Raw genomic sequence first — 72,089 nt, forward strand, 5'->3', positions numbered from 1 at the left:
GTCTTTAGTTTCAGGTTGTTTTCAAATCTTTCATTGTTTGTAGTTTCAAGCGTATTTTTAAATACTTCAATGTTGTCTATAGTTTCAGTGTGTTTTCTAATACTTCAATGCTGTCTTTAGTTTCAGTGTGTTTTCAAAAACTTCAATGTTATCTGTAGTTTCATTGGTATTTTTAAACACTTCAATGTTGTCTTTAGTTTCAGGTTGTTTTCAAATACTTCATTGTCGTCTGCAGTTTCAAGGGAAAAACACGCTGACATCAAAACCAAATAGCCAATTCAATCAAGAAATATATATGGAAGTGTTTAACGACCTTGACTGGCTATACAGCCCTCGCACGGTCGGTCTATTTTAAGATATATATATGGTGGTGTTTAACGACCTTGACTGGCTATACAGCCCTCGCACAGTCGGTATTTTAAGATACAACAAATGGAAGGTTTTAACGACCTTGACTGGCTATACAGCCCTTGCATGGTCGGTAAAATCACTTATTTTAAGATAGATAGGGTGTCTTCCTTCATCTTGGATTTTGAAATACCAGAAAACAAGGGTAGATCTTTGATCAAATGTGCAAATTTTAAGATTAGTAGGTAATTAATGTGTAAGATTTTTCATTAAAATATAGAAAATGCCAGGGTTTATCATATTTATGTTTGCATTTTACAAAAAAAAAAACGAATACTTTTGTTAATTCAATTTTTCCCAACTTTGTCAAATAAGGGGAGACAACTCAAATGGAAAGGCAGATAATTCAGATAGTGTTATTTTTACAATAGAATGTGTTAGGAATTTATCCATTTTATTATGTAGCAAGAAAACGAGTCCAGTAAACCTGTTTTTTCTTTTTCTTATCTGAAATAATAATATTGGAGCTCTCAAAATTTTATGGTGTAGTTTTCCTTTTATGGCGGAAAATTGTGTTTTCAATGCATAATCTATACAAAATCTGACAATTTTGCACAACCTGTAATGTGAAAATATGTCCCGTGACTCATTCTTTTTATTCTTTTTATTAATGTTTTTAAACAAGCAGGATATAAACTACATTTTGGCAAATTATTAAAAAATTCTATGGATTATAATTTAGACACCCGATCTACCTTAAAACAAAAATCAGCTCAATATCTATGACCATAACAAAATGAAGACCAGACAACAGTAGGAATTTGGATTGAGGATGAAGAAACATGGTTAAAACTACATGCCTCAGGCATTTAGTTGAGGAAGGGGACATAAAAGCAATAACAGATTCACAACCCATTATTTCTGTTCAATTTCTTTCTGTAGGTATTTTCAACTAGCAACAGAAATGCAGTCAATGACAAAGTAATTGTATTTCAAAATTTTATTTTATGTATAAATTTTAACAATTGTATAAATAACAAAATATATACCCTGTACATTGAATATCACAAATTAATGCTGTTTATATATGAATGATGTGGTGACGAATGAAAACAGTAACTGTAAGATTAAATTGAAAAATTTACAATTTCATATCAAATTGGTCTTCATTTCTTGATCATGTTGATCCAAAAGAATGAAATGCAGGTTACTTTGTGAAAATCATCCACGTTTTCCAACTGATTAAACTAGAAAATTCACATCCAAATAATTTCCTCTGCCAAAAAAGTCGCAATGTCCTTTTCAATAGTCTCCATTTACAGCCTCACTTTGATTCTAGATTCTTATTCCTCCAACTGAACATATTTGATGGTCCTACAAAATAAAGAAGAAATCCAATAAAATTAGGAATAATGACAGCTTGCATGGAACAGTATAATACTATTTCTTAATTTTTATTACATCTCAATAAAATGATCTAACTGGTACCAATAAAAAAAACTATTAAAGTCATAAAAATGTTTAGATATTGACTTGATAAGTTTTCACGTGCCTTTTAACCTATTCAATAGAATTCCATCAGGTAGTATAAGTCTGAAGTATTAATCATTCATCATTGTTTCTCTTTTAACATTAATTCATTTCAATGATGTAGAGAAAACAAAGGGTATGGCAAATATAATATATATTTTGTAATTTATTTTTTCAGATTCTTGTTTTACACAAAAGGCCAGTATTTTGGAAAATGTTTCATCTGACCTCAGAAATTACTTATTTAAAAGTGAAAATGAAAATAGGAGAGATTTGATGTGATATAAAAATCTGCTGTAAGAAATATGAAAAAATATGAGAGAAACAAATTATCTTTAAAGTAAAAGACTTCTCAGAAAAACACTGCATACCTTGTTTCAGTTGATTCCATAAGTCCACAATCGGTTTTCTAGGTAGAGTCTTGTCTCCATCATCAAGGTTCCATTGTATATTTAGTCAGGTGACTATCACATGGTCTTCATTCATAATTCCAGTGTTTCACACAACAATCAAGAAATATCCATATATTTCATCTGAGTATTAAGTTGTCCATTTTTCTGATATATTGCACTATACTGTGGAAACTTTTATACATATATTACACATATGATGGTACCCAGTTGTCTTTTGACTTGGCACCGCTACCAGATTTTTTTCGACCGTCTAGTATCAAGCTACGATGTGAATTGTCAAAAGAGTTTCTGTGACCATTATTTGTCACTATAGTCAATACATCATCAGCCCTAATGGGTGACTGACACTTGGCTGATAGTACTGGCTGTAGTCTCACAGATTTAGGTGCAAACTTATCACCTATAAAGAAAAATATTTATACATTAAACTATGTGCTTTAAGCATATCTTATACATATGCAGGTCTAAATAATAGACCATATTTACTTGAAACTAGTTCTTTTTTTTTACAATTTTGTTCTGGCTAGTACAATTTTTTATCAGCTTTGTAAAACTGAATAACCCTGTTTATTGATACCATATTTTTTTAGCATTCAAAATTGGTTCAAGTTCATATGAACATGTGCTTTAATATCTATATACTATCTTAATTTTATTAAAAATTGAAATTGTTATTTTTGTGGTTTTCATGTTTGTCTTAGCATTTAAAAAACACTAAGTTCCATCATTTTTTCTGGTGTTGCTTTTTTGGTTTATGTTTGTTCAATGGTTATCAATAGTCCGAAAGTTAAATTCTATATTTTCAAGACTTATGCATTTTTTGTATATAATTCATATCTATTAAAATTTCAATCACAATGGGATGTGCCATTAATGTTTTCTCTATATTCTAAAATAGTGTAACTGGCAGTTGCTTTTGGTTTTGTTTGTTTGATCTTTTTTTAAGTCAGATTTTTTTTTTAATAGGATAATTCCATCGACCTATCATCTTGTAACAGTTCTAATTGTTCATGTACTGCTAGATTTCAATAGGCTATATATTCAAACAAGTGGTTCCATTTAAATTTCAAACTTACTCTGTGCTCCATTTGATTGGTTAGTTATATCTACATCACTGCTACCATGGCCACTGTCTGAGTTGGTTGCTTCATCTGATAACTCACTTATATTGTCAAAATTATGGTGTACCTAGAAAAAATAATCAGGTTTATATATAATGGTACTGTACATTGTCTAATCTTTGATTTTTTCCTACCTATATTTTATCTTTGTTTGTTTTCATGTGTTTGTGTTAAGAGTTCATTTCTTTATGTTGATAAAAGGCAGATTACTCTAAACCTACACGGTGAATTTCCGCTGTTTACTACTTTTTGGTCGGTTTGTTGTCTCTTTGACACATTCTTCCTTTCCGTTCTCAATTTCAAGATGTACATGACTATGATGTATCTGGTCTACCATTATTGCATCTACTTATTTTTTTTCATATAAAGGTGCAGTCAAAATTAAATGTGCAACAATAATATTGTACTTTGTCAAAACTTTAACAACACCCTTTCGTTGAAAACCTAGCATGAATCCAAAGTACCTAAAAACAAAATACTGACGAAGGTGTAATGTACCATTAACACTGTCAAAATATTTTTTGGTTTTGAGTCTTTTCTACAAAGGTGTAATGTCCCTCCAAACCATGTTATACCCTAACCCATCATTAAAGCCTCCACAATAAGTGTAAACTTATACATAACACTGACAAACTATAATTACAATGAAAAGACGCTATCAGAAAGTGATAAAGTGCCGTTGGACAAATAAAAGAAATTCAATTTAAAATGCAACCATTTCATTTACAAGATGAATGACCATAAGATTATATTTCTCACTCCCAACTAACATTTTTACAATAATTATGTAAATGAGGTCACAATTCATTCTGTTAAAGATTTGTTATGAATATATTTAGAGATTTTACAGCCTTAAATACATTGATATAATATCAAGAGCTTTCTTATATAGGTTTGATACTTGTGATTTCATCTTTAATATTGCCATTTTGATTAGGGACTTAATTTATGTTTTGAATTTTCCTTGAAAGTCAGTATTTTTGCTATTTTACTTTTTTGCCACGTGTTATATAGACTGATTGATGATGTTTTAAGCCACTTTAATCATTTTTGGCTTTTTATTGATAAAGGAAGCTAGTGTGCCCCACCAAGGAGGTTATATATATAATATAACCTCCTTGGCCCCACTTATAGAACCAACAACCAGGAAAATTGACAATTCTTTATAAATACAATCTGAAATGTTCATCAATTGAGCTTATAAATGCCTCCATATTCAGACTTTGATATAACATACCTTTTGTTCAGGTAATTCTACATGTATTCCCTTCTTGTTAATTTTGTACTTTTCATGTTGCTTCTGAAAAATAAAGGCAAATACATTTGAACTCAGTGTACATTGTATTTTACATTAAAGGGACATTTCTTTGTCACAATGAGTTCTATACTATATAAAGGTTAACAAATAGCCAGTTTCCGGTTTATAAGTGAGTGAAATATCTAAAATCAAATAATTACAATCTAATGGAGTTTTAATTTGGTGTCAATAAAATTGGAAAAAACACCAATATGTCTATACCACAATAAAACATTTGAAATTATGTTTAAAAATATCACACATTTGCCTCACGATCAGACTGCTATTGAAAATTAATATTGATATTATTGAACTATGGCTATTTATTACACGATTAAAAAGACCGCAATATAAACATTTCAAAATACAATTTTACAACAAAAAAAGAACTGAAAAATATATTTTATTCTAAATATAAAACAAGAAATAAGGTCAAGTTAAGATCTTGAGAAATAATTAACCAAAAATGTGATTAAAATTTATTTACCAATTACCTAATTTTGTTTAGATTATTACAGCACTGTCTTGTTTTTATTTACAAATCATCAGATCATGGTCAATTTGGTGTCAAAATTTTAAATCAAAACATTTTAAAATGTGTATACAAACATTATGAATACTTAGTGGGTGTCACTTTTAAAGATATATATTTTGACAAGGGCCTGTAAATATTGGTATTATCAAATATTTAATACTTTAATTTGGTTCATATATACATATCAAATCTTTCATTAACATGATAAACTACTACTGAATTATTTAATGGCTATTTTATGTGGTTCCCTCCTGTTGGTTCAGTTCTAAAACTGTAGTGGACCAATAAGTACTAATAAAGTTCTATATTTCACACCTTTTTTTTCATTTTGTTTTAACATGTATCATGATATAATATATTCCTAGAACCAGGAAATTTGATCTTTTGTAAATTTCCGATAAAACAAGGATGTGCTTCAGTGATTGATATATAACATCAAAATTTTACAATTTTTGTATAGAAATCAATGATGATTTCCCTTTTTTGTGGCCATAAATTATTTAATTGATGCCATAATGTTATCCTATCTGACATTTTATAGTGATGAATGCATCAATAAATTTTAAGAAATAAACAAAGAACACAGACAAATGTATAAATGTTTGATGAAGTGGAGTTTTGGCATAATTTCCATAAAGAACATGAATTTTGACAAAGTTTGTTTCATTAAAAAGAAAAGAAAGACGTCTTTTACTCATACCCAAACTGAAAAAGGTGGGCGTAAATAAGAGTTTTAACCAGCTCCCAACTAAAATATACCCCCTGCAAGATGTAGAGGTTATTGCAAGACCAACAGGTTGTGAGGACATCAACTCATTCATATAATTATTTTTTTTATAATAAGAGGAAAATAATTAACAATAACATTCCAAAATAATATTTACCTCAAAATCATTAAAACCTGATGCAGTTGTTGAACTGGTGTTATACAACTCCATGTTGTCTAAATCCTCATCAATAGAGAAACTGACTTCTTTTTTCTTTTTTAGTTGCATATCCATATCTTTAGATAAACCATTTGCCATGAGTTTCTCGTGTGGTGTGATCTGTGGGTATGTTAGGGGCTTCTGGCTTTGTTGTTTATCTTGTTTGTCCTTGTACCGTAAAATCAGAATGATGGCAATCATGGCTGCCGATATGACGACTGTCAATGCTATCACGACAATAGAAATGATTATATTCCTGTTACCAGAGCCTGAGTCTTGTGCTGCAGTTGTCATATTAGCAAACAGCAGAACAATTCTTAAAGTTTCACTACTGTTCAGTTTTATTTTGCCATTATCATTTACTACAATATTTAGCGGAAACATTTTATCCGAGGTAATTTCATATGTTCTCTTCAGATATATTTTTCCTGTGGTAGATCCGATCATAAAAACATCTTGCTCATTCCCAGATTTTATCCTGTAACTTAATTGACTATTGGGTCCAGTTTCATCCAAATCAACAGCCTTTACTTGTGTGATCATAGTCCCAACTTCAACAGAATATGGGATTTTGACAGTGTTGTTTTGTTTTGTTGGGAAAGTAATATTTGGCCTATTGTCATTATCATCAGATACATAAACTTTCACATCCATAGAAGCAGACAGTTGTGGCGTTCCTTGATCTTTGGCAATAACTGTGAATTGGTAACTACTTTGTCGTTCACGGTCAAGTTTCATGTTAGTATAAATATTCCCCTGTGGATAAACAATAAAAGGCAAATTGGCATCTGAGAATCGGGGATCAAGAGAAAATGTTATATCAGAATTTCTAGTTCCATCTTCATCTTTGTCATGAGCTGTAAGTTTGTCGATGGCATTTTTTGTATCAGCATTTTCTTTAACGAAAAATTGGAAAAACGGAACATCATCAAAGTATGGTGCATTATCATTGACATCTTTGATTGTCAATATCACTGAGGCTGTACCAGTTAAAGGAGGATTACCACTGTCTACTGCTAATACGGTAAATTTATAGTTCAGAGCCTGTTCACGATCAAAAACTGTATTAGCTGTGATCACTCCAGAAACAGAATTAATTGCAAACCTTCCCTCTGCATCAGAGTCCAAGAAATACTGAACATCATTATTTGGACTTAAATCATCATCCTTAGCAGATACTTTTGTGATAGGGGTCCCTTTTAAGTTATTTTCATCCATGGAAGCAAAATAGTTTGCCAGTAAGAATTCTGGCGTACAATCATTATCATCTAACACTCGTACGTGGAATACTTTTGTGGTGCTTTTAACAGGTGATCCCTGATCCTGGCATGTCACTAGAATATTATGGTAATCTTGCTTTTCTCTGTCAAATTTCTTTTTTATCATTATAAGATATCCTTTTTTATTTGAAATAGGTTGGAGAGAAAGAAAGTCTCCTGACAAACTACAAGAAACATTACCATTGGCTCCTGTGTCTGGATCTTCTACGTTTAGAGACGCTACAAGAGTTGCAATGTTGGAAGACTCAGATATATTCATGACATCATTACTTCCCAAACTTATAAAGTTAATTCTAATAATAGGTTGGTTATTTCCCGTATCCATGATATTAATATGAACAGTAGCTTGTGAACTTTTTGGCGATGTTCCGTGATCACTTGCTTCTACATAAATCTTAAATACCTTGCCGGCTTCATAGATAATATTCCCAATCACAGATAAAAATCCAGTGGTTTCATTTATTGAAAACAGACTTGTTATAGAGTCCAATCCATTTTGTCGAGAACTGAAGCTATATGTGACCTTTCCATTATCACCAATGTCTTTGTCAGTAGCAGAGATTGCCAAAATGGCTGTGTTTGATGCTGTTCCTTCTGCGATACTGATATTGTAAACATCTTGCACAAAAACCGGAGAATTATCATTGTCATCTGTAACTTCCACATTAACAGTTGCTGTTCCTACGTTTGGAGGAAAGCCACCATCTTTTGCAACAATTTGAAGTTGATAATTATCTAATATTTCTCTGTCTAACTTCTGAAGAAGAACTAGGTTCAACCAAAACCCACCATCTACTTTAGGTGTTGAATCCAGACGAAAAATACTATTGGATGGTACGATTTCATAGCTCTGCACTGAATACTTTGGACTAGAATCTAAATCTGTTGCATCGTCAATGGTAACAGATGTACCAATGGGTGATGATTCCAGTACTTGTAGGTTAACAATGTCGGAAGGAAATTTTGGTGAATGGTCATTTTTGTCTAGCAGTGTGATCTGAACAGAGTAGATTTTAAACATAGCAGGAACATTAGAATGGATTGCAATATCAAATTTAAGAACACATGAATCAACGAAATCACAGACATGTTCCCTGTCTATCTGAATTTTGGTTTGAAGGTCACCAGTTTTGTCATTGATGTTAAACAAATTCTGCATGTCTGTTTGATCTAAGAAACTATATCTAAGATTATTGAATTCTTGTGGTGTCATATTTACTTGAAGTCCACTATTTGTTGCTAAACTTCCAACTGATGAATTTAATGGCATTTCTTCCATAAGTTGAAAATTGATGATGTTCTCACCATAGCAAACTGTTACTATGTAAACTAGTCCAATGAATATGTATAGCGCCATTGTGATGAAGTTATTCTCAATACATGTAGTACATCAATGAATCATAGTGCTTATGGCAAACCTGAAAATAAAAATATAACAATTAAAAATTAAGACATACAATTTTACAGTAATTTTACTAGTTGTAAGTTCAGAAATTATTTCAAGTTCTTTTACAAATACATTTGTATTGGGACTATTATAGGGTGGGTAAAGCAATAATAAGAACTCATATTCTGAAATTCGAAACACACATGTATATCTTTAAGCAGATTTGTCTAAAATCTCACATTTTTGTCCATTCCTAAAAAATGGCATTAATAAATGCATTAATAAATGCATTAATAAATGAATTAATAAATGCATTAATTTCTGAATTAACAGTATATATATATTATAAACCTTCTACTTTGATTGTCAGCTTTAACTCTTTAGACTGACTGGTAAAAAAATATGTTAAACAGACAAATGTATTTAAATCAATAATAAATTTCAGGGATTAGCAACGATGTGTCAAATTCTTTTAAATAGGTAAAACGGAATCTCTTTCCCTTTTATTTCCATGTTTATCAATATTATTTTCCAAAACAAGTGATTTCTATGTTTTTGATGAAGGTGTTATCAGCCATGAGTCAAGTTAACTTTCCTCCTTGGAGATAACAGCCATTCTTTAGGCTCCGGCACTATCTTTTCTGACATGGTGTCCATAGGATTTCCGTAGGACATGTCAATATTTATCACAATGTTCCTGTCATCTTACAAAAATGTTGTCTATTTCATATTTGTGAACAAAAGCTATCACTACGAGTGATGGTGTATTGATAGGACTGTTTACCATGTTATATTATTTCTAACACCAGTCGGTTCAGAGATATGACACAGTAGGGATACCGATCTCCATGTAAAGTCACTACCTACGGTCACATCAACCGTATTATTTCATTTTCTCTTGTCTTAAGAATGACATCAGGATATTGAAAGGACTTAGTACAACGGGATTGTTACTCTATACCGTGGAATTAATTAGATCTATGAGTCTAATAAAGATGATTCTTAAGTACACAAGTTTATCTTTGGATTGACAAGGAAAATGATATAAGCATGAGAAATTGTGTGAAGTGTTTCATACAGCTTAACGTTTGGCCCCCATGTGTAAAATCTGATCCTAAGATTTTAGTTGAGTTTCAATTAACTATTGTTTCAAGAATAGACAAGTCAAATTTAGAAAAGTTTAATTAAAATTTGGGGATTGGTTTTGAAAGTCAAATATCTTTTCATGTAAACATCAAACATCGCTTTCACATACATTCAACAGCATTTAATTTTTCTTCAATGCACGAAAATTTTTTTTGCAAAGTTTAACGATTCATCTAATATCGCTATTTATTCTTTAAAAGTTATATAATAATAGTAAATTAATTTGATTTTTTTAAAAGCAAACATATTGTCTTTTTCTTTCTTTTTAAAATCTCATAATATGAGTTGTAAATTTGAAAAATAAATAAATATAAGAATTTGTTATTTTATTGGGAAACATAGAAAATTGACAAGAAATTAAACCTTATGGGGGAAATTAATATGGAGTTCTCTATAATACCCAATTATACCATATAATTTTACTTTGGACCAAAATCTTTAAAAAATGCTTTAAAAAGGAGAAAAATAAATATAAATTTTAAATGCAACTGATATTAAATTGTTTATTAAAATGGGGGAAAATCTGTTTTCTAAACTATATATTTTCAGGAAAATTTAACTTCTATTGAAGAGTAATACATTTTTATTGAATAAGTGGATATCTTGTCTCTTTGATCCCTTACTATCAATTAATCAAATAGATACTGTCATAAATCACATCTTTTATTTAATTTAGCTATTAATTTAATCCTTAAATTATCTAAGTATTCACTTTATCTAGGGGAGATAATTCTACACAAATATGTTATTGTAGCAAGTTGTCTAAAACAAATATGTTTATCATAACTTTGAAAATTCAGTTTTTAATCAATTCAAATTTATCTGATATTAGAATATTAATGAGGTCATTTATATTGTACAATACAGGAAATATGAAATATGTAAACACACAATTTCTGAATCATTTGAGAGAAAAAAAAATCTATAAATTGACTAATTCAGAAAAAAATGATCCGACTGGGAAAACAAGTCAAAATTAAATGAAAATTCCTAGTTTGTCTAATTTTAAGGCTTAATAAATAACTTTGTTTTTTTGTTTTTATTAAAACATTTATTGCAGTGACTGATGATGTACATGTATATAATGCTAGAGAAATCAGTTTATTTTTACAACATATTCAGTAATCCATCAGCAAATATAAACATCAATTTTCAACTTTAAGATAACTGGTGAAATTGACACCAGGTAAATGTAGGGGTCAAAATAGCACTGCCTCAAAACTTAACAAATTGTTTGGGGAATACCAAGTCAAGTTGTGCAGTGTTCCTAAGCTTATTGGAAAAGATATTCCAGGACTGTCAATTTGAAAAGCAGCAATAGAAGCAGTATATTCTTTTGAGTTTTAAAATATTTTCTAATATAAAAAATAGAGATGTCACAGGTATGATTGCAAATGTGACCGCTATCCACCAAAGTTCAAATGGAATGGATGTAAGCATTTTTCAGGCTAAAATACAGCCTTTTACAATGAGAAAAAAACAATACTGTATAATCGCCCCCCCCCCCCCCCCCCCCCATAAGAAAAAAATATGTAAAACAATTCATTTGAGAAAACTAACAGCCTGATTTATAAGAAAACAATTTATGAAAAATAAATTCATGTTTGTATGACAGACATGAACCAACGACAAATAAGTTTAATTTTAGAATTTTGCCTCCTGTATATTCGATCATCTAGTAAATTCCTTTTTTTTTCAACAGCCACAAAAAACTTGAAAATAATATTAAAGTTTTTAAAATAATTATAAAATGCTCCATATTTTAGTGCATACTAACTTCTATAAATTTACTAGCAATTTTATAAAATATGTTATTTTTATTTAAATTTTGTTTTTCTAGCAACTATTTTCAATAATTTTTATATACATATATATTGTACTTACTAGTACTTGTACCTTCACAGTCCAAACTATAGATATATCATCATCACCATGTTAATATCAGGGCATCAATGTCTCCACTTAATCACTGTAAAAATAAAAAGGGATAAAAAATTCAGAAGTCTATTTAGTGTAAATTATCTGAATATCGATACAGTTTCATCCCAACACTATCTTGCCACTTGAAAAGACACACTTTAAATGCCCAATGAGAAGCGATCTGTCCATTTAAATCAACTTCCACACATTAGTGGAGTAAACATTTTGATAATATGATAGTATCTTCACAGATTGAGCTCAAACTGAATCATACAAAGGTGACATGTTGTCATACAATGTCCCTTTCATTTTACTGGTAATGTTTGTTCTCAAATATAGGTATACAGTAACTTCTATTATGTATAGGTGAGAAAAGCTACAATGTAAATTAATTTTGGTTACCAGTCAGAGTAAATAGGATTATGAACCATTTAGAAAGGCAAATACAAGCTACTGTTCTTGTTTTTATAGAAAATGTTTGCATAAATTAGAATAATATCATCTGTTGCGAGTATCTTGAAATTCAAATGATTTTATTATAACAAAGTCAATATATCAAATGATTCTCTTCAATAAAAGTCAATACAATGAATGTTCTAGTTTGGACATAGATCTTCTTATGCAATGGCATAGAAATGAACTTACAGTCATTACAATATATGCTGATTTTACGTTTCAGTACTCATTTAATTATAGCGAACCCTATGATAGTTTTCCATAGATTCACCTGCAAGTTACCTGTCGATTTAAACTTTTGTAAGTTCTATTGTCCCATCTAACAAATACAACAGGTATTGTTCTCTGTATAGTTCATTCACCAAGACCTTTAAATTTCTTCTAGGAGAAATATATCACTCATTGATTAATTTACCTGACCAAAAAATTATCTGTTTTTTTATTGAAATACTTCTATAAACTCACATAAACTGTATGCAATATTGTATTTATTCAATATATCATTAATATATTTTCAATCTGTTCAATATAAAATCTGATTTAATAATAAAAAGTTTATTTTAGACACATTTTTTAGTATTTTCCAATGAATTTGCATGTTTTTTTTGTTGTTAATTTATAGACTATGTTTATGAAGACCTTAATTTAAAAATAATAATATTCAAATTTGTATTTATCAAACACACAAAAATATTGAATATTTGATCACAAATCAACTTTTAATTTTTAAATCATTATTAATATTGAACACATTAAAAACAAGTTTTTGGTTTTGAATATATACAACACCACTTGCAGTTTTGTGAGTCCATTCTTAGTATTGGTATAAGTATTTTTTCATCATTGACAGTTCAATTTTTTGTTCAGGTAAATTAATCAATGAGTGATATATTTCTCTTAGAAGAAATTTAAAGGTCCCAGTGAATAAACTACACAGAGAACAATACCTGTTGTATTTGTTAGATGGGACAATAGAACTGCCAAAAGTTTAAATCGACAGGTAACTTGCAGGTGAATCTATGGAAAACTATCATAGGGTTCGCTATAAATGAACAGAAGTCCAGAACCCTTGTATTTATAATTTTATAAGTTTCAAAACTTATCTGAAATAATGTGTGATGTTTATTTGCCAAATGGAGTAATAGGTGCAAAAATGTTGACAATTAAAAATATTCTGTAAACAAGTATTCAAGTCTATTACGACTTTAAAATGAATATTAAAACTTAAACTGGTCTGTCATTCCTTATTAAGCTTTGCACTTAGTGTAGCAATAAGTGAACACAACAGGGGTCCAGTTTAAAAAAAGCTTTAATTACCTCTTGTAACTGAATTAACTCCCTTTATTCATGACTATTACTGAAGAAATTTTTCAAAACTTGATACATGTATCTGTATATACATGAATTTGTAAAGCTTTTTTCAAGTTATACTTTTAGACAGGTGTATCAATTACTGTCAAATAAAATTTGAGCCAGTATTAAACTGGATATGACTTTGGTCAATAAAGATTACTAATTCTCATATAACATATTTCTTTTATTCCTATCTAAGATGTATAGGACCTCAACAACTCTCAAGAAAAATAAAGTTTCAATACCTATATTATATAAACATGAATACAGCATTTGTAGCCTTTTTGTACCAGAACATCAAATATAGTATGCATTTTATGTTGAACAAGAAGTGTTCATGTCCTTCATTTAATATTATGGATTATTTACAAATTTCAATTAAAACATATTTTACAACCTACTTTAGGTAAAAAGTAAATACATTGTTCTTTTTACTCTATTTATCAAAGACCATGTACTCACCCTCGATATGTAGTTAATTCAATTAAAAATTCAAATACATTTTCAAAAGTATCGTTATGAGAAATCTCAAAAGATATTTATTCTAGCTACTTGTTTAAATATTTGAAAAGTTGATCGACCCTACTTCTTAAAGAGTCAAGCAAAGGATTTATTGTAAAAGTCGGGGTTGCCATATAATATTTTGTAAAAATACCTGTCTTTATGCTGTATAGATTTGCCTACTTGACATTAAATGCTTAAAATAATCATTTTCTTAAACTTTTGTCCATGGCCGTCCATGAATTTGGACCTCCCTGTGTAATGTATACTTATGTTGAAAAACATTAGACATACCATTAATTCCAAAGACCTTTGTTTCACAACACCTAAATTGAATTATTAACCACAGAATTTCTCTGAAAAATCTAATATTATCGTCAAATACAAAATTATTGCAAAACAAGTGGCAAAAAATACATACAAACATTACATTCAATAACCACCATGTATCCAAATTTCTTTACTACAAACAATCACAGAATCGTCTCGCCCAAGTCTAAACTGACCAGTACAATACTTGGATAGTGACCACAGAATGAAATAGTTTGGCCAGAAACTGACCTTACCTGACACAAAGCTGTTAATTTCACAGGATACAAATAATCATTTATATTTGATATATTGTCTTTGTAATATTTATAAAACAAAAACAAATCAATTTCTCACCTTAGATGACTCCAATAAGACATTGTTTTTTTTGGGTATGTGTTGAACTCAGAATATAGATAACTGATTTATATATTTATTATAATTTTTAAGAAAAGAACCATTAAGATCAATAAAATATGTCAATATATAATGAACACTCCAATTCTATGTCTATCTTATATTGGGGTTTTATGAGTTCATCTTAAAGTAAATGAACAACTCGGTCAGACAATCTTATTACATTTTTTTTTATTGTAGGAATCACTGGGACTTATGTAGTAAAAAAACAAAAAACTTTATAAAGCCTTGTAGGAATGCATTTGAAAAGATGGTGAAAAAAGAAAATAAAAATGCTGTTGATTAACATGTATTTATCAGTTTTGTTTCTTTTAAAAAGAATATCAAATATTTTAAAAAATTTCTGTATCTCGTATTAATCTATGATTACTTCTTTACCTTGCAGTTTAGATTTTATATTCCATTTTTGAATAAAATAACAACTAACACAATCTTCATGCAGACCTTACTGCAAGACCTCCAAAACAAATAAAGTAGTCCAAATGAAATTCACTTAAATGTTTTTCACATTAACTTCCAATTATAATAATTGCACAAAATGTGTCTCCTAATTATTATCTGCACAAATGCATTTTAAATTATTATCACTGTCGGTAAAACGGTCCACTTTAGATCTTTTGTAATTATTTCCCTCTAATGTCTTGTAAACCTAGTGTTTCTTTGTGTAATATAATTGCAGAGGTCCATATACAATTCTGTTAATGTTTGGTAATGTGAATTTTGACCAAATTTGACCAGTGGTCATCAATTGTCTCAATTGCAATGGTTTTGTATAAAATAAATCATACAGGACTTTAATGGCCGTTTATGACAAAACCAATCACCATCCCCTGTTGATCAATGACCAATTTTGATGGCTCAATATCTTGTCATATAATAGGATGCTACCTGTACAGGTATTCTACTGACCACTGGTCTTGGAATGAGAAGAAAGTTAATCAGATTTTCCCTAATGATAGCAGAGGATTTGTCTGATCAACGCATATTAAAGACAGACTGCCATATGTTGCATTTTCATGTACAAATAATTCAGGTTTTAAATGTATCACCTATCTGGTTTCAGTTTACAACCAATATAATATTTCCAAAAATCTGATCCAGTGAATTTCTGTTGAATTCTTTGATGAAAAAAACATCATAGAAAATACTGTGCTTAATATTTTTGCAGGCCAAACAAAAAAAAGACGTCTACAAATGACTTATGAAAAGTTAAATATCAAAATATAGTTGGAGAGCATTGAGGACCCTAAATTTTAAAAGGTTTTAATATGAACATGGAAGTATAAGAATAATGAAGGATCTTGGTACAGTTTTGGTTCATAAGCTTAGGGTAATTTTCATTGATGATAATTTAGTTTTTTAAGTTTGCATTCATTCTCACTTATTGGTAGTATATTATTATTTACAAAAAATAAACATTATTTTGCTACACATAAAAATGATTTATTTTTTTATTTTCTTCCCACCTTTTTTTGGCAAAATAAAAGTCATCCAAAACTTACAAAATTTAAAATAAAGTGAAGACTTGGTATCATATTTGAAAATTTAGTGAACCTACCTTTTAAGGTGACAAATTCCAATGATGACTGTTGCTAATTAGTCATAAAACTGTCAATAAATTCCAAATATTGAGATCTTCAAAGAGTCCTTAACCTATAATTTATTCCAAACAAAGTAGCAATTTTTCGGACACGGTTTTCACATTAAAGTCTCTTATTATAATAATAACAATTATCTGTGCACACTCATCAATATCCTTAACTGGACTGATATTTAAATTAATTTCTATGTCCATTTTATATCAGAGTCTCAGACATGATATTAACCAGACTAAATTTACACCTTAACATGAAATGGAGGTAGGATTTAATTACAGACTAATAGGTGGACAATTAAAAGGTGGTGTCAGATCAATTGAAATATGCATTGGTCAATATCTGGCCATTCTATTGGTAATTTGCTGGGAGTAGTGATCCCCCCATGTTAATTGGATTAACATGTCTGGGTGTGTTAGTCCCCTGGGGTCTGTGTAAACAAAACTATCAACAATGTTAATTTTTTATGATCAGGTATCAAATCTCTTTGTGATATTATCAGTAGCACTATCTGAAAAGAAACTTGATAATTTAAATAACTATTTCAGAAATTAATCTTTTTATCATATTTTTATTTTCAAACATAAACATGTTCCCCTTCACAAAACATCTTACATTAATAGGGACTAAAAAAATAAATAAATTGTTTACGAATATTCTTTGCTTAATGTTCATTAAAAAAAAGTCAAGAATTTAAAACTGACAAACATTTGTTATTAGTGTCCAAAACTTTTTTTCTATCTGCAGCAGTCGCTGAAATCAGTTATATGATTTTGGTAGAGTCCATATGCTAATTTACATGATTTTGACATAGCTTTTAAATCACAGCAAAATATCAAGGAATCCTTACTTACACAGTAAAAGGTATTTCCAAGCAGTTTATAATATGAGTTAACTTAGTCCAGCTGTATTAATTTGAATGAAAAGCTGTAAATTTCAATTATGTTTGAAAGATTTGAAATATTGGAACTTGGATCAGATACAGCCAGTAGCCAAACATGACATTGTACAAGGAAAAGACCTATATATCAACATGTTAAATAATTTTTTGGCTTTAATAGGTGATAAAAATATGTTTTTATTACTAACTGGACATACTTATTTCCTATTTGTCTTGATTGACAAATTTATGAAGAATGTCACAAGATATTTGTTGTAACATTATATACAATTTAATAAAACATGACAAATTAGTAAGAACTCTTTTATAACTTGAGGCCCAAACAATTCTGTGTAGAACCAAATTAAAACATGTTTTCATGCCCAGAAAATGTTCTTATGGCTATAACACGATTAACTTTATATTGTCAATGTAAACTTCATGCACATGATTTAATTCAAATTTAAAATTTTAGGGGGGTTATAGTAATAACATTAATTGCTGATGACACAATTAAATATTTTATTTTAGCACATTTATCAAGTTCCAGAAAAAGTCTTGGATTTATTTTCATATCAAGTATTTATGCCTGATCTAGTTATTAGTGTTGACCTAATGGCTCAGATGTTAAAATGGAAAATTAGAAATTTATTTATTGATAGAATTTCAAGCCAGATGCCAAATTATCAGATTTTTTGTTGTGACTTTATATGATAAAATTGTACTTAACAAAGTCACAGTAAATGACAATTAATAGCACCCCCACCCCTTGGAACATTTTGTCACTTAACATAATAGCAATTTGAATGTTAAGATTTTTGCCTTAATTTAAAAAAACTTTTTTTTCGTTAATCCATCAAACATGAGAGGTCTTACATTATATAAAGTGACTTGTAGACAATGTCTCTACAAAACTCCACATTTTGGCACTTTTAAAGGCCCTCTTTACATGATTAATCAGTCTATTCATCAAAATAATGATCCTCATGAATAAATGTATTATTTTGTCATTTTCACAATTATATTCCTTTTTTTCATTGACATACTATTCAGTAACTAAAAATGTGTATTTTTCCTATTTGTGTGAAATTGAAACTAATTTAAATAAAATATATGATTATTTTCTAGAAACCAACAACTCTTATACCAAATTAACATGAATCCATTTAGAAAAACGCAAACAAGTAAAAAATGAAGTACTTTAAATATTTAATATGATGTATCTAGCTATGCTTAAATTTCAAAAAATGTATTTACTTTCATCATTAAAAAGAATGAAATATTATACTGTTTATGTACACAATATCAAATGTTTAACTTAAAGAGGCAGATATCATAACTATAGTAATAATACCATACTTTGCCAGATAAATATATTACCGGGGAAAAAGGATACATCAATTAAATCTAAAACTGTCACATCTGATAAACAGAATAATATGGACATTATTCATTTTTTCTTTTCGGATTTACTTTGCCCTTTTGAAATTTAAACATAATGTAAAGTAGTTGTATTACAAGTACAAAATAAGTTTTTCATGACTCTCAGGTCAAAGTTTTATTCTTTTTACATAGTTTTTTTTTACTGCATGTACAATTTTACGATATTTTAGAAAAAGTTCAAACAAATTGTCATCCTACATTTTTTAACAACCAGCTTGAGGGTAATTTAAAGTACAAATTATGATTCAGTCTAATTTTTATATGGACCTCCAATATTGGACAGGAACGAATAAATCATTAAATTCTAAAAGTCCGATAAAAAATATGGAAAACTGTATACAAAAAAAAAATAGGGTTAATTATCAAAAATATCAAAAGTAATAAGTATGATATGTGAAAATGTTTTATGTGAAACAAAATGAATGGACTAGAATTATACTTGAGAACTTTTTTAAATTGTCTCGTATATCATTGCTAATGTATGTTAAAATTGTCACATCCATGTATATTTCGTCCTGTCCTTTCTAAGGGAGGTCCAATACCTGCTTGAAAGTGAGGTCAGGTTGAACAAGAATGATTGTGTGATAAATGGCCACAATTGACCAAGTTACATGAAGTGTGACTTTATGTCCGAGACGACCATAAAATACACACAATATTGCTATATTCATGTTCTACACTGATATATAGCCATATAAAGGGGTCATTATTTCAACAGCTATGTATCTAACAAGATATTATAAATTAACAATCTCTTTTGATGCAGAAATGGCAAAAATGCATTCAGAAAAGAGGTTTTCAAGGGGGAAAAGAAATTCAAATTAGAAATATATCACCATGTTAATTCCATAAGAATGACCAGGCATTGAAAGTTCAGGTGCACTATGGTAAATGGATTTTTTTTACTATTAAAAAAAAACCCGAAACAATATGAGATGAAAGAAACACTAAAAATTACCACCTTACCTAATAAATTTTATCTTTACCATGTTCATAAAAAAATAAATCTATACTCATAAATAAAGTACTATGAACCTTTTTATATTTTATATTTTATACTTTCATTAAATTTTGAGTTTTGCCCAGCCTTTTGATAATATTTATATTTCATTGTCAAATATGCCAACCACCTGAAATTCAATATCTTATTTGAAATTTAAAGTCCATATCTTACTATCAAAAACCCAACTTTGTCATCTTTGTTAATATTAAAAATGCAATACTCTTTGTATACACAAGATCGAAAGATTAGATAAGAAGTTGGGGTTTCATAAAAATATTAAAATCACCAATAATTCTTTCACCTCTGTCAGTATATTTACTTTTTGCCAACCATAAAAATTTGTTATGGGTAACTTTTGAGTTCATTGTTGATGAATTATAATAGATGCCCCCTATAAAATATAACAACAAAATTACATTTCTTTTTTATTATTACCTTAAGGTGGTATGACAATTTTGATTTATTACTTAAAATGTGATGAATGTATAGAAACTAAGCTTTATATCATATAGTAATTACCACAAAGTTTGCATAATTAACTTGTACATTCATATTTTAGAATATAAAATTATAATAAAATATAACATGTGAATGTGTCATATTTGCATTCATGATTTTATATTTGTGATATAAACTTGCAAAATCATACAAAATTTTTCAGGATGTATTTCTCAAACTTATAGCTCACAATGTATTTGAAAAACATACTAAAACTATAACATCATTGGAAATTCACTTCTTGCTAGAATGCAATCCTATAATTTTCCTTTCACCTTATCACATATTATAAAGAAAATAATAAAGTATAAAATCAATATTTTAATCGACACTACAAAAAAAAATTATACCAGCCAGTAATGTAAGTAATTCGATAAAAAAAAATTCTTGTATTGAATGATCTAAAAAAATAAAACCAAAGTATTCAGATACAGTAATATTGAAATATATGAGCCTATTACAAAACGATACATGTATTTTCACAGTAGTACACGTATAATTGGTTGATGACATATTACAGTATGGTTCAAGTAATTTAAATTTTAGATATCATCAATTAGCGATGTTATCACATATTTGTCTTTTTCAACCTATCAATCACAAAAAAGAAAAGGACATCCCATCTTAATTCAAATCGTTATACTTCCTCGGTTATTTTGTTCAATTTTTCATTCCATTGATCATGTGTAGCAAAAACTTTGAGAAAAGATTTAATTTAATAAACTCTGTTCATTTTACTCAATAACATTTGATCTAAGCAGTATATCTGATATCAATGGAAACCAATTGCCTGTCAATTTCATTGAGGAGTAATTAAAATAATTTTTTCTTTCAGTTGTCAACAATATTTTAATGAAAAGAAACAGCCGATTTTCAAGGAGTTTGAACTCTATATTTTTCCTCAAGCGACCTCCAATTATGGAAATCCTTTTTGAAATGGTACCCTTCCGTAATTAATGTTTTTTGATGGAACACAAAGTGAATTGTCATCATAAGAGGCGGCGCATATGAAGAGCTTTCCAATCCAATCATGGTTATAATTTTAATTATTAGTCCGGGGAAGTATATTTTTTTTTACCACATAAAAAGATATTGATTAAAAAGATAAAATTTTAATTATAAAATCCTAGTCCATTTCAATTTCAACAATTGGGAAGATCAAATTTTGTATAGTATTGTCAAAAGGTAGGTTCTTGTCACACTTGCTGGATCCCAATTTGTTCTGGAAATTAAAATCCTTTGTAAAAATAAATCAGATGTAAATCTCAAATTGAAATCCAGATGAAGATTTGTGGCCACCCATATGATTGATGGAACAATATTACTGGGTGTATGTAACATGATGATTCAAATGGAACTATACTAATGTAAACCATGCTTTTTACACAGTACATCTGTGATATTAACGTGATATTGACAGGATGCAATTTTTCTAATCAAATATTTGCTCACAAGCTGGTGTTCCTAAATTTGAAAAAAATAGTCTTAATTCTTTTTTATCTCCCCTAGAATCAACGTAACAGTTGCACTTTGAACTTATTAAAGGACAGGAAACAATAGGGTACATGTGAAACACTATATTGGGAAATCAATTTGGGTTAATTGAAAACTCCTAATATGTAATATTGCAGCCCACTATATTTTAACCATTTGGAGACAAGGTTCAGAATCTATTTTTCCAAAGAAAAACTTAAAACCTATTTCTCTTAAAAATTTTACTGGTTAAAGACAAGAGTATAAATTCAAAATATTAAAATAAATCTGTTTTTTTCATACTGATTGATTGCTTGATTGTTGGTTGTTTAATGTCCAGTGGCAAACATTTCATGCATATTCAGGATAATTCGTTCTTACTGATAACAACTGGAAGATATTTTTGAAATTTCATTTTCATACAAGGAGCTGTATTTCATATTTGAATTAGCTCAAGTTTAGCCTACATTTTTTATAATAAGTGTTTCTCACATTAAATTAAATGCTTTCAATAAACTATCCAATAAAATTTATCCTAACATACTTATTTGAAACATGTACCAAGGGGAGATAATTCACTCTATAATTTTATAACACTAATAAAATTTTGACAAACACTGTACCACACTAAATAATAATACCCTCTTATGTACATACATACTACAAAAAAGGTAAATTATCTCTGAAAATAGTTCTAAGCAAACTAAAGCAAACATCCACACACAATTTATGCTCTATTATTTTGACACTGTATGATGACTTTTCTAATGTTATCTTTTAGTACATGTAATATAGTGCTGTCATACAGCCAAGGATTGTAATAGTATTCAGATTTCTTGGTGCAGTTAAAGATTTTTTTCCACAAGATTTATTGTTGCATGATTAATAATTTTTAACAGTTTACAGAAAAAATAACAAAGGAGATGTGGTTTAAACACCAATGAGACAGCAACCCAATTATAAAAACAACCAAAAGACACCCACACGGCTACATACAGTCTTCATAAATAAACAGGTGTCTTTACTATATGTCAATCTCTAATTAAAGTAAATATTCATATTGACCTCACAGTTTTTGTTCATGAATATTAAATAAATCAAAAAGTATTTAATTCAGCAAACTGCATGAAAAATATAGATCTTGTAATATATATCAAATAAATATGATATATTATAATTTATCTGATAATTTCTTGCTTTTTTTCAAAATATCTTCATCTTCATTTCATCATGAAATGTAACATATTGTTAAAACTGTGTTTTCAAATATAAAGTTGCATTCATTTCAAAAGAATAAACACAAATTCCCCTGATACTGTATAAAAAGTATACATACCACTGAAAATGAATAGGCCTTATTAGAATAATATATAAACTCCAATCACTAAAATGTAGATAATTTTACACCACACACGAAATAAAAATATAAACCAGAAAATTTAAATGGACTGTAATACGATTCTATCATGTTTGTCAACAGGTGGTATTAAAATGAAATCAACGAATAAAATTTAAGCCAATCACATCAAAGCTAAGTATCGTTCAATTCAAAGTACCTTGTTTTGTTACAATGTGCTAGGCCTAACAGCCTTAGGGCACGGGATTCAAGTCTTTCGATCGTAAAAAAGTTTACAATGGAAGGTATTAGTACTGGATTTAGTTTACTAGATTTAACACAAATAAAACGATCAGATAGATTTACTTAGTTTTTATGTAAACTAGGAGAGAATAGTGTTGATATAATGGTGGGAAAATTTATATTGGCGTTAAATATCCTTTAAAAGTGTAATTTGGCATGTTTTTGAGGAATTGAAAAGAAAATTATAGACGATTAATTTGTTAAATGTTTAAATTAAGTGTAATGGGTCTATAATGTGCAATTTGACTTCCCGTTTCATGTCAAACTCATAATGCATATTATGACTTCGATAACATATTTATGACTTGGATATGGTAAATTATACTCCAAGAATATGACAGACATAATTTTATACGTCAAGTTGTAATAAGACTTATTCAATGTTTCCGTATGTAAAATTTTTATTGGTAATTTGCATGTATTTCCTCCTTTCCATCAGATGTCAATATAAAATTGAAATCAAACTTATCCCTTCTGTTCATTTGTATGCAGACCTGATTTATATAGGTATAGAATGGTCTGTTTCATCACTGTTGTCAATAAATATTTTCATCAACTCAATATATGTACCCGTAGTTATCTTACCCCTTATAATAATCTTTTCCCGAAAGTTGTTATTTGAAAGAAAATACTTGTCTTCAGTGCAAACAAGCTTTTGTTTATTTATTTATACTCCTCCATTAATATAATTAATCTCTCAAACCTAAAAAAAAATGAAATCTCTTGTTATTCTTTAAGAAATCATCGACTCACATAAAAGGATTGACTTCACAATACCCTAGCATATAAAAATAACATTTAATCTGCATTTTAATCTTAATCATCCCCAAAAGATACAATTTTAATTTTAAAGCGCTACTTTTAAACTTAATTCCATTTCAATATTACAAGTGATCCTAACAAATCCTTTCCCTAAAATGTTCCCAGAAGCAACAACATATCGAAATATTAATCATCAATTAGTACACCACTGGTTTTGTTTTTAAAATAACAACAATAATATAAATAGGTTTGGTGAGGATTAGACAGAATGACCAAGTCACTTTTGATGGATTAAGACCAAAGATTATGAAATATCTATATAAAACAGTAATGTTCCTAAGCCAGAATTATCAATAGTGATTATAAAAGTTATGTCACACACTTTGTTATTATGGATCATATATGTGTATTAGACAGGGATTTATCTGTAGGAAACTTCCCAAAACATTCCAGTTATTATATTTACAGAGATGACTAAATAACTGGAATAGGATAAAAATTCTTACCGGTACTGTCATCTTTTTACTTATTGTACAATAGAGTTAGGTTGGGGATGGATTTAGACATAAGTCCTCAATCTCATTACACTAAGGATAAATCTGGGCCCCCTCTGGTTCCGCCACTGTTAAGGGGTAAAAGAAAATTTACCCCAATGCATTAACTCACAAATTGAGCAGGTTTAAATGCATATAAAACTTTAATTGGTTTCATTAAAACACTATCCAATCTATAAAACTAGACAACTAGTTGGGACAGTTTAACATTGATAACCATGCTGTATAGCTGGTACCCAAACTGACAGAACAGTATTTATGGTACAAGTCTACCTGCCCAGGACATCGTCCCCCATGCCTTTAAGTTATTTACAGTATGCCAGTATGTTGAAACGTTTACAATACATGATTATGAAGTTATGAATTGAATCAGAGTAATTACCAGTTATTTAGTTTCAGAATAGACTGAAATTTTATCGTAAATTACAATTTAAATGTTCATGTTAAAGCATGGCATTGACAACTCTAGTCAACATCAGATTTTATCATACATGGTTAGTTTTAATTTCAATTAAACATGATAAAATCTTTTTGGTTCTCTTACATTCCACTGATTTTAAACGAAATTTATAATTGGTGTCAACTTTCTCCAAAGCCAGATGAAATATTGATACTATCAGAATCAAGAAGACTGTATGGCAACATGGAATAATTTTTAAGCTGTATAAATTGTCTGTTGAAAAGTGTTGATTTACTTTTTACATGAAGAATTGAGAAACATTAAGTATATTTTAATAAACAATCAATGTTTTTTACTGATATTCACATTCTTAGATCTAACACATTGATTCTAATAAGTTCATTTAATAAAGTAGAATGCTAACATCAACATAGTGGTCACTCCTTCAAACTTTTGTAAAATAAGGAAAACAAAATATGGTAAATTCAAGGGGAATAACCAAGAAACAGCTCACAACTAGTTCTCTGTGCTTCATGTAACAGGAACTACTCAAAAATATTGAAATGTACACCAGACCACACCATCCACTAACACTACTCCTCCTAAAAACTCAGACTTACAAACAAAAAAGCTTTAGATATTGCAAATATTTCTGTAATAAAATGCCTAGTTTATAAAATGCACTTGTTGTTTCCCTAACACATAGATGTAGCTATCTATTTACTCCATTTTAAGTATTCTATTCCCATTAGCCTGGTTTTTAATGAAACAAACAGTATTAACTTCCCTATTGTTTGAAATCAGAGTTTGATGGTAAACCTATTTTAGACTAGAACGCTTTATTTTCCTCTCCATTATCATTCCTTTACAGTTACTACAAAGGAAAGCTGAGATCTTGTCGAACCATTAACTGAGATCAAAATCATGCAGGAAAAGGGAACCAGTTTTATGACTGTATATTTGGTATACTTTTTTAATAAAATGCAACTTAATATTTGTTTATCTTTAGAATAAATCTGATACACTTGTGCTTTTATCTTTAAAATCAGATTTAAATTACTAAATGTAGCCGTACCCGATCTTATCATTGCAACAAAGAAAGAAAAAAATAAGGGAAAGGGTATCATACAATGGGAAAAAATCAATACATCCTTGAAAACATGAAATTGTAACTAATTTCAATTATGCAAAAAATGCAATTACAAGTGCACCATTGGGCGGTAATGAGATCTTATTTCGGTTAAACTGATTAATAAGTTGATAATGTTTATACCTTTCTACAAAAATGATTTTACTTTTTAATAGATTTTGTATCAATTCCAAAATCTGTCTGAAATGTTCAATATATAAAATAAAAAACATTTAATCCATGAGAATTTTATGATTAAAATTTAAATAATTTCATTCTCAATGAACAGAGGAAATTGTGTAACAAATTTAAAGAGAAAAAAAAACTGTAGACTATTTTTTTTTGTATTTCCCACAAAAGTAGCTCAATTTTCTCTCTCAATGATGCACATGAAAGGTCAAAGCAGACAAAGGCAATGAAGAAATAGACACTTCAAACAGCAGTATCATACAAGATGACATCTCTCTTTTATTCATGACTTTTCCTGTCTTTTTATCTTATTTAGAGAACAGCAGCTTGTAAAATATATCATCCAAAGTAGCACCCTTAATTCAGATAAATAAATCCAGTATTCAACTTTCTCTATACAGATGGGCGTTAGAGACATTCGGACACCCATAGTTTAAGAACCTTTATTATTCTAAACTTTATTCGAGTGGACACAAGGTGTATGGACCTTTAGAATTTTAAATAAAAGTTAAATCAGGCAGAAATGTAAGCACAATTCACTAACATAAAAATGATTGTATAAAATACCAAGTAAATCATCTGAAATGTGATGACAAATTCTTTGACAAGGACAAAAATCAAGTAATAATTAGAAACATATCTGACCAGTCTAAGTTGGCAATCTAAAGTTAATTTCCAGCTTAAAAGTGGATGGACATTATTGTTAGATATGATAATTCATGAACATAAAACATATATATCTATATCAATGCAGCACATTAGTGGTGGGTTCAGGTTTTTTTTTGTCTTTTTTTTTTTGGGGGGGGGGGGGGGAGGGGGGTCTGTGGAACCACCCCTTTTTTTCATGATCAATACTTTTAAATGGGGATATATCATGGTTGGACCTCCTCCCTTTATCAAAAGTAGGAGACCCCTTTTAAAATAAAAATGGCTACATCTGCATACGGCCCTGCACATGATACCAAAGTTTGTTGAACAAGTAAACATCAAACTCGGTATTAGCAAGTTGTCAACCTTAGTCTTTTTAATTGAAATTTGGTCACATCCAATACTGATGCAGTTTTGACTCAGACGTCCTTTTATGAAACAAATGTTCATATGCAGTTACAAGATGTACAGTTAAGTTTACCTTCATAAAACTATAATCTTTATTTCCAACTATTTCGTCGTCTTTTCTGAATATCAAATCTGAAAAAAATGAAAAAGTAATCTCATTATATCTTATTGCATGGACGTTATAAGTACATCAATTTCATTTTGTTTTAGTGCAGCACATTTATTACAACACAGTGTAAAAGAAATCTGTTTTTTTCAAAAACTAATATTTCTCTGATCTGATTTAAAGTCTCATATTCATCTACCCTTTGTAAAATCTTAATTTTCCAATAGTAATCACTACACTGTGCTGGTACTACAGTTGTACTGTTACCAATGCCTTATTTAATATCACCTCCTTTTCTTGACAATTTGAGATGTGTGTGCATGATTTACAGCAATGACTAAAAATTCTTCAAATCATTATTTATCAATGTGAATAAGAATATACTGGATACACATTAAAGAAAATGCAAGGCAGAATCATAATAACGCATGAAAAGACATCTTTAGTTTAGAGGAATATACTTTCATCGTACTTCACACCAAGCTTTACACAAATGCTCTGTGTTAGATTTTTGCATATCTTCACAATATTCATACCTACAACTTATTCATAAATTCAATCTTACTTTAATTTATAAAACTTTCCCTTGAAAATAATGCATATATTCATTTTCATGGAGGTATTTCTAAAACGCATTTTGATGTTTAAATCAAAGCTCTGCCTTATGCTGTTCAAAGACACGTACATCTACGGAAAAATTCAAATCAGCTTTAATCCATCGTCTTTATCAGAAATGAATTCAATTTCTGTGTAAATGATAGTACTTTTGTAAAGGTCATGTTGTAATGATGTTCTAATTAAAAGGGAATCTAGTACCTGGTAATTCTAATCCTCATGAATAATACATAACCATGTATAAAATCAGCAATGATTTCACGCTTATTACAAAAATATCACTTCATTTTCATTTTCAATGAACTCAAAGATCATCAACAATAATAGAGCTACCAACTTAATTTACTAGGCAAATACTATTATTTATACATATAGGGGTGATGTATTGTCAGACCAGATGTAAATTCTATAGCAATCAAATACGTAGAATTTAATTATGTAAAAATTGGATCACACACGCCCCTGAAATTAAAATATCTCTATTCTCCATTGCACATACTGAGGGTCTATATAACATTGTAGGCGTGATATGTGTTACAACAATTGGAAAAACTTCACCCATTTTAGTACAACTTTGCACTTTGAAGAGCTAGTAGATGAACTTTTTTTCGATACATTGTATCAAGAATAGACAGCAAGGTCACATGACCGTGTTGTGTGAGATGATACTTTCATTGACTCAATTTCCATTTAGATTATAAGATTAAGATCGAACAAGGATATATATGTCTTGTGATGGCTGAAGAGACAACTATCACCTAGAGTTCAAATGAGATAGATGTAAGCAAATATAAATTGCTGAACACACCTCCAACAACGAGCAAAACACATATTAAATAGAATATAAAAGATCCTTAATAAGAAACAATTCCAAATATAAAACCAAAGGCGTGATTAATGACAAAATAATTAACCAATAAAAACATATCAGATAGACAGAAATTAACAACATCAACTGGATAACAGTACCCTGACTTGTAACAGGCAAATATAGAATGTGGCTAGGTTAAAAACATGTTTGTGAGCATTCAATCCTTAACAGTTAACCTTTCCAAATTTTTTAAGTTCTAAGAAAATCATTCAACTTCATTCTTTAATACAGAAAATGGGAAGTTCAAGGATGAACAAATGGATGGATGGACAATCAGTAACCAACAAATGGACAATGTCATTAATTGGACAAGGTCGTTGCAGAATATCACTCCTCTGTGAGTTGGGTATAACAAAACACAAAATACATGTACATGAAAGAGAAAGACTGCATGACCACATGTCTTATATTTCAGATGTTAATTTCATTTGAAGACCAAATTAGTAGCCTACAGAACTGCATCCACTTCAGAGTCTATCAAGGAATTTGGTTTTCAATTCAAGATCATTATTGTAATGGAATAATCAACTCTATTCCACTTCACCAGTGCTGCAGTCATAAGTGTTTAAATGTAATAAATTTCAGTAATGCTATTTCCTGTGCCTTATTTGGTTTTGCTGATTTGATTAATAAATGTCAAAACAAATGCCATGTGGCTTCAGAATCAGGCAAAGGAGTAAGGGCATTAAGACCTGGTTTTGGCCCAAGAAAAAAAAATGTTTGATAACTATTTCAAATTGACACATAATGTTTAGAAATGCATAGGGTCAAGAAATATAATGAAAAAAAAGCTTTTTATCTGATGAAGTCACAATTACCTCATGAAATGTACTGTTTTCTGAAAAATACAGAATTAATGCAGTTTACTATCCTTATTTCAGTTGTGGAAACATCATGCGCAGCCAAGAAACAACAAAATAATTTAACAGAAGCTTTATTATAACTATTGACATAATCTCACCAAATACAAAGTTGTTTCTTGGTTGCGCACATACTTTTTCAATCTAAGATTTACTTAAAATTTGATGAAAAACCTGAAAATCACGAAATTTTACAAAATATGCAAATTAAGTTATGATTTGTTGGCATGGTCACTTGTTCAATGTCAAATATGTTTTGATTTTCTGAATATCTTGGACCTTATTCAAGTTTGTAGTAATTAAAGAATATGTACGATAACTTTGCAGTAATTTTTGGGCCAAATAAGGGTCTTAATGCCCCTACTCCTTTTTTTAGTTTGAAATTTCAAAGTCCATTGCACATTTTACAGACTTCCTATTCTGCCTTTTCTAAATATTAGCTATCCAAATTTGGTGCAAATATATCACCACTCAAATTTTAACCACAAATATTTACAAATATTAACATACAAATGAATGTCAAATACCAAACAATTTGCATTGTCACAATTAAGGTCAGGGACAAATGATCATTAAACAATGCATATAAAATCGAAAAAAAAAAATTTCATTTTCAAACATATTTTACAGAGGCAAGAGAAATGAATTTTAAAATAAAGGAAGAATGTGTCTATGGGCCACAAATGCACCTGCTTGTAAAAATGCATGAGTCAACATCCCCATAGTCAGATGCAGGAATCTTAATATTCACTTATTTCAGACCATTTTGTGATTATAATTATTGTGTATAAGTTTCAAAACATTTGGTTGAGGCAAACTAAAGTAAGAGAACAGAAAAGATAGATTTAGCATTTTTTCCATTTATAAAGGGGCATAACTCAACAAAAGTAAAAGTGACCCTACCCAATTGCAAACATGATCTGTTTTATGAGGTAATAAGCATTGTGTATAAGTCTCATATCTTAAATTCATACCTACAGGCAAACTAAGGTTTGGGGACAGAAACTAAAACAGCAATCTGTATGTTTATAAAGGGACATAACTCATGAACAGTAAAAGTGATGCCACCCAATAAACTAAAGTTAAAGAATCAAAATATAAATCAAACTGTATGGGGGGTGAGCTGAGGGTATACATCCAAATCAGAAAAAAACCCCCAGCTATGAATCATATAGATGGGATAACTTATTTTCCAATCTAATACAATCTGTGCCAATATTCACCAAAGGATAAACTATATCTGATGTGGTCTTTAATCTAACAAGATATATTTTAACTGTATACAAATACATTATGGACCTAAACCTTTTATGTCTGTATAACTTATTTATGGCTATTTAGAGCTTATTTGACAAACAAATAATCTGTACTTGTCTTTGTTATAAATTTGTTTTTTGTCAATTTTTGACAAAGCGAAAAGCCAAAATATATTTTCTTACTTTTGTATGATACATTTGTTCATTTTCTTAATTTATTTTGTACATTCATTTGATGTTTTTATAAATGAAAAAGCAATTATGGTTTGAAATTAAAATTTCATAATTGTTCATCAACTGGTCCGTTTTACTCTAATGTATTTTTTAATGGTCCATCAACATTGACAAATCTATCATTTTTATATCAAATTATTCTTAAGATAAATAGATTGATACATTAGAAAAACTGAACTATATGGTTGAGAAAAAAAACTAGTGTGATGGACAACATTAACCCTACTAAAAAGCCGACTCCGAGCATTTGATTTCACATTTAAATTCTTACATTACAATTATGATTCATGCAGACAAAAACAACTGGCTTCTTGATATCTTATGTCAAGAGTCAATCTTTTATCATCTTTACTCATATAAACACAGCTTGTAAAAAAACTTGCATGTCGAAAAGGATAAAAAAGATACAAAAAAGGCTTAAATTTGACCTTTGAAGATTAATATCTTCTATCTGATCTTTTCTCTTTCAGAAAATTATTTAAGTCCCAGGTGGATAAAACCAAAGGCTCATTAAACAAGTAAATTTTACATAATTTGCTCAATTTCCATTTCCATGTTAAAAAAAGCCGTGAAACAATCGAACTGAGTTGTGCATGGATGATTGCAGCTTGTTCTATCACATGAATAATTCAATCAAATATTGTTTTTTTTGGGTGATAATTTGTAAGAAGCTATCTTCTGTATACTGGTCAGATCAAAAGTGTCTTTCAATGAATAATTAGCATACAAATCATGATTCTGAGAATACTCCCTCATCATCAGTGGTCATTGCAAATAATGATTATCTGAATCCTTTCTAGTAGACCAGAAGGAAATATAAACATGACCAAATCAAGAGTGAATGAAAACCCAAAATTAAAACAAAACACATGTATTGGCAATGCCACTAATGCCACCATATCAGGACAAGCCACAGATAACTCTAGCTTTGCAACATTTGTTACAGGCAAGGGAAAAGAAAACAGTAAAATAAAATCATTTATGCTATTCTTACCACACAGTTAAAAAACTTTGCATGTCAGAGATACAAATTGAATACAGAAAAGGTCATATTATCTCTTAACCTTGAAAAGGGATATAATCCAACTATTTGATCCGACACAAAAGTTATTTTTCAGTAGTGCCCTTAAATTCTCATTTAACAAAAAAGATACAGATCTTTAATGCACAGCAAGACATTAAAATTCAGACAATAATTGCTGTATTGTGTAATTTGCACATTTTAACAACAACCTCCAGATATAGATCTTTAAAGAATTCTCTGATTTCTTGTCATTTTCCATTTCCTTTCTTTTACAAATTGGGATACTATTCAACTTAGCAATTATATACCCTCTTTCTTTGATAAGTTGATGACTTTAACTTTATGCATTTAAATGAGCACTTCCGACATGGATAAAGATGCATTCTATGGGCTTTTGTTTCTGGCAAATCCAATTAATTTTAACAGTAAATTCCAGCTTCACATTTTTTTATTTCAATAAAAGAAAGGTTGAATCATTGGTGTTAGAGTATAGTACAGCTTTAGTAGGCACCTATGAATCATTTGAATTAAAAGACTCATTTAACTATTGTAGAAAGCAGGTCAGTAAGAAATAGTGATAATTTTTTTCTTATGAGGGGATTCAGGGGAAGTAATTTCATTTTGAAACAAATTCTTTTTGTATTGTTTATGATTCCATGACACAATTCAAACTTAGTCCATAATCATTAATAATTCAAAGTACCGTAAATTCACGTCTACAACTCTGTTGCATTTTTCGCAATAAAAACCTTGCAATAATTTCTGAATTTACAGTATATACTAAAGCCTTTATCAGATTTTTACTTATTATTTTAAACATATACTAGGCACAAAATTTTGCTATATTGCCAAGGTTTGGATTTTATTGTTTTTTTTTACATTAATATAGAATAAAAATGCACAATTCCTTGTTACAAAAAAAGAACTATGACAACCGACAGAATGTGTTCTCAATTGTTTTTCAATACCTCAGATATTTTTCCAATCCAGTAATGACAGAGTACACGTAAAGACCTTAATTTCATACTGACATTAATTATGTCTCGCACCTCTTTTCAGGAAATATAAAATTTTAAAACGATAAAGACATTTTGACGGCCTGACATCATTAGAAAATATTAACATTTACGGTTACTGATCATTGTTTCTTGGTGGATAAAAACCTGTTGTTGACACCAAAGATCTAGAGTCATTAAATAGTCATTGAATTCTCTTCAACTTTTAAATTAATAGTGATTTCAAATTTCACCCTTTTGATGCATTTTTTCACAATCAGAATATTAAATTTGAAAGGGTGAAAATATCTATTAAAGGTCACTCATTGAGATAAAATTAAAAAAAAAACCAAAATGAAATACTAATCATAAAAAAATATTAAAATTACTTAATTATTGAATTGAAATGTACATTTTCTTTTTTAATATAGTTTGCAGAGGGAAATTATCAAGCATCATCTAAATATTTCTTTTTTTATTAAAATAAATTAAATTCATCTGTAGAGCATACAATATATAAGAGATCTTACATTAATCGCTCAATGAAATTTTGACAAAAATTTAATTTTGTTATGTTTTGAAGGAATATGCAAAAACAAATCACACTTCATGACTTACGTTTTGAAATAATTCTGTATAATTTTGATATGTTTGAGGTAAAACACACAATTTCGTATTTCAAAACTTTTCTGGAAAAAAGCGGCTGAAGGAAAGAGATGTTTTCATCAGTTGTTTGTAGAATTGTTCCTTATTAAGTTTACAGTCATTTCAATTAGTTACCAAAAAAAGAAACCAACTGCTTTTTGTTGTTTAGACAATAAATGCAAATTAAAAAAATCCCACCTGCGCTTTCTCAATAAAATTTTTACAGTGTGTACTACTTTTGGGACAAATTATATCAAAATTATAGAAAACTTCATCGGCTCTAACTCAAAATATGGACAATTTTATGTTAAGGGGGTCTTGAAATCTTTTGACAGCTTCCGAAGTGCTAATTTTTAACCTTTTTCAACTGGACCAAAATCACTGCTTTACTTTAAAATTCAGGACCCAAATTTTTTGACAGTGTCATTTCATCCCTTGACTTGCTATTTGAGGCATAAAACAGGGAGAAATACATTTGGAAGGGGTATAAAAAAAATTAACTAGTAACACGTGGACAACGAAAATCAAGGGACGACAATTGTGGTCTCGGACCAGATGTTAGAAATTATTATAAACCAAAATTTCCAAATCCATCAGGTATAATTTATAATTATAGATGGTTTTGGCTATTCTGTCTATACAAGAGATATAATTGACAATAAGACAACCCTCAACCAGAGAAAAATCAGTGGCAGATCCAGGGGTAGAGTTTTTTGGACAATCTATGCTGCATTTTAATGGGGACATATAGTTGGAACCCCCCACCCCCTCCCTTTTGAAAATGACAGGAACCGCCCATGCAAATGTCCCTCTAAATCATCAAGTATTTATACATCCGAATTTTCAAGTTTTGGATTAAGGTAAATCTAGACAGGGACTTCAGATGAACAGGATTTTTAACATGTTAATTTCATTGTTGATTATTTGTCTACAGTTTTATGCTAAGTATACTAAATAAGTGATGCCTGCTTTCAGAAACAGCACATTTACGGAAGTAGCACAACCACTTTGATTATGCATGTAAATTTTCTACTAATTTCAGATTTCTGTCATAAGTGATGTAAAATGTGGATGTTAATTATCTGCCTCTACTAGTGTATGGTATTCCTTAAAACCTTACTTTTTTAAATACTGATTCCAGCTTTGAATATAAGTGCATGTTGTACAGTTTGACATTTTATTGAGAATTGAGAACAAATTATCTTAGTTCTTCCTGGAATGAATCATTGTAGTTTTTAGCTTTATATTATAACAATTAACAGATAACATTATTTTAACTAAAGATTAAGAGTGTCAACTTCTTTCGAAGACATCTTTCAACATAAAATAAGGGAAATTACATTTGGATTAAAGAAAAATGAAATATTTTAGTTCAATGTGCAAAAATTGTTTTTTAAAACTTAACATTCAAATTTGCATCTTGCATTTTAAAATAAATCTTATATGACTCTGAAATTAAAGTGAAAAAAGGGTGAAAAAGAGGAAAAAAAAGTTTCAGAAAAAATAACAATATAGTTCATTTAAAAAATAAACAAATCTAAATTCAATAATTTTTTCGATGTTTTAACGTAATATTTCAGTATAATCCAGTATATGCAATAAAAATTAAATAAAATGATACAATAAAACTACTTATAATAATAAGTATTCAGCAAATAAAATAAATAAATATAACAATCTAAACATAACTATTACCTTTGTATAACAGTGATATCTAGTCCCTTTAATACTAGGTCTCAGGTAAAAAATGACGATAAACTTGTCAAAAACGGAGATGTCAATTATCAAACTTTAGGTCATGTGACTTTCTGATCTTCCACTCATATCTTTAAAATCTAATAACAATAAAATGAAAACACAGATGTTAAATGTTTTACAATAAATTGAAAATTACATATATTACTTTGAACATATAAAAATATCAATATTAACAATATTTTCACACTCATGTGTAAAGTACTTTTTGTCATCATGTCTAGCAAATAGATCTATTTACAGCTTTTCAATTCTATAAACTTATGATAATGCAATTCTCAAACAATTTTATTTCTTTTGTCCTTTTTTAACATTATTATGAATAAGAAATCAAAGTTAATGAGTGCATTTTTTGGTTCGTAAAAAAAACCCAGTTATGATTTACACACAAAGAATTGCGTTAACACAAATCTATATACATGTTACATGTATATATTTTCGTAATAAATTGAACTATTTTTCTTTATAGTTCCAACTATATACAAGTTGTAATACAAATATGACATATTATGTATAAAGTGTTTTTGTTTTGTGCTGTCCCAGGTTAGGAGGAAGATAATTAGTAGGCGCCATCTAACGCCACATTCTGTATGTGCCTGTTCAAAGTCAGAAGCCTTTAATTCAGTGGGTTGTTCAATAATGTTTGTTGCTGTGTAACATATTTGTTTTTGATTTATTATTTTGTACATAAATTAGAATGGATTGTTTTTCATTTGTCATTTTATGTCCTTTTATAGCTGACTGTGCGGTATGGGCTTTGCTCATTGTTGAAAGCTGTAGTGTGACCGGTAGTCACTAATTTCGGTGTCATTTTTTCTCTGGAGCTGTCTCATTGGCAATCTTATTACATCTTTTTTTTATATGAAAGTCCAACAGAAGTGCACAAAATTATTAGGAATTCATAGAGGAAAATATCTATAAAATGTTTTTTTTCAAATAACTGTTGATAAATTTGTCTGGTCTTCAGGTGCTCACTCTAACATGTAAAGACAATTATTGTCTGCAAAAGAAATTAAGAAGTTGTATGTGTTGTTGTGCTATTAGCATACCATCTTTCTAAATTCAAAGTATCACAACACAAGAAGTAAGGGTCCAATGTATACCAAATATTAAGTCAACTTGTGTACTGTGTAGTAGTACCTGAGAAAAATACTGAACTTAAATACAGAGAGATGGACATTATAGTGAATAAAAATATAGCCTCACTAGTGGGGTTTTAATAAACAAATGCAACCTAATCATTTGATATTGATCTTGTAACTGCAAAACTTTTAACCAGTCAACTCAAGTATGAAATGAAGGCTGCGGATGTTAAAATGTTGTTGAGCAGATTTTGTTTCTATAAGAACTAGAGGCTCTCAAGAGCCTGTGTCACTCATCTGTATTTACTGATGCTTTGGAAATCATGTAAAACAAGTAAAACTTTGAGCTACTGCTCACTGATGATACCTCGCTGAAATATTTCGATAAACAGGAAATGTCAAGTGATGAATCTGAAAACGCATCACAGGGTATAACTGACTTATATAAACCCTGAAACCAAATTTCAGAATTTCTTGTCAAGTAGTTCCTGAGAAAAATGCGAAATTTTCAACTTGGCTATTATGTGTAAAATGATACAAGTGTTCGGTAAACAAGAAGTTGTCGTGTGATGAATCTGAAAACGCATTACACGGTATAACTGACTTATATAAACCCTTAAACCAAATTTCAATTCCTTGTCAAGTAGTTCCTGAGAAAAATGCGACGAAAATTTTCAACTTGGCTATTATGTGTAAAATGATACAAGTGTTCGGTAAACAGGAAGTTGTCGAGTGATGAATCTGAAAACGCATCACAAGGTATAATTGACTTATATAAACCCTGAAACCAAATTTTAGAAATCCTTGTCAAGTAGTTCCTGAGATAAATGCGACGAAAAAATTCATGGGACGGACTGACGGACTGACGGAAGGACAGACAGAGGTAAAACAGAATACCCCCCTTTTTTTCAAAGCGGGGGTATAATAAGGTTAAAATCATAATCAACAGTAGATATTATAATGATATCTAAGATAATAACAAAAAAAATGCAAAATTTCTGTAAAATTACTAACTCATGGGCAGCAAACCAACAATTGGTTGTCAGATTCGTCTGAAAATTCCAGAACAGATAAATCTAAATCTGATGTACATTTTTGCCATCTGTCAGATTTGCTCTAAATGCTTCAGTTTCAGAGATATAAACCATAAATTGCATTTTACCACTGTGTTCTATTTTTAACCATGTCCACAATGATGGTTGTAAGGCGGGTACTCTTACAATGATTATGGCCAAGTAAAATTGTATAAATTTGTCCCTGTAGTTTCAGAGAAGAAGATTTTGGTAAAAGATAACAAAAATTGTAAATCAAAGAGCATATTGCTCTGAGGGATACGATTGCCGTTGTTTCTATGACACATGTATACATGTAGCTAGATAATATTATTTTCAAAACTAATTCAACTGCACATTTAAAATAGTTACAAAAAAGCCAATCACGAATAAAAGTGTATGAACAATGTAATCAGGTCTATGTTTTATTTTTGTACCATCAATTCCAAGTTTACTTTCCACAGCAGTCACTGAGACTCAGACCGAGAGAAGGTATTTCACTTCGTATCTTATCACCTATTTTCCTACGTTAATTCTAGGAGCCCCATTCCTTACTCTTTAAATGTTTAATTTCCTTTGGGTCAGTGATCATGACTCCTTTCCGTACACATTTATCGGTTTAAAATGCGATCGTTTTTAATATAATACGACGTTTATTGACAGAACGAGCTAATACTCGACGTGTTTTTGATTCAGAACTCACGGAAGTTCCTTCAGGAAGGGAGACAACTCGAAACGATAATATGGAACACTCCATTTCACGTTAAGGGGTGTTCTACGATGAGTAATACATCTATTTTAATTTAAATAATGCATATGATTTAAAATTATGCAACAACAATAATCGTATCCCAAAAATTGTAAAAAATTTACTACTGACAATTTTGGTCATGACAACTTATTTGTAGATCTTACTTTGTTGAACATTGCTGTTTAAAGTTTATCTCTATCTATATAATAATATTCAAGAAGATAACAAAAAACTGCAAAATTTCCTTAAAATTACCAATTCAGGGGCAGCAACCCAAAAACGGGTTGTCAGTTTTGTCTGAAAATTACAGGGCTTGGTTAAATTTGGCATTTGTGGTTTCAGAGGAGAAGATTTTTGTAAAAGCTATCGATGACAGATGACAACGGCCAATGCCAAGTGATGGGAAAAACTCACTTGGCCCTTCGGGCCAGATGAGCTAAAAATTGGTTATGAAATCATAATGAAATTCAAATTAATTAACCCAAAGGTAGATATTACCTTAAGTCAATCAAGAATTACATGTTGGTTTATAGTAGTGAAGTTTTAGTCATCTTCTTAAAACACCATCACCAGTTGGATTGACGTCAAATATCACTATTGCATATGATATACCAAAAGATCTGAAATTTATCTGAATCAAAATGCAAAGCAAAGCCAAATCAGGATGCATAAATGGAGAGTGAACCTAAAATATATGAAGACTACTCATGACAGTGACTTTAGTGCGACTTTATTTAGTTACAAATCAGGTAGACTAACAAAGTCTCAACTTTAATAGTCACAATACAAACAAAATGTCAACTTTAATAAGGCTTATTTTCAAATGGGGTTCATGGGTTTCAGAAGAACCCCTCAAACCCCTTGGCCTGGTTTCAAACATCAAACCCTTTTCAGTATGTATTATTTCATGGAAAGAGTAATTAAACAAGTATCTTTAGTGTGTTAATCACATGATTGAGAATCAGAAGAATTTGGGATGACACATTGTTTTACTTGTGTAATGGATGCATGAAAAAGACACATATAAAAGTAATATCAATGTTTATTTTAAACTTTGAAACAAAAAATAGGTCATAGCAAATTTTACATTTGCATTAAATCTAAAAAAGAAATTGGTACCCCTGATTCTTCAGTAGTAGAACAAATATTTGTTTAAAAGATGTTGACCTTTTGAAAAAATTATGACATTAAAAATGATAATTAGCAGTATTTTATAACAATAAAATTTTAATGTGGAAACAATATCTTCAATCATAACTATATAGTTTGTCATGATGAATTCATCTATTATGATGCTGTTGTAATTATGTAGTTTGTTTTTCCTTGATGGATAATAAAATAACAAAGCTATAAATTTAAACAATATACTAATATGTTATAATTATGTCAAGGAAGACAATATTTAAATGAATCTTTGATACAAACTTAAAGAGTACAGTCATCAGGTTTACGTAAGTTTATGTAAATTAACATTCGTCCTTTTTATGTAATAAACTTCTGCTCAAACTCCTCTTATTGATTGAATTATCTTGTATGCATACATGAAAGGGTTTTCAAAAGGAAGTCTTGCCTTTTTGATGAATTTGCTATTTATACTGGAATTGGTTTTATATGTATTTCTATGCAGGTATGGACTTTAAGAAATTATGAGGTTCTCAATGGGCAATCCCCAGTATTTCCTCCACTGACAAAAACTAACCACCACAAAAAGCAGAAGCTGAAAGTGGCATTAAACACCAATCAATCAAACAAATAATAATATTCCAATTTTCATTGGTCCAGAGTCCATAGATCTGAGAAATAAAATTAATTGAATTGGATGTGCTTTCTTGTGATCTCTTTTCTGAATGAGTTTATTAGTCTAAGATCAAACTGTTACCATTGAACAATGATGAACACTTTAATTTCCAGATATGTGGACAGTAAATTAGATATTCATCTATTCCTGTATGATTTTGCTTAAAGTAGACAGCAACTTTCAATAAAAACAAGACTATTTCCGTAATACACAGATGCCCCACTCACACCATCATTTTCTCTGTTCAGTGGACTGTTAAATTGGGGTTAAAACTCTAATTTGGCATTACAATTAGAAAGATCATATCATAGGAACTTGTGTACTTAGTTTCAAATTGATTGGACTTCAACTTCATCAACAACTACCTTGACCAAAAACTTTATCCTGAAGCCAGACAGACAGATGGACGGACAAACGAACAAAAGATGGCACAGACTGAAAACTATAATGCCCATTTTAAAGTGAGGCATAAAAAATGAATAGTAATAAAAAGATCATTTGCCTAAAATCGTTCCTGTGCATGCTTGTAGTCAATTTTATTTACATGTACTTTTAGACTTTGATATCAATCATCACTGTTTGGATTTAAGCTTTACTGGTGAGGGAGCCATGGTGTAGTGGTTAGTGCATCAGACTACTAACACAAAGGTTCCTGGTTCGGATTCCCATTCTGGGATGAAAATTTGAGGGACTGAATTTTCCGCTCTCCCTTGACACCATTTGCGAGTATGGTCTTTAGGAAACGATGATAGTCTGTTGGAAGGGGACAATAAGTGGCTGACCTGTGTTAAGAGAGAGCCAGCAAAGATACCCTTGTAGATTTCGAAAAAGAGCAGGCTAATGCCGCTACAAGGCAGCACTAGCACCTCCAAAGTGGAAAGGGATTAATATAAGTTGTAAAACTTGTTTCCCAATCCACTATAAATAAATATGTATAAACTAAACTGTTGAGGGACTTTTATTTGGCAATATCTCTTATTCAATGTGACAATATAATTGTGTTATAGCCCACATGTTACATAGCCTAACCATGTCTACATAGTGAAAATAACTACTTTATGTGTTAGATTTAACACCTCGAGGAAACAACAACTAACCTAAAACTAACCTTTTATAAACACCATCCAAAACACACCACTGTGAAGATGGGTAATTAAATTCTTCTGCTTTTCTTTAAAAGTTGTAGGTCTTTAAAAACCTGTAATTTAATAACATAAAGAGTAAAACATATTATCAAATTTCAAACAAGATTTGGTGAATATTTTGAAATAAAACAACCCCCTATGGCATGGATCACATCCTTAATGATTGAAAAAACAAGCTCAGATGTCAAATACGAAATCTAATTAAACTGGCGAGATTTTCCTGTGCCGAAAGGCCGCTTGTGTCAGTAACAAATGATACTGGTCCAACTCTGGTCATTATTCATCAGTTTATGGCGATATAACTGTGACCTGAACCTAAAAGTCTGACCACCCATCTATCACGATTGTCAACAAGAGTGTCGTGAGTCACACAGATGGTTCGTATCTTTGAGGAATTTACTAATGTTATCATCATCGGATACTACCTTTTTTTACCTGAATATGACAATTTAATTTGTTTTACACCCTATGTAGCTATAACATACAACAAATACCTTAACTTTACTTAGGATAAAACTCAACCTGCTTACTAGACAAAAAATATATATACATACATCTTAAAACATGTATACAGTGAGCTACAACTAATTGAAAATATTGAAGCACATGTATTAATTGATTCTTAATTCTTTCATTTGTAATTTTTGGGGTTAAAGATCATTATAAATTTTATGTAATCTATTACTTTTTTTCATTTTTGTAACAAACAAGAATGTGTCCACAGTACACGGATGCCTCACTCGCACTATCATTTTCTATGTTTAGTGGACCGTGCAATTGGAATAAATTCTCTAATTTGGCATTAAAATTAGAATGATCTTATCAAAGGGAACATGTATACTAAGTTTCAAGTTGATTGAACTTCAACTTCTTCAAAAACTACCTTGACCAAAAACTTTAACCTGAAGCGGGACAGACGAACGAACGAACGGACGGACGGACAGACAGACGGACGAACGAACAGACAAACGAACGGACGCACAGACCAGAAAACATAATGCCCCTCTACTATCGTAGGTGGGGCATAAAAATTATGCCTTGTTTCTTCTGATGGAATAGGAAGTGATTGTTGGTACTGAAGGATGTGACAGACCTTTATCAGAATGTTAAAGCCTAGTGATGGCTAAAAAGAACAGGGGTAGATTCCACAAAAAAACTTACGACTAAGATTGGTCGTAAGAATACTGATTTGTTCATGACTTGAGAACAATCTTAGTGACAATCATAATAGTCGTAAGTTTTTTTGTGAAACCAACTTCAGGCTATTAGTGGAACTGTGCAATGATTTTAACTTTGGTAAACTTCAGATTTCTTTTGCATAATTAAGAAACTCATCTTATTTGGATACCACAACTTAAAATGTGGTATTGTATTTTTATAAAAGTTTTGATATAATACTGTTATCTGATCATGATAGGTACAGATAACTTCAATTACACGAATATATCTGAATAAAACCCTATATTTTACTCATATACCGTGAGGAACTTATAATTCAACACAAGAAGTAGTATTATGGCATATAAATCTAAGGTGTCTAGTCAATTAATTAAAAGTTAAATAAAAACACTCAATACTGACAAACTGGACATTGGTCTGACATTTTGTTACCAGATGTCTAATTAATATAATCCTTCTAAACATGCTAAATAATATTTGCCACACTTAATAATTATCTAACATGTCCACACTCAGGTGTAATTGAGCCAAGCTTTTCCAGCACTCAGACACAGTCAAGAGTACTTGAGTGTTTTAATAGTCTCTGGACCAGCATGACGTAAATATTTCTCATTACACGTTTACCTGCAGGGGGTCGGTCATTATAGAATGTACCTGGATACAGACAGACAAAATAATAGGATGTGATGTAGTCTATTAATTAACATGTCTAATTCTTATCCCTATCTTCTGTTTTATCTCCTAACATCTAACGATTAGTGAAAAACACCTGTAATCTTAAGCAATACCTGTCATTTATTATATTTTTACCTAATCTTTCATATAGTCAGCATGAGCTCTATATATTTGTAAGGTAGATTAAATATAAACAACTGCATAGAGTTAAAAGCAGGATATAAACCTTTTTTGTCAATTAAAAATTGTGAACAATCAATCAAATTCTAAAAAAGTCAGGTAACTTATAAGAAAATGTGAGGTCTGCAGAAAAAAGTAAAATATTTTTCCTCATTTATTAGAAAAAGAAACTATATCTTTGAAAAAATTTAGTGTTAACCAGATAAGTATTTCCAGTGGCAGATCCAGAACTTTTCCTAAGGGGGGGCCCGCTGACTGACCAAAGGGGGGGCCCTCTCCAGTCATGCTTCAGTGATTCCCTATATAATCAACCAAATTTTTCCCACAAAAGGGGGGCCCGGGCCCCCCAGGGCCCCCTGGATCCGCCTATGATTTCTATGTAGCTAGATCAAGCTCTTATTTTAATGGAAAACATTTTAGGAAAATTCTTTAAGTTTTGTGTAGTATCAAATTTTTCTACTTTTTATCATTTAGTGTATAGTAGGACAAATCAGACACTTGTAAAAGTCACCATAACCTTTCATCACAAATAGCCGAAAACTTGAACGTGAAGAAAAGCTGAACAATACTCAAAATTTTCACCTTACACCAAGAAAGAGGTGATCAACAATAACTGACCAGAAATGTAAATAAACTATATTTGTTGGGTAAACAAAATTCATAATGACCAGCTTCAGGGTATTTATTTGTCAACGTCCAGGTCCCGACAAATTATAAGAAAATTATCCTTATTTGTTTAAGACAAGAAGTGAAAGGAAGGATGGCGAGATGATGGGTTGTATGTCATTTGTACAGGGTAAAATAATAATAATTTTATGCACAGCAGGATTGTAATGAGACTTTTACAATTGTCACCTGTTGACAAGTAAAGTTTGAAATCATTTTCCAGAACGATTTAACACTTGCATAAATAGTAATCATTTTAAAAAGGATTTAGGTATCTGTAAAAATTGTAATGAAAGTGTCTCCTCATTCAAAATTTAAATCACAAATCTATTAACTTTTAACATGAGTATAGAGCAAAGCATTTTACAGTATCAGATTAAACAATTTGAGCTTCTCAAATTTCTGAACTATTTGATGTTGGGTAATATGAATGTACTACAATTAAACCAGAATCTATATATTGCAACAAATTAAAGACTATTTTAATTTTTAACATTTAAAAAAACTTTTTCAATCTTGTGAAAAATTCACTTAGATTATAATATCCCATTGTAGGGTACATTATAAGTTATCTACGTTCATATCCGTAGATATGGATATTTTAACACCCTGAAGTACCCCAGTACACCATGAGGCGTAGCCGAAGGGTGTACAGGGTACTGAAGGGTGTTAAAATATCCATATCTACGGATATGAACGTAGATAACGAATTTATCCCCGGTCTTAGTCCGAATCGGGCGAGTTTTATGGAAATTCGGGTACAAAGTGTAACGCGAAAACAACGTTTTTTTCATTATCTAAAAAAGTTTTATTGAAATTTGGAAATTTGACATATTTTTTACGGGGTGTAGGGTACTACCTTTGGTAGAACCCTACAGGTAGTCAAATATAAGACGTTTTTTAATACGGAGACAGAGAAACTGGATTGAGTCAAATTTGGCGCTCAATGTTGTGAGCGTTACGCCATAGATGGTGTGACGTCAACGTGGGTAATTTGCATAGCTAGGTCAGTAGTCCCATGCCTTGAAAATGTGGCAGTCAAGTGATGCATTTGATGAAATGAATGTAAATGATCGGCATAATAGGACAAAATCGTTAATGAATTAAATATTTAATTACAAACATCATGGATAATCTACAGAATTTAATATTTCACAAGGAGCAATCATGGAACTAAGGAAAACTTGCGTGAAGTTTCCCGGGATAATGGTTAGCAACGTCCGGGGATATGGGTTAGCAACACCCAGGGGCTATGGGTTTTGTAACGACGTGCGTTAACCAATCAAAATCCTAGATATATACTAAGCCGGGGATAATGTCTTATATCATAGCTCTGTGCTGCATGTGGAAAGTAACTCAGTGCGTAACCTTGCCCCATTCTGTGTGCCTGTCCCTAGTCAGAAGCCTGTAATTCAGAGTATACATTTGTTGCTGTTTTACATACTGGTATTTGTTTTTTGTTCATTATTTTGTATATAAATTATGCCATAAGTTTTCTTGGTTTTCTTGTTTTACATTTGTCATTTCAGGGCCTTTAATAGCTGACTAGGCAGTATGGGCTTTGCTCATTGTTGAAGACCCATTCAGTGACTTACAATTGTTAATTTCTGTGTCATTTGGTCTGTTGTGTGAAGTTGTCTCATTGGCAATCATACCAGGCACATCTTCGTTTTATAATAAATCAATTGGTTACACAGATGTGGTTTTAAGGGGAATGAGTGGAGGGGGAACCTAGCTTACACTTAATAAGGCTGACATTTTAGGTAAAACTTTTGAAGTTAATTTACGGCCTCATTGATATAGACCTCGCTGATGAATGAGCAAACAGTTTAATGATATTAATATTTCCTAGCCCCTTAGGCATTCTACCATTAAGCAAAAATAAGCTAATGTAAAAAAAAAATACATCAACATAATACTTTCTAAAAGACATTTATTTCCCATATATTTTTATATCTAATTCTACAATCAATAGAATGTTATCATTTAAAAGATAGGCAAATATAGTTATGAAATAGACTGCAGTCAAATACTTTAGTAACGATGTTATCAAAAATTCCATCAATATTTGACTAATGTTCCTTTTAGATATCAAAGACGTTAAAATGATACATAAAGACATCAGTATTTTCCTATTTTACATAAGTCATTTAAAATTCTGTGTTTGTCGTTATTTTTATGCTGTTTGATATAATCTAACAACATTAAGCGATCTTGTTAAATGAGTCGAGCATAAAATTCAGCAACTCATGGGTCACTGAGTTTGTAAAAAGAGATAATCGTTTTAAATTAGGAAATTGTAATTTTAAAGTTTTTGAAGATTGTGACCAATTTTTCGTTAGAAACTTTTTGGACAGATATATGTTACGATACAAGATTTTTATCATTTTAATAATTTATAGTCATTGAGAATGAATTTTGACATTTGTTGAGATCTAAATCCTTCGTAAAGAACAGGGTTACTTGTCTCAGTTTAACCCAATTGACCTTCCTTCTAAAGCAATACATGTTTTTCTAATATTTTTACAGTTAAAGGAAATTTAAAGAGTATTTAAGCATTTAATGTAGTGTAAAAATAATAGTATGTTGTATAAAATGAACATATATAATACGATTAAATATACATCTATACACAGTAATAAAGGTTTAGAAACACAGACTACAATAAAATAATGAATGAATTTACACAAAAAGCAAATCTAATTCTTACACTAAATTCAGGAAACATGTGTTCTTTGGTAATATATGAATAACTTTTAATAATAATAAAACTACTCATTCTAGGCGGAAAATGGGTTCAGTTATTGCAAAATTAAAAATATAAAATATAATTTGTCATTATTTTGTTAGTTTTCTAAGTAAGTGTTTGGTCGAGTCAACTGACAGCTGTTCATTTAAAAAAAAAAAGAGCTTTACATAGACCCTATGTCTGGCTTGTGACTGTTGATTCTAGTGGGAAAGTGTAAATTGTTGACTGCCAATAACTATAAGTAAAAATAGGAAAAACAGGGAAAAAAATGAAAAGTTTGTTCCAAATGGTATCTCTTGATTATGAAAAAGCTTCTGTACAGCTTCTTAAAATTCCATGATTTTTTTAGGAAGGTTATTGCTTCATTGAAAACTTTATTGGCATTTCATATTGAAGATAATGAGACATAAAATGACAAAGGTAAGTCCAATTGTCATGCCAAATCAAACCCCAAATAAATGGGGACAGAGTCCATGGGACACAGATGATGCCCCCGGTGCTTGCATGTAATGTAAAAAAGGGACATTAAGCTCAAAAACTATAGAAGTGAAGCTACCAAAATTTTACTTCATAAGACTTTTGTGGTAATAAACATTGTGTATGAGTTTCATTCGGTTGAGGCAAACTTTTAAGTTAGAGAACAGAAAGGAATATTCAGCAATTTTTCCATTTGTAAAATATATAGACTTCTAAAAGTAACAGTACCAAATTGTAAAATTGATCTGTGTTTTGTAGTAATTAGCATTGTGTTATAATTTTCATAACATTTTGTTGAGGCTAACTGAAGTAAGAAAATGAAAACAACAAGAATGTGTCCAAATTCAACGAATGCCCCACTCGCATTATCATTTTCCATGTTCAATGGACCGTGAAATTGGGTAAAAAATCTAATTTGGCCTTAAAAGTAAATTGATCAACCAAAAGGGAACATGTGTACTAAGTTTCAAGTTGATTGGACTTTAACTCCATTGAAAACTACCTTGACCAAAAACTTTAACCTGAAACTCATACTTTTAATTTCTATGTTCAGTAGACCATGAAAATGGGGTCAAAAGATTAATTTTGTTTTAAAATAAGAAGGATATTATCATAAGGAACATGTGTACTAAGTTTCAAGTTGATTGGACTTTAACTTCTTCAAAAACTACCTTGACCAAAAACTTTAACCTGAAATTGGACGGACGGACGAACAGACGCACAGACGGAAGGACGCACAGACCAGAAAACATAATGCCCCTCTACTATCGTAGGTGGCGCATAAAAATCAGCAATTTTACCATTTGTAAAGGGGCATAACTCTAGAACAGTAAAAGTGAGGCCAGCAAAATTCAAACCTGACCTGTGTTTTATTAGTAATTATTATAGCATTGTGTATAAGTTTCATACTATTTGGTTAAGGTAAACTAAAGTTAGAGAAAGAAAACTAATTTTGGATGTGGCTACGGTGGGGGCATCAAAACAAAATGGAGCGGAAGGTACAAAACACATCATGTTAATTCACTTTAGAATCTTGGTTTCTGTCTTAACCAAGAAAAGAAAGGAAAAACTTAAAAGTTACTGCAAGAAAAGCTCACAGCATTATACAATGAAGATTAAATGAATAATTTCCAATCGACATTTAAAATTAAATAGAATGGGAGAGACAAAAGTACACCATGTGAGTAAGATTCTTTGAGTTGCATAAAATTCTGTCAAGCAGTTCAAAAGAAGTTGTGAACACATTATTATATAAATAATAAAGTGGGACAGATGGACAAATAGACAGAAACACAGACAATTTCTTCCAACACTATAAACTTCCTACTTCAGAAAGCAGGGGGTATAATGATAACACAGCCTGTCAGTGACCTTGAATCTTTTAACTGACAAAAAAAATAATTTTTCAACCTAAAAAACCATGTAACTGATGTAAAACCTGCATGTTATATATAAATAGAAATACATTTATCAGTTTCTTTGTCTTCCAAGTTTTCAACCTCTATTTATGATCACAGGGTAAAACAGCTAGACATGATAGTATTTTGACCCTACAGTATAAAGTGGTTCCTTGAGGATATAAAACATCTCGTTTAATGAACGTCCTTTATATTTTAGTTATTTATAAGGCCTTGTACCTTGTACATGTTTTAGTAAATCATTATTTTGTATATGTTCTTTTAAGATAGAAATCTTTAAGAAAAATTTATGATTGTAGGAAAGTTCAAGTTGTTAGTCATATTTTGTATAAAACAAATCATTTTGTTGATGTTTTTGAGTTAACAATTATTCTTCCAAATTGTGGAAGAAAAGAGAGGTATCGGACTGAGTGTTATTGAAAACTAAATACTGAATCCATCTTATATGGCAGCATGATGACAAGTAGCATTTTTTTAATTAAAAATTATTAAAAAAAATATGAAAAAACACAGAGGAAAGAGCATTTTGCCAAATTTTCAATCAAAAGGATATACTAGTAAGTAGCCTTTGAACAGGCCAGTTGCAAGTTAACAAATGTTTGCAAGAAAGCTTCTTAAACATTACTGAGCATCTTTTTGTAAGTTTGTTTACTGGTTATAAAGTGGGATATAATACATTCAATACAGATCTAGACACTTGTACAAATTCAACACATTTCTGTTCAAACTTACAGAAATAATGATACAAATTTTTTGCAAAGGTCATTTTAATATGGCCAAGACAGCCATTTAGGCGTCATACTTAGGATTATCACTTTCTACTGAATAAGTGAAATGGATGTAATTCTTCCATTTAACAAAACAGAATGACCATTAGATAATCATAATTATATAATAAGTCAATTGCACCCCATACATAAAATCCCTGTATTCTTATCTTCACAAAGTCAGGACTTTTTATTGTCAAATCTCCTACTGTTTTATGTCATTTGGAACATCATTGTATGTTTTATTCTGATAATGTGAACAAAATTACCACTGTTTACTAGAAAAGAAGAATGAAATCTTTTTCCTTTCTTTTTTAAAAGGAAGCTTTACAGTAACAAGTGTAACAGACCAATAGTGATATAATACAAATTCTTACACATAGTATCTAACAGAAAATCTAATAAAAGTCACTTTAGAAAACAATTTAAGTGATTCATGGAATCGAAGAAACAAGAAAAATCCATTTTATAACTAATTTTGCCTCATATGTTGTTGTGGCTCATTTTGTTACTGTCATTATTTTACCATTTGCTGGAAAAAGGTGTGGTTTATGGGTTGGAGTCAACAAGGTAATCCATTGATAAAACATTATCCAAAGTTCAGGACTGGTCTAATAGAAATCATCAAAGATGTGCAAGGTCCTCCGAAATATAATTTCATTTTACAGTTCAGGTTTCAAAGTTAATCATTTCTTATGATTATATTAATTTTGAAATTTCATAAAAAGTTTGCCAAGTTCAAAACAACTTTCATATCAGTTATTTTTCCATTTCAATTAAAACAACTACATGTACTGTGGATTAATTATTTATTGTTGATCACCAATTTTTGTTGATTTTGTCAAGGATTTGTATAGTATACTTACTATACAAATCCTTGATTTTGTGGGTACAGGTGAACTGACAAAATAACAGTTTTCTATAGGTTTTATGCAGAATTTTGTAAAAACTTACAATCATATACCTTTATCAACAAAATGTTATTTTTCTTATTCCATAAAAATTTGTTCCCATGAAAATAAATGAATCCACAGTATACATATGTGATATACTTTTTTCAAGAATCTTCCCACTCAAAGCAACGTTTTTAAGTAGACACTGTTAAATCAGATCAGCCCTCCCCCATCCCATTCTTCACCCTCAGCCATACCTTGCCTTTGAATACCAGTAGAAAGTAATATAAAACAGTTTTATTTGCTGCTATCAAAATTATACTAAATATTCATTATTATCAGTTCTGTTTACTCGATCTTTGAATTTGCTTTAGATAGAAATTCAAGTCTTAATGAAATTTAAGGAAATTTACATGTCATAATCTCGAAATTTACATTAAATATTCATAATTTAGCCATAAAACTATATGACATGTATCTAATGTAATCATTAAATGTGTTATAATGCTACAATAAATTTTAATTTCAGATCAACTCTTTGACAGACAATTGACAACCATGGCATAATTGAAATTTCTCTGCATGAACATATGATTTATTCCCAGTAAACATTGCGCTCATACTTATTTGAATCATTAACCATAATGACAAACATTATGACTTTTAAATGATACTAAATGTAATTTCTATGATTTTGTCATTATAATGTAAATGTGGCATGTGTAGCATGTATAGCTGACTATGCGGTATGGGCTTTGCTCATTGTTGAAGGCCGTACGGTGACCTATAGTTGTTAATGTCTGTGTCATTTTTGTCTTTTGTGGATATTTGTCTCATTGGCAATCATACCACATCTTCTTTTTTATATTAGCATACAATTTACATCTCAGCTAATGGTGTCCAACGCAATAGCGTGTTTCTTTTTTACATAAAAATATCATATATGCATTTTTACATTTTTACGATTTTTAATTCAATCTAATTCATTGCTAATGAGTTAGTCATAAATGTATTCTTGTGTTTGTGGAAATTGATGAGGAAATTGTTGTGAACTCATCATTCATGAGATTTAATTGGTATAAATTAACCACAAATTTAAATATTCAACATAGTACACATTTTCCAGGATTTGTGAAAACCCTGAAATCACAATTTTTCCTCAACCTGGAAAATGTGTATCCACTAAAGCAAATGAGTCCACAGTACTTTCAATTCAAGTTTGGTAAAGTATGATATGTGCATGAGAGTTGTCTCATTGGTACTCACACCACATCTTCCTATATCTATGATGACCTAACTCTTGAGGTCCTCCATCATATAAGTTGAATACAGAAAATAGATATCCAAAATGTACAAAGGATTTAAAATGGTAATTTATCAAATAAATACTCATTCAAAAGCAATTTAATACATTCTATAAGTTTTAATCATTGTTGAAGGCTGTATGGGGACATATTTTTGTTCATTTCAGTGTCATTGAGTCTCCTGTGTCGAGTTGTCTCATTGGCAGTCATACCACATCTTCGTACTTTTGTATTAACAACATTTAGTACATCTTTAAGAGATGCATTCGGATCTCTAGTGCTCATAATTCCCGATGAAAAATCTAGAAGTTTGAAGGTATGCACCTCACTGACTTACTTTATAAATATTGTGAATAATAGTGCCATGTTTAAACAAAAAGTAGCTTAGAATACACATGAAACAAAGACATCCTGAAATAGATACAAACCTGTTTTTTCCCTTTCCTTTCTTCTCTAATAATCCAACTGAATGCCTATCAATATTCCAACTGAAAGAAAGAACAATTGAAGAATCTAAAAGTAAAACCAGACAGTTTACAGTGACCTAATGGTTATAGCCCTTAACTTAGGATATTACTAAATAAATGTTTGGACAACAAAACCATAAATAACTTGTGTATCATTATATTAGCCAATGTTGTGTAAACCAATTTGGCTTTATTGGTACTTAATAAAATTAACAATACAGATAGGTAAAGATCAAAAGTTAATCAGATAAAACTTAAAAGCCAAAGGCAATTTTTACCTGAGTGAGTTATGTCCCCTTTTTACATAGATCAGTATTGAACAAATTGGGCAATTGGTTAAAGTTTACAATTATGATATTAAGCATACAGGTGCCCCTTGGTGCTTGAGCCACATGAAGTCTAACATGTAGATATCAATAAAATGAAGGTGATAAAACAGTGGTCTATTTTCTTTTGATCTCATTATCTATTTAATCATTTAATTACAATTTAATTTTATAGCCACTGTTTGAAAACAATGGAATTTAAGATACCTCACAAAGGTATAACTGTAAGTGAGTTTTATGGTTGGATGTTACACAATCATACCACTGTAAACTTGGGTAATAAACTAGTACAAATAGATAAACTAGATACTGCATGGGGACAATGGTAACTTTAATTGTATAACATATAACAGGCTACTGTTGAAATATGTAGGTTATCTTGCTCTACAATCAAATTTTACAAAAATTGGTAATTTGATTTTTATTAATTTTTTATCAAATTAATAAAATTAAACTGCAAATGGCAACTAAGCATGTTTGAACAAGAAATAAGCTATACTTAAGTTAATTTTGTCCTAAATCTCTCCACCATCTGAGAACTGTTAAAAATCTGATTGAGACAGAGTCAGCTACTTAAAGTGAATGTAATGAATGGACACATAATAGAGTAGCAAGGGCAGATAATAATGTATCAAAATCTATTGCATTGTTTTTTCATAACTTTGCTTATATCATCAACTCTGTTATATAATCTGAAAAGTGTTCTAAAAGGAAAGCAAACATGTGAAAAGGAGCAGGATCTGCTTACCCTTCAGGAGCACTGGAATTCACCTGCAGTTTTTAGTGGAGTTTGTGTTGCTCAGTCTTTAGTTTTCTATGTTGTATTTTGTGTACCATTGTTTGTCTGTTGGGTCTTTTTTATAGAGCCAATGGCATTGTCAGTTGAATGACCCTCTTGTATCTTTCGCCTCTCTTGTGTTTATTTTTATAGCAAGAGAAATACTTCTAGGGCATACAATGAAATTGTTCACTATTATTTAACCAATATGTTCATATATGTTAGTTATTCATTTAAAATTTTGAAGTAAAGCAACGCAGTAATAGCTGCACTAGGATGTTGCTTTAAGAATACTTTTTGCGTCAAAAAATAAATTTTACCGTTAATATGGGCCGTTTAATCATGCTCACAGACCAAGACATTCCATACTATTGCTACAACCATAAAACCAAAAAGGAGCAAAAGAGTTTTCTTTGTGCTCATGGAAATGGCTAAATTTAATGCTTTCAAAGTCTTACTCATTAGAGCCAACAATCAAACTAACTTGACACATAAAAAAGAAGATGTGGTATGATTGCAAATGAGACAACTCTCCACACGGGACCAAAATGACACACAAATTAAAAACTATCAGTCACCGTACAGCCTTCAACAATGAGCAAAGCCCATACCGCATAGTCTGCCATAAAAGGCCCCAAAATGACAATGTAAAACAATTCAAACGAGAAAAATAACGGCCTTATTTATGTACAAACCTGGACTTTTCCATTTCTGTAGCCAAGGGGTTGGTAAATGGTTATATGTCCGAAATGTGTAGAGGATCAGAGCATCTCTCAAGCCAGTTGAAAACCTACTTGTTCATTGTCACATGCCAGCCTCCTTTGAAAAGAAATCTAAGTTCCATCTCTATAACATGAGAAACCAAAATAGTCCAGATGTTCTTATCTGACAACATAGTTCGAATGTTTGGAATGTGGAAAACACATGTGTCTGCCTGGGTGTTTCTCAAGAGAATGTAGGACAGAAAGTCACAGGACAAAAAGTCACAGACAAAAAGTCACGAACAAAAAGTCACAGGACAAAAAGTCACAATTCATTTTTTCTGATTATTTACTTTGAATAAAAAACGCTTATTTCTACAAAAATATTTTTGTATTTTTCTTAAACTATTGTATATAAACCAACTTTTTAAACAAAATATATCAAAAAAATATCAAAGATTATCAAATAATTGTTAAAAAAACCAAAATGTCAAAGTGACTTGACACTTAAATGGCTTCATGGTGCCAAGAAAAAAATCTTATGCATGATTAAAATTAAATAAATCTTCATTTTTCAAGTATACTGACACACTTCCTAAACTTTAATATGAATATATGTATTTAAACGTAAATATTTCCAGATTTATTCTTATATATTAAAATAATGGTCAATAAATTATTTGTGACTTTTTGTCCTGTGACTTTTTGTCCTATCAAATTTGTGACTTTATGTCCTGTGACTTTTTGTCCTGTGACTTTCTGTCCATTTACCTCTCAGAATAGATACCAAACAGTGAGACACTGCAATAATTAAGAATTGAGACCAGTATATTTGTTGTTTTGCTTTTGATGTTTGTTCCGTATTTATGACTATAGTTGGTAGTTTTGTTTTTAATTTTTTTTTTAAATGGATGGAAATAACTGACTCAATACATTGGAATATATTTATAAATGAACTTTGGTGAAGGACAGTAGCTTTTTACTCAGACAGACCAAGTCTCAGATGTACTTGAAAACCAGACTGAAAAATTTGTAAGTCCTTGTTTAATATTGCTATTAAACACTTTTTAAGAAATCTGATTTTTTTTAACTGATAGTGCATAGAAGGATTAAAAGAAAGACAACTCCAGCATTGCAAATGGGCATTTAAAGCAGATGTTATTGTCTCCCTTCAATCATTTTTGACACAAAATAGAAGTCATTGAACTTTCGTGACTGTCAGATGATTTTCAATCATATTGTTGAAAAAACTACTCCAACAGAATTAAATTTGTAACTTATCTGACAGTATGTAGGCTCTCTAGTAAACATCCATGGGTTAAAATATGGAAATACAACATAAACTATACAGAATGAAGGTACATGTATTTCAAAATTCAATAAGGCATAATAAAGACTACCAATGTCAATTTTTTAGGAGAAAGACCCATCCATTCTAGAGATATGAGTGATCAAACATAAGATAGTCTTATTAGCGTGGCAAATTTTAAATCAATTCCAGTCAGGCAATCATGTCATGATAATTCATTTCTGCTTAAAAATCCACAAAAAATATTAATTCAGGAGGAAACATGTTAAATAGTTACAAAATTTAATCTTTCAATTTATTTAAAAAACAAATAAACATAACTTCCTGAATAAGAGTATTTATAGAATAACTAATCCAAGAATTCAAATATAGAAAAATATTCAAGAAGCAACCAAACAATACATTAATTGAAGAATGACAGGGGTGTTTCTAGGATATTTGAAAGAGTAGAATCAAATTTTTGTAACCTTTGTTTTGCTAAAATAACACGAAATAATTGTGATATGCACTTAATTGCCATATTCAATACAACATTAGCAGATTACAAATTATTATTTTTTTTTTTTTAAAAGGGGGGCGCGCCCTCACCCACCCTGAATGAGCGAAGCGCATGAGTTAATTATCAGTGTTGTTTGGTCACATGTCCAATATTTTTCAATATTAATAAAATGCACTATTATATTTTTTTCTACCCTACAATGCAACCCTAGAATTGTTTTAATGCAACATCAGCAACAACATCTTGACAACACCTATTGTTGTACGACTTCAGATTTATTTCACATGTAAAATTATTCATTTTCATTTCACTGGGAATTCACTGTAATTTATTGCAACCAATGTAATAAATTCTTATAACTTGAGGTGTAATGATTGATAGTTTAGTCTAAGAAAACAGGGTTCATTTATTAATTGAAGTTGGCTTTAAACTAGCTTTTGGTGATCGCCATTAGTTTAATGTCAGTACTGTTGTTTGAATTTTTGTGAGGTGTTTTACTTGCTATGTACTGATCTGACAAGTCTAGACACCTCTATATAAAAATAAGGATATGTGGTATGATTGACCTCCATATTGTTTTACGACTACTTGTTCAATATTGCTACCATCAGATTCTGACAAAAAGGATCAATGTCTTTAAAGGTATCTGCCATCAAGGATAATGATTCCTGAAGACCAAGTCTTGTTTCTGCATCTTCCTACAAAAATTACCTGTCAATACTTACTATCATCTATAATCAAAGATAACATATCCTGTAGACCAAGTCTTGTTTCTGGATCGTTATACAAAAAATGTCAATGCTTTATATCATCTACCACCAAGGATTACATATTCTTTACATCAAGTATTGTTTCTGGGTCCTACTTCAAAAAATGTTAACCTTTAGCAACATCTGCCAGCTAGAAAGATTCCTGTACACCATATCTTGTCTTTTTGGATGTTCCTACAATAACATGTCAATCTTTAATATCCTCTGCCATCAAAGATATGAATCCTGTATGCAGAGTCTAGGTTCTTGGTATTCATACAAAAAACATGTCAACAATTAATATCAACCAATAGTTACAATCTTGTTCACTGATCCATGAAATGAGGTCAAGGTCAAGTGAAAACTGTCTGAAGGGCATGAGGACCTTGCAAGGTACGCACATACCAAATATAGTTATACTATTACTTATAATAAGAGAGAATTCAACATTACAAAAATTTTGAACTTTTTTTTCAAGTGGTCACTGAACCATGAAAATGAGGTCAAGGACATTGGACATGTGACTGACGGAAACTTCGTAACATGAGGCATCTATATACAAAGTATGAAGCATCCAGGTCTTACACCTTCTAAAATATAAACCTTTTACGAAGTTAGCTAACGCCGCGGCCGCCGCCGGATCACTATCCCTATGTCGAGCTTTCTGCAACAAAAGATGCAGGCTTGACAAAAACCTATTTAAATTCCTCAGGGTTTGAAATTAGCAGGGGCCCCACTCGCCAATGACCCCTAAAATTTGGTGTAAGCTACTAAAATTTATGATTTTCTTGGATAAACCTATATATACTTATTGGCTACAAAATTTAAACTGTGGGCTACCATGTCAAAATTTTAACTTCCATCCCTGTATCCAGATTATTTCCTTTGAAGAATGGATCAAAAATCTATGGTCATATTTATGGTGTTTGAAACAATTGTTTCTAATCTATAAATAATGTTTGGTTTATAATTACTTGCATAAATGCAAATTTTCATAACTGTGCAAGATGGTTCTTTTGTAAATTCCTTAACAATCAATCCGAAATCTTTAGGGAAAAATCCAAATAAATGTATCATAAAATATTACCTAAAGAGAGATAACTCTAAACTAATCAATATCCATATATATCTTCCTTTTTCTTTAGTCTGAAACAAATATGCAAACTGACATGCAATATAAAAAATCATATTAGATGAATACCTTGACACTTAAGGTCAATTCTATTTCAAAAATAAATATAAAATTTTAGCACTCACTTTTTTACGTCTTCTTCAACCATAACAGGCTAAGGGAAACAATTAACTAGAGGCTCTAAATAGCCTGTGTCACTCACCTTGGTCTATGTGAATATTAAACAAAGGAAGCAGATGGATTCATGACAAAATTTTGTTTTAGTGATGGTGATATGTTTGTACGTCTTACTTTACTGAACATTCTTGCTGCTTATAGTTATCTCTATCTATAATGAACTTGGCCCAGTAGTTTCAGTGGAAAATGTTAGTAAAAATTTACAAATTTTATGAAAATTGTTAAAAATTGACTATAAAGGACAATAACTCCTTAGGGGGTCAATTGACCATTTCAGTCATGTTGACTTATTTGTAAATCTTACTTTGCTGTACATTATTGCTGTTAAAGTTTATCTCTATCTATAATAATATTCAAGATAATTTCCCAAAACAGTAAAATTTCCTTAAAATTACCAATTTAGGGGCAGCAACCCCACAACGGGTTGTCCGATTCATCTGAAAATTTAAGGGCAGATAGATCTTGACCTGATAAACAATTTTACCCTGACAGATTTGCTCTAAATGCTTTGGTTTTTGAGTTAAAAGCCAAAAACTGTATTTTACTCCTATGTTCTATTTTTAGCAATGGCGGCCATCTTGGTTTGAATGCCGGGTCATCGGACACATTTTTCAAACTAGATACCCTAATGATGATTGTTGCCAAGTTTGGATTAACTTGGCCCAGTGGTTTCAGAGAAGAAGATTTTTGTAAAAGATTACTAAGATTTACGAAAAATAGTTAAAAATTGACTATAAAGGGCAATAACTGCTTAAGGGGTCAACTGATCATTTCGGTCATGTTGACTTATTTGTCAATCTTACTTTGCTGAACATTATTGCTGTTTACAGTTTATCTCTATCTATAATAATATTCAAGATAATAACCAAAAACAATAAAATTTCCTTTAAATTACCAATTTAGGGGCAGCAACCCAACAACAGATTTTCTAATTCATCTGAAAATTTTAGGGCAGATAGATCTTGACCTGATAAACAATTTTACCCTTTGACAGATTTGCTCTAAATGCTTTGGTTTATGAGTTATAAGCCAAAAACTGCATTTTACCCCTATTTTCTATTTTTAGCCATGGCGGCCATCTTGGTTGGTTAGCCAGGTCACGCCACACATTTTTAAAACTTGTTACCCCAATGATGATTGTGGCCAAGTTTGGTTTAATTTGGACCAGTAGTTTCAGAGGAGAAGATTTTTGTAAAAGTTAACGACGACGGACGACAGACGCCGGACACCGAACACCGGACACAAAGTGATGGGAAAAGCTCAGTTGGCCCTTCGGGCCAAGTGAGCTAATAATAAATTATCTTATGCTGCAGAATAAATATTAACATAACTGTTACATAAGAACCCCTGAGATCCTCCAGGGTTTTGTTGGGTTTGTATGATATATAAAAGGACCCCTGAGATAATCCTGGGTTTTGTTGAGTTTGTATGACATATAAACGGACCCCTGAGATCATTCTGGCTTTTGTTGGGTTTGTATGATATATAAAAGGATCTCTGAGATCATCCTGGCTTTTGTTGGGTTTGTATGATGTATAAAAGGACTCCCGAGATCAACCTGAGCTTTGTTGGGTTAGGATGATATATAAAAGGACTCCCTGAGATCATCCTGAGTTTTGTTGGGTTTGTATGATATATAAAAGACCCTTGAGATCATCCTGGGTTTTGTTGGGTTTGTATGATATATAAAAGAACCCCTGAGATCATCCTTGGTTTTGTTGGGTTTGTATGATATATAAAAGAACCCCTGAGATCATCCTGGGTTTTGTTGGGTTTGTATGATATATAAAAGAACCCCTGAGATCATCCTGGGTTTTGTTGGGTTTGTATGATATATAAAAGAACCCCTGAGATCATCCTGGGTTTTGTTGGGTTTGTATGATATATAAAAGAACCCCTGAGATCACCCTTGGTTTTGTTGGGTTTGTATGATTTATAAAAGAACACCTGAGATCATCCTGGGTTTTGTTGGGTTTGTATGATACATAAAAGGACCCCTGAGATCATCCTGGGTTTTGTTGGGTTTGTATAAAAGGACACCATAGATCATCCTGGGTTTTGTTGAGTTTGTATGACATATAAAAGGACCCCTGAGATCATTCTGGCTTTTGTTGGGTTTGTATGATATATAAAAGGATCTCTGAGATCATCCTGGGTTTTGTTGGGTTTGTATGATGTATGAAAGGACTCCCGAGATCAACCTGAGCTTTGTTGGGTTAGGATGATATATAAAAGGACTCCCTGAGATCATCCTGGGTTTTGTTGGGTTTGTATGATATATAAAAGACCCTTGAGATCATCCTGGGTTTTGTTGGGTTTGTATGATATATAAAAGAACCCCTGAGATCATCCTTGGTTTTGTTGGGTTTGTATGATATATAAGAGAACCCCTGAGATCACCCTTGGTTTTGTTTGTATGATTTATAAAAGAACACCTGAGATCATCCTGGTTTTTTTTGGGTTTGTATGATATATAAAAGGACTCCCGAGATCATCCTGGGTTTAGTTGGGTTTGTATGATACTAGTATATAAAAGGACTCCCGAGATCATCCTGGGTTTTGTTGGGTTTGTATGATATATATAAAAGGACCCCGAGATCATTCTGGGTTTTGTTGGGTTTGTATGATATATAAAAGAACACCTGAGATCACTCTGGGTTTTGTTGGGTTTGTATGATATATAAAAGAACACCTGAGATCATTCTGGGTTTTGTTGGGTTTGTATGATATATAAAAGAACCCCTGAGATCATTCTGGGTTTTGTTGGGTTTGTATGATATATAAAAGAACCCCTGAGATCATCCTGGGTTTTGTTGGGTTTGTATGATATATAAAAGAACCCCTGAGATCATTCTGGGTTTTGTTGGGTTTGTATGATATATAAAAGAACCCCTGAGATCATCCTGGGTTTTGTTGGGTTTGTATGATATATATAAAAGGATCCCTGAGATCACCCTGGGTTTTGTTTGGTTTTTATGATATATAAAAGAACCCCTGAGATCATTCTGGGTTTTGTTGGGTTGGTATGATATATAAAAGGACCCCGAGATCATCCTGGCTTTAGTTGGGTATGTATGATATATAAAAGGACCCCCGAGATTATCCTGGCTTTAGTTTGGTTTGTATGATGTATAAAAGGACTCCCGAGATCAACCTAAGCTTTGTTGGGTTTTTATGATATATAAAAGGACTCCCTGAGATCATCCTGGGTTGTGTTGGGTTTGTATGATATATTAAAGAACCCCTGAGATCATCCTGGGTTTTGTTAGGTTTGTATGATGTATAAAAGGACCCCTGAGATCATCCTGGTTTTTGTTGGGTTTGTATGATATATAAAAGAACCCCTGAGATCATCCTGGGTTTTGTTGGGTTTGTATGATATATAAAAGAACCCATGAGATCATCTTGGGTTTTGTTGGGTTTGTATGATATATAAAAGAACCCCTGAGATCATCCTGGGTTTTGTTGGGGTTTGTATGATATATAAAAGAACCCCTGAGATCATCCTGGGTTTTATTGGGTTTGTATGGTATATAAAAGGACCCCTGAGATTATGCTGGGTTTTGTTGGGTTTGTATGATATATAAAAGGACCCCTGAGATCATCCTGGGTTTTGTTGGGTTTGTATGATATATAAAAGAACCCCTGAGATCATCCTGGGTTGTGTTGGGTTTGTATGATATATTAAAGAACCCCCTGAGATCATCGTGGGTTTTGTTAGGTTTGTATAATGTATAAAAGGACCCCTGAGATCATCCTGGTTTTTGTTGGGTTTGTATGATATATAAAAGAACCCCTGAGATCATCCTGGGTTTTATTGGGTTTGTATGATATATAAAAGAACCCATGAGATCATCCTGGGTTTTGTTGGGTTTGTATGATATATAAAAGAACCCCTGAGATCATCCTGGGTTTTGTTGGGGTTTGTATGATATATAAAAGAACCCCTGAGATCATCCTGGGTTTTGTTGAGTTTGTATGACATATAAAAGGACCCATGAGATCATCCTGGGTTTTGTTGGGTTTGTATGATATATAAAAGAACCCCTGAGATCATCCTGGGTTGTGTATGTTTTCATTCTTCATAACTTTGATTTTTATCACTAGTGATTTAGAGAAAAATTGCAATCATGGCAATTTTCTCCATTTAATTTGGTTATTGAATAAAAGCTCAAAATACTTGTCAAGTGATATATCTGAAGTTGTTAATACACCTTTTTGCTATTTGGCTGTCATTACTACACATCAAAAAGATTCCTGAAAAATGAAGACATCACAATAAAAATATCTGATGCCACAAAGGCAAAGAGATTGTTGTATGACGTCAACATTTCAAGTGTAGCAAATTCTGGGGTCAAGTTGTAGCAGATTATAGCGATGATAACGTATATATATTTTATAACTGTGTGAACCAAATAATGAATTATATGCAACCTGACTTGTCACTTTTAAAAATGGACCAGTGACTGTTCAAAACAGAGAATCAGATCAGTCCAGAACCGTCTAGTTAGCTTAAAAGTGATCTGGTGACCAGAGACAATTTTAAAACATGACCTTTTGAACTAAAGTGGTACCTCACTGTGTATAGGCAAATGTAAAACAAAATCGTTGACATATAAGATGGCAGATATTTAGTAGTTTTTATTTCATTCTAAATTCTTCTGACATATCAAGATTTATAGTCTGAAATCGTTTGAACATTTGTCTATAATTGAAGACCTATCTTTTAGAGTTTCTGACGTCGTATTATTATTTACCCTAATCTTCTCTATTTATATTGATAAACACATTACTTACTTGTATGTGTCCTGTCATAGTTTAAGGACCAATTCCAAGTTCTGGGGTTTTATTATGATTGACATCAATTTTGCACCGGTTAATCGATTGATGTTTGCCTATAAACAATCACTTTTGATGTCAAACATTTTCTGTTGTGATGCTACAAAAAGAACATGAGAACATTTGGTTATCTTCAATGGCTGTATACTTAATAATGATGTATTGTCCTGATGCCACAATAATGTCTTAATGTATGAAATATTTCACTTATAAACTAAAAAGAAAATACATGCTATACAATGAAGTAAATTTTGTCAGTTTTTTGGCTTTACACTTGAAAATCATTTTTATAATGAGTCATTTATATCACGATAGTCAGGTTTGGTCATTTTGTTCTTCTGTTTAAAATGTCTTCACAAAAGAGAGGCGAAAGATGCCTAAGGGACATTCAAACTCATAAGTCAAAAATAAACTGACAACGCCATGGTTAAAAAAGGGAGAAGAAAACCATCAGACAAACAACAGTACACAAATCACAACTTAGAAAACTAAAGACTGGGTAACACAAACCCCACCAAAAACTTGGGTTGACCTCTGGTGCTAGGGAAGGGTAACACAAACCCCACCAAAAACTGGGGTTGACCTCTGGTGCTAGGGAAGGGTAACACAAACCCCACCAAAAACTGGGGTTGACCTCTGGTGCTAGGGAAGGGTAACACAAACCCCACCAAAAACTGGGGTTGACCTCTGGTGCTAGGGAAGGGTAACACAAACCCCACCAAAAACTGGGGTTGACCTCTGGTGCTAGGGAAGGGAAACATTGCTAATGTTTTAAAAATAACAAAACTGATGAGAAAAAAAGTAAACTAGAGCTGTAATCATTACATGCATTTCTAATATTCCTATATGTATGTTAGATATTAAAAAAATATATAGCACATTCTATTGGACCCTTACTAATAGAATTTTTTATATGAAGAACTGGATTGTATCACTTTTCTGTTTCTGTACAATATTACAGTATCTCATCCTGTTAAACTTGTTTTAGCCACAACTCTGTGGTGAAAACCATACATAATTGTGCCTTATAAGAATTGGAGTCATACATGTCTCATTTAATCATTAGATTTCAACATTTTTTATTATGTGCCATAATGTTTTACATTGAAATTTAAGAAGTAAACAGTTTTGTTTCATTAGAGAATAACTAACTAAATTTTCTCCCTTAAAAGTCAACTATTTCAATATGATATTTTCTATAATTTATTTTGTATATTCAATTATGATAAACATCCATGATAAAAAAGTGATGAAAACTGCTTCAGGATATTTGCAACATGAAAAGAACAAATAAAACATGATACTAAAAAAATCTTAAGCAATCAATTTTTTTATTTTTACAAACTAGAAATCAAACATACAAGCCTGAAGTGTAACTTGACAATACCTGTAAACATCTTTCTATACATAGTGTTAGAATAGATTGGTTATCTTCTATATCTTCATAAACTTGTCTTATTTTTCTCTGGCTGAAAATAAAACAAAATGAGACATGAAAAATTTAAACATTGCAAATTCTTAGCAGTGACTAATATCACAAAAAATTAGTGTTGTCAACGGTTAACCAGTTAACCGTTTGAACGACCGAATACAGAATACCAAATACTCTAACTGGTTAACCGGACTTTTTTAAAATTTAGATAGATTTGATATAAATTTGTATTGAAATCATTAAATAGCTACGTTTTCTTTAAAAATTGTCGTCGTGCTGATTAATTTCACAGATCAATAGTCCAGTATATTGTTATTGTTAACCCAAAATTATAAAATTAATTAGAACTTGTCTCTCAGCCGTGTTTTGCATTTGTGCCGATTTGCATTTCATTTGCGCCAATTTTTTCTTTCATTTGCACCGATTTTTGTTTTCATTTGCGCTGATTTTTTACAGGTAATTTACAGGTTAATTACAGGTGAATAGATATAAGAAGATGTGGTATGAGTGCAAATGAGACAACTCTCCATCCAAGTCATGTTATTTTTCATTTATCATTATAGACCTCTTCCGTCATCCAGTTGTACACTATATTCACATACTTTAAAATCAAGAAGTAGAAACCTTAGATAAAAGCACTCTGGTTTATACTAAAATGACGAATTGAAAATCTATTTACAGCATTCAAATCCATAAAAACGGAATACATTCAAATCATAAATCTGTTCTTGCTGAGTATTTATAGGCAACACATCTAATATATTCCTTTCTTGTGATTTCGTCTCTTCTATATTTGTTGTAATTGTCAATAACGAAATCCATCTTTTCTTTGTCTGGCTTAGGTACTTGTGTGTATGGCCGTCGATGGTTAAAGAATTGACTCCTCGGCTCTTTGCAGTGTGCAATATGTCCATCAATTTACAGCAAAGTTCAGAACAATATGAATCAAAATTAACTAAAACCTTATGTTAAAACCAGATATACCTTCACGGTATAGAACATGTACAAGTATTATCTTACCTGTAAATCCAATTAGGAGGAAATATAAAATAGGCGCCAATGAAAAAATAAAATCGCCGCAAATGAAAGAATGAAAATTTAAACAAGAGGCTCTCAAGAGCCTGAATCGCTCACCTTCAAGTTTTTTGTTTAAATCATTCATCAATGATTATTTTTGCTTTTCAGTGTGTGCTAAAATATGCCATTCAAACATTCTTTGTATCTGTCATATTTTCTTCACAAGCAAAAATATTGCATTTTCCCCTAGCAACATTGGCTATTTTTCTTGAAGTAAAAGGAAATGAAAGAACATTTAAAATTAATAATAATTAGAGTTATCTCTCTTTGCATATTTTAAGTCAGTGTGTAGAAACCAAAAAAATAACTAAATCTATATAAATTAAGTTAATTATCTCCCTTCAAATATTTCAGACCAAGAATATCTTCCTTTATGCACATTCTCTGGTCATGTACTGGATCTGTGTAAAGTTTAATTAATATTGGTACAGTCATTTAGGAGGAGTTGTGCTTATCTCCCTTGAAATTTTTTTTTTACCAGAAATATCTTCCTTCATGCACATCTACAGGTTGTGTACAAAAACTGTGTAAAGTTTCATCAATATTGATTAATCTGTTTAGGAGTAGTTGCGCTTACAGACTTGTTGCTATTTATAGCTATATTTAACTAAGTAAAATCAATTATCTCCCTTAAAATAATTTCGACCAGAAATATTTTCCTTCATGCACATCCTCAGGTTGTGTACTACAACTGTGTGAAGTTTCATTAATATTGGTCCATCCATTAAGGAGGAGTTGCGTTTACGAGACATATGGACAGACAGACGGACGGACAGGGTGATTTCTATATACTTCCCCAAAACTTTGTTTTTTGGGGGGTATAAAAAACACAAATTAATACAAGTTACCCTAAGGATTGTTAAGTTTTAAGTTAAAGTAAAATTGGTTCAGTAGTTTAAGAGAAAAAGATATTTTTAAGTTAGCAAACAATGAAAAATTGTGTAAAATTATCATTAAAGGGCAATAACTCCTTAAGGCGTCAACTGGCATTTTTAGTCATTAAACTTATTTGTAGATCTTACTTTGATAAACATTTTTGTTGTTTACAGTTTATCTCTATCTATAATAATATTCAAGATAATAACCAAAAACTGCAAAATTTGCTTAACAACAACCCCACAATGAGTATCGATTTGTCTGAAAATTTCAGGGCTGATAGATCTTGACCTAATAAACAGTTAAAATTCCTCAACATATTTGCTCTAAATGCTTTAGTTTTTGAAATACAAGCCAAAAACTGCATTTTAACCTATGTTTTATTTTCAGCCATGGCGGCCATGTTTTTTACAAAACACAAACTTTATACAAGATACCCTTAGAATCATTTAACATAAGTTTACCTGCAATTGGTTCAGTACTTTCAGAGAAGAAGATTTTTGAAAGTTAACAAATATGATGAACAAATTGTGTAAAATTGTCTTTAAAGGCCAATAACTCCTTGAGGGGTCAATTTACAATTTTGGTCATCATATCTTATTTGTAGATCTTACTTTGCTGAACATTTTTGCTGATTACAGTTTATCTTTATCTATAATAATATTCAAGAAAATAACCAAAAACTGCAAAATGTGCTTAAAATTACCAATTAAGTGGCAGCAACCAAACAATGGGTTTTTTGATTCCTCTGAAAATTTCAGGGCTGATAGATCTTGACCTAATGAACATGTCAGATTTGCTCTAAATGCTTTAGTTTTTGGGATATAAGCCAAAAACTGCATTTTACCCCTATGAACTATTTTTAGCCATGGTGGCCATGTTTTTTGATAAAATGGAAAATAAAACACAAACTTTATTTTATCCACCCTACTGATCATTCAGTTGAAGTTTGGTTGAATTTGGTTGAGTAGTTTTAGAGGAGAAGATTTTTTAAAGTTAGCAAATATGATGAACAAATTGTGAAAAATTGTCATGAAAGGACAATAACCCCTTAAGGGGTCAATTGACAATTTTGGTCATATTAACTTATTTGTAGATCTTACTTTGCTGATCATTTTTGCTGTTTACAGTTTATCTTTATCTATAATAATATTCAAGAGAATGACCAACCAGATGCTCTGCAGGGCGCAGCTTTATACGACCGCAGAGGTTGAACCCTGAACGGTTGGGGCAAGTATGGACACAACATTCAAGCTGGATTCAGCTCTAAAGGAGTAGGTCCAGTAAGGGCCGATTTTGGCCCCAAATTTTAGTTTCATCTAACGAGATATTTAGGACACTTTTTAAACACTTAAGTGTCTATTTCAATTGATTCGATTAGTTTATGTTAAAGATTTTAACTGATTCAGTCATTAAAAACGCTCCGATTGAAGCTAAAATATGAAAAATCTATCAAATATGCCAAAAAACGTCACTTTTCAGATGGTTTTCGTCAAAAATGAAAGTGGCCGCATCCGTGTTCATCCTCAACCTTAAAAGTTTATATATGTTATGTATTATCATCAAATACAACTTACATTTCAATATTATGAATGAACACGAATGCGGCAACTTTCATTTAAGACGGAAACCGTCTAAAATTTAACTAAAATGCTGTAATTGTGAAGATTTCAGTAAATTAGCATGACTTAATGATGCTAGTACACGATATATGTGCATTGTATTGTCAAAAACAGCACATATTTATGTAGCAGAAGCATTCTACTTTCTAAAAAATAGCTAAAAGATTACATTTTCACAATTTTGCAAAACTGCTTAATTTTGGGGCCAAAAAGGGGTCTTACTGAACATACTCCTTTGGATTGTGATTAAATAGTTGACACAGCATAGGTTTCGGACACAGAATGAATGTGGTCTAATGAACTTAAAATATTTTTTTTGCTTTTGACATGTTTGAGCAATTCACTATGCTGTTTAATATATAAATCCTCTCAAAAAAATGTTTGAAGAAATTTTCTTTTTATTTATGAAATCAGAAATGAGAAAAATTTAACCCCCCCTTTTTTTACATCCCCCTTTCCCTTTTTCCAAAACTGATCTCAATTCAAATTTCTAATGGAGTTTGCAACAATAACTACTCATTTAAATACATCATAAAATATTAAAATGTAACAAAAGGTGCTTGTTATAATCACTGAAAAGTAAAGATTGTTTTAATTTATCAGTTGGTAGTAAAAGTGAATATACATTGTATATTGCATAAAACAATGATTTAAGTTGATTCAACTACTATTCTGGACAAAGAAAGATAACTCCAATCAATTGAAAATTTCTTTCTATATTGTGCAATTAGATATTTCTTGCTATTGCGCAATACTGTGCAATTGAAAACATTTGCTTTTGCACAATACTGTGCAATTGAAGATTTCTTGCTATTGCGCAATACTGTGCAATTGAAAATTTCTTGCTATTGCACAATACTCTGCAATTGAAGATTTCTTGCTACTGCTGAATACTGTGCAATTGAAAATTTCTTGCTATTGCACAATACTTAATATAATAATTTTGGATCCTGATTTGAACCAACTTGAAAACTGGGCCCATAATTAAAAATCTAAGTACATGTTTAGATTCAGCATATCAAAAAAGCCCAAGAATTCAATTTTTGTTAAAATCAAACTTAGTTTAATTTTGGACCCTTTGGACTTTAATGTAGACTAATTTGAAAATGGGACTAAAAATTAAGAATCTACATACACAGTTAGATTTGGCATATCAAAGAACCCCAATTATTCAATTTTTGATGAAATCAAACAAAGTTTAATTTTGGACACCGATTTGGACCAACTTGAAAACTGGGCCAATAATCAAAAATCTAAGTACATTTCTAGATTCAGCATATCAAAGAACCCCAAGGATTCAATTTTTGTTAAAATCAAACTAAGTTTAATTTTGGACCCTTTGGACCTTAATATGTAGACCAATTTAAAAACGGGACCAAAAATTAAGAATCTACATACACAGTTAGATTTGGCATATCAAAGAACCCCAATTATTAAATTTTTGATGAAATCAAACAAAGTTCAATTTTTGACCCTTTGGGCCCCTTATTCCTAAACTGTTGGGACCAAAACTCCCAAAATCAAACTCAACCTTCCTTTAGTGGTCATAAACCTTGTGTTTAAATTTCATAGATTTCTATTTACTTATACACTGTACTAAAGTTATGGTACGAAAACCAAGAATAATGCTTACTTGGGACCCTTTTTGGCCCCTAATTCCTAAACTGTTCAGACCTCAACTCCCAAAATCAATCCCAACCTTCCTTTTGTGGTCATAAACCTTGTGTTCAAATTTCATTGATTTCTATTCACTTATACTAAAGTTATTGTGTGAAAACCAAGAATAATGCTTATTTGGGCCTTTTTTTGGCACCTAATTCCTAAACTGTTTGAACTAAAACTCCCAAAATCAGTCCCAACCTTCCTTTTGTGGTCATAAACCTTGTGTTAAAATTTCATAGATTTCTATTCACTTTTACTTAAGTTAGAGTGCGAAAACTAAAAATATTCGGACGACGACGACGACGCCAACGTGATAGCAATATAAGACGAAAAATTAAAATTTTTGTGGTCGTATAAAAACTCCAAAATTTCCTTAAAATTACCAATTAAGTGGCAGCAACCCAACAATGGGTGTTTGATTCATATCAGGGCTGATAGATCTTGACCTAATGAACATTTTTACCCCAAGTCAGATTTGCTCTAAATGCTTTTGTTTTTGAGATATAAGCCAAAAACTGCATTTGACCCCTATTTTCTATTTTTAGCAATGGCGACCATGTTTGTTGATAGATCAAAACTTCGGATACAATTTATAAGCTTAAGATACCCTAGGGAACATTCAGTTAAAGTTTGGAAGTATTTGGCCTAGTAGTTTCAGAGGAGAAGATTCTTGAAATAGTTTACGACGATGACAGACGATGGACAACGACCGACGCCAAGTGATGGCATAGGCTCACTTGGCCCTTCGGGCCAGGTGAGCTAAATATGTCATACGCCCCTCTCAGCTTGGGGCAAGATCTTGAGAAAACATAATTAGTTTACATGTTTTTTTAACAGTAACTTAAAATCAGTAATCCGATTAACTTTTACAATTTACTTCATTATTTTATTTTTGATCTAATTTTGCATAGACCTACATCTGAATGTGCAACCTCCATCGATCGTGCAAGGCTTTGTCATACTTTAAACGAAATGCCAACTAATAAATTGTGGAATTCAAACCAATGTGAATGTTATCAATGTATACTTGATATTAGTACGAGTAACAAACCTTGACATAATAACTTCAAATTAAAACACTGGATCCACATTAATTTCAGAGACAGCAAGAGAAAATGAAAGAATCATGGGTTTCAGACATAATGAATTCTACGAGATCAAGAAGTTTTTTATTTGTTTATTTTTTAATCTGAAGTTAATACAAACGCCTTAGTTGATACGGTGTAAATGATTATTAAAAATCAAACTTCCCTAGGAATCTTCAAAGACAAGCCTTATAATGCCAAAGGACAAACTTCAATTCATTGTATTATAAAAAACGTAAATGTATTATTACTTGTACGGAAAATTGTCACATTGACACTCATACCACATCTTCTTATATCCATGTGTAGGATACCATAGATAATGTTTTCAACCATCAACTTAAACTACCGGTTAACCCGTTAATCGGTCGAACGATTATTCGAGTAACCGGTTAGGCAAAAGTGTTCCTTTCGCCAGTAAGCAGAGAAAACATAACACATGTGATCGTTAGAAAGGCACATTTAATAAAAATGATCGTGAGGCGGTAAACAGTAAAGGGAAATAACCCATCAATCATACATGTATAATCATGACACATGGAGTAAGGGAGATAATACAGATTAATACATGTGACAATCAATTTACAATACATTGGCGTTTGACACCACTCCAAAAAATAAAATAGGTGTAAAAGACTGTTTTGTCGAACTTCCGCTTTGATTTGATGACAATTTTCTGTTTTCTTATTTAGTCTATTGTAAATAATTTTGCCATTCATGAACAGAATAATAACAGATAATGACAAGAATGACATTTGAAAAAAAAGCATGCAATGGAAGGTTGAAATCAGTAATGTAATGAACTGGGGTACCTTGGTAACACTGGAGAATGTTTGGATTACATCAGAGCAATGAAAGACTTCACTCCAAAAAATAAAATAGGTGTAAAAGACTGTTTTGTCGAACTTCCGCTTTGATTTGATGACAATTTTCTGTTTTCTTATTTAGTCTATTGTAAATAATTTTGCCATTCATGAACAGAATAATAACAGATAATGACAAGAATGACATTTGAAAAAAAAGCATGCAATGGAAGGTCGAAATCAGTAATGTAATGAACTGGGGTACCTTGGTAACACTGGAGAATGTTTGGATTACATCAGAGCAATGAAAGACTTCAAGGCTATAATGACATGGTATTTTACTATAATTTGACAGTCATTTTGGCAGTAGGATTTAGAACAAAAATAACATACATGTACATGTATGGGGTGACATGTACTTGCTTCTCCATGCCACTAAACTTATATCTGCTCTAGATAGAGAAACACTGCCATGGCATGTTTATTTAGTAGAGACAG

General features: G+C 30.8%; 1 protein-coding gene across 6 annotated transcripts; it reads right to left on the reverse strand.

Annotated features, from left to right (window-relative positions):
* Positions 1-1,333: 1,333 nt before the first annotated feature.
* Positions 1,334-54,483, reverse strand: LOC139485079 (protocadherin-9-like). Of its 6 annotated transcripts, none has more exons than XM_071269196.1 (11): positions 54,423-54,483; positions 52,486-52,545; positions 41,713-41,802; positions 35,862-36,001; positions 27,634-27,692; positions 11,868-11,952; positions 6,129-8,868; positions 4,650-4,712; positions 3,368-3,479; positions 2,250-2,691; positions 1,334-1,722 (listed from the first exon to the last, which is right to left on the reverse strand). In XM_071269196.1, the coding sequence occupies exons 7-10, from the start codon at positions 8,805-8,807 to the stop codon at positions 2,477-2,479; spliced, it is 3,069 nt and encodes a 1,022-aa protein (XP_071125297.1). In that variant the 5' UTR covers positions 8,808-8,868; positions 11,868-11,952; positions 27,634-27,692; positions 35,862-36,001; positions 41,713-41,802; positions 52,486-52,545; positions 54,423-54,483; the 3' UTR covers positions 1,334-1,722; positions 2,250-2,476. The 6 variants fall into 6 exon arrangements, with proteins under 6 accessions (XP_071125297.1, XP_071125296.1, XP_071125298.1 ...); XM_071269195.1 differs by having other exon boundaries at positions 54,324-54,449; XM_071269197.1 differs by lacking the exons at positions 41,713-41,802; positions 52,486-52,545; positions 54,423-54,483 and adding an exon at positions 39,305-39,437.
* Positions 54,484-72,089: the final 17,606 nt, after the last annotated feature.

Source organism: Mytilus edulis, chromosome 8 (assembly GCF_963676685.1).
Source record: "Mytilus edulis chromosome 8, xbMytEdul2.2, whole genome shotgun sequence".
Lineage (NCBI taxonomy): Eukaryota > Metazoa > Mollusca > Bivalvia > Mytilida > Mytilidae > Mytilus > Mytilus edulis.

What these genes read in the sequence shown, in the direction of transcription:
- LOC139485079 (XM_071269196.1), bottom strand. Translation starts at nt 8,807, where the DNA reads ATGGCGCTATACATATTCATTGGACTAGTTTACATAGTAACAGTTTGC. An exon ending in CAGGTTTTAATGATTTTGAG is followed by an intron (nt 4,713 to 6,128) that starts GTAAATATTATT and finishes TTTATTTTTCAG; the next exon opens with AAGCAACATGAAAAGTACAA. An exon ending in CCAATCAAATGGAGCACAGA is followed by an intron (nt 2,692 to 3,367) that starts GTAAGTTTGAAA and finishes TTTTCTTTATAG; the next exon opens with GTGATAAGTTTGCACCTAAA.